Source organism: Brassica napus, chromosome C4 (genome assembly GCF_020379485.1).
Source record: "Brassica napus cultivar Da-Ae chromosome C4, Da-Ae, whole genome shotgun sequence".
In the NCBI taxonomy this organism is placed as follows: Eukaryota; Viridiplantae; Streptophyta; class Magnoliopsida; order Brassicales; family Brassicaceae; genus Brassica; species Brassica napus.
The window spans coordinates 21,064,549-21,135,166 of NC_063447.1; the positions used below are offsets into that span (position 1 = coordinate 21,064,549).

General features: G+C 42.8%; 2 protein-coding genes and 1 non-coding gene across 4 annotated transcripts; 2 read left to right on the top strand and 1 right to left on the bottom strand.

Annotated features, from left to right (window-relative positions):
- Positions 1 to 14,782: 14,782 nt before the first annotated feature.
- LOC125586569 lies at positions 14,783 to 14,889 on the top strand. Its single transcript, XR_007323106.1, has one exon. It is a non-coding gene; the product is annotated as a small nucleolar RNA R71 (small nucleolar RNA).
- A 5,549-nt stretch (positions 14,890 to 20,438) lies between these two features.
- Positions 20,439 to 26,258, bottom strand: LOC125585308. Of its 2 annotated transcripts, none has more exons than XM_048754109.1 (2): positions 22,506 to 26,258; positions 20,439 to 20,674 (listed from the first exon to the last, which is right to left on the bottom strand). In XM_048754109.1, the coding sequence occupies exon 1, from the start codon at positions 26,190 to 26,192 to the stop codon at positions 25,470 to 25,472; it is 723 nt and encodes a 240-aa protein (XP_048610066.1). In that variant the 5' UTR covers positions 26,193 to 26,258; the 3' UTR covers positions 20,439 to 20,674; positions 22,506 to 25,469. The 2 variants fall into 2 exon arrangements, with proteins under 2 accessions (XP_048610066.1, XP_048610065.1); XM_048754108.1 differs by having other exon boundaries at positions 20,439 to 20,856; positions 21,448 to 26,258.
- Positions 26,259 to 48,368: 22,110 nt separating this feature from the next.
- Positions 48,369 to 50,939, top strand: LOC125585880. Its single transcript, XM_048755593.1, has 4 exons — positions 48,369 to 49,111; positions 49,190 to 49,591; positions 50,636 to 50,735; positions 50,820 to 50,939. The coding sequence occupies exons 1-4, from the start codon at positions 48,369 to 48,371 to the stop codon at positions 50,937 to 50,939; spliced, it is 1,365 nt and encodes a 454-aa protein (XP_048611550.1).
- The last annotated feature ends 19,679 nt before the right edge of the window (positions 50,940 to 70,618 follow it).

A 70,618-nucleotide genomic window follows, 5' to 3' on the forward strand; every position in this document is an offset into this window, starting at 1 on the left:
CTCAGAAGCGGGCCACTATCGAGTTCCTATCCTGTATTCTACTTCTGCAGGAAGTCACTGACAGGCTTAGAGGGTACTGGTGTGGGTGTTATGACCCAAGTGCCAGGCTTACGCTGCTTTCCACGTTTAGAGAAGCAGGATTTAGATTGCTTCATGTATTTCACAGTACTTTTGCAATGAATATATACCATGTGTTCCCTGTATTGTGTAGCTCGTAGCGTTTTGATACAGGTACGTTTCACATTGGTACTCTGGGGACCCCGATGCGCCTTAGGCTGCACAGGGGTTTTAAGTAGTTTTGACAGCATACTCAGGCTTGGGCATACCCATTCCTGCTTTACGGCTCATACCCGTTTTGATTTTTTGTGGGCGTGCAACTATGGTCGTGCCACTTTTTGTGAGGGTTGGCCAGGATCGGAGGTCTCTGGAGACCTGATCCAGCTCGTATGCCCCCTTAAGTATAATGATTTCTACTCTTCTTTTATAGTCAGAACTATTTTATTATATGCTTTGTCCGGAGACGTTCAGCATACATAGGAGTAGGAAATCATAATGTTTAAATAGTATATAGTAGTATAGAAATCATGGTCCGGAGACCATATTAGAAATGATAGGCTTTGAGGTGCAAGGCGTTCCAGCAGCTGGGTTGTATTTTACCTTTGCTATCTTGCAACCTGTAGGTGCATGCTCTCTGCACCTCGATGATCTTATAGGGTCCTTCCCACCCTGGGGTGAGTTTCCCCGTCGTTTTTTCTGCTCGTCGTAGAACCCAGTCCCCTTGCTGGAAGGTTCTGGTTCTGACTTTCTTGTTATACTTCCTGGCGACGTCTTGCTGGTAGGACAAGTTTCTTAGTCGAGCAACCTCTCTTTTTTCGTCGAGCAGGTCGAGGCTTAGCACCATCAGCTCGTTATTCTCCTCCTGAGAGGTAGATCCGGAGACCGTTGTTCTTACGTGCATCTTTGTAGGTACAATGGCCTCAGAGCCGTAGACTAGGGAGTAGGGGATTTCCCATGTTGCTGTTTTGGGAGTGATCCGGTAGGCTCAGAGGACTCTGTGTAGTTCTTCCGCCCACTTCCCGTGCAAGCCCTCCAGTCGCTTTTTAAGCATGTTGACCACTGTTTTGTTCGTGGACTCGGCTTGTCTATTAGACTAGGGTGTCGGGGTGTGGCGAAAGTTAGTTTAATGCCCCAGTCCTTGCAGAACTCCTTGAAGTTGTGGCTCGTGAACTGGGGTCCATTGTCGGTGACAATCTCGTGGGGGACCCCGAAGCGAGTGATTACGTTGGTCCACAGAAATTTACGGATCTGGAGATCTGTTACGCGGCTGAACGCTTCTGCTTCGACCCACATGGAGAAATAGTCAGTGACTATCAGAAGGAGGAGACTATCAGAAGGAGGACCTGCTGCCCCAGCGCCATAGGGAATTTCCCTACTATGTCCATGCCCCACTTTCTGAAGGGCCATGGTGAGCTTATGGATTTGAGGTTCTCCAGGGGAAGCTTGGAGACTGGAGCGTGCCTTTGGCACTGGTCGCAGTGCTTGGCTTGTCAGTCGGTGTCAGCGGCCATCGTGGGCCAGTAGTAACCAGCCCTTCTGGCTCTGAGCACCAGGCTTCTGCCGCTAGAGTGGGATCCACAATCTCCTTCATGTAGTTCTACAAGGATTCTAGCAGCCTCTCTAGGTGTGACACACCTTAGGTACGGACCAGAGAAAGATCTCCGGTACAGCTTCTCCTGGGAGATACGGTACCTCGCGGCTTGCTTCTTAATCTTTCTGGCCTCACTACAGTTTTCCAGGAGGATGTCGCCCTCCAGGTACCGGATTAAGGGGATCATCCAGGTTTCGCCTTCTTCGACGGCAGAGACCTTATCTGACGGGGGCTCCTCTAGGGTAGCTGGCCATTGAAGCACGAGCAAGGGGATACTCATCTGGCTATTCGTTTCAAGGGCGGACCCTAGATTAGCCAGGGCATCGACTTGTAAATTTTGATCCCGGGGGATTTGAGTGAGCTTGCAGGTTTTGAACTTCTTGATTAGTCGCTGAGCGACAGCCAGATACTGGATCATGCTGTAATCGTTTGCTTGGTACTCCCCCTATACCTGGTTAGATATCAGCTGGGAGTCGCCGAAGACCTGGATGTTCTATGCCCCCATCTGATGGGCGAGGGTTAGGCCTGCGATTAGGGCCTCATACACGCTTTCATTGTTGGTTGCTTTGAAGTTGCATCTCACGGCCCTTGAGGCTGTTTTCCCCGTTGGCGAGGTAAGAACTATCTCCACTCCAGCTCCTCTGACGTTGTTGGATCCATCAACGTGTAGGATCCATTCTCCCTCTTCCTTAATTTTGCCTCGGAGGTGTACCTCCTGCTCCAAAGCTGGGAGCAAGGCAGGTGAGAACTCAGCCACGAAGTCTGCTAGGACCTGCGAGCTGTGGCGGGTCGAAATATTACGTCGTACTCCCCTAGTTCCACGGCCCATTTGGCTAAGCGTCCGGAGACTTCTGGTTTGTGGAGGACCAACTTTACATGGAAGGAGGTAACAACCATGATTGGATGAGCCTGGAAATAGGGTCAGAGCTTGCGAGCGGCGACTATCAGGGCTAAGGCCAGCCTCTCTAGGTGGCTATAGCGGGTCTCCGCGTCCAGGAGAGCCTTGCTTACGTAATAGATTGGTAGCTGCTTGTTTCCTTCTTCGCGAATTAAGACGGCGCTCACGGCGTGTTCGGAGACCGCTAGATATAGCAGCAGGATTTCACCGAGTAGTGGCTTGGACAAGAGAGGAGGAGTGGTGAGATACGATTTTATCTCTTGGAGAGCGGATAAGCATTCTCCCATCCACTAGAAATCCTTCGGATTCTTGAGAGTTCCGAAAAAGGCGTGAGATTTGTGGGAGAGTCTGGAGATGAACTGCTCAAAGTTGCCATCCTTCCTGTTACCTTTTGAACCTCCTTGACGTTCTTCGGGGAAGGGATTGAATGGATGGCCCTGATTTGCTCCGGGTTGGCCTTGATGCCGGGTTACGGTGTACCCAAGGAACTTGCCAGAACCGACCCCAAATGAGCATTTAGCCGGGTTGAGCTTCATGTTATATTTCCTGAGGGTGGAGAAGGCTTGCTGCAGGTGAGATATGTGGTCTTCCGCCTCCATGGACTTGACCAGCATGTCATCGATGTAGACCTCCATTGTTCTCCTGATTTGGTCTTCGAACATCATGTTCACCAGCCATTGATAGGTTGATCCTGCGTTCTTTAGGCCGAAGGGCATAACCTTGTAGGGGGTCCACCTGCAGCTTGTGCATGATGATTTCCGGATCGATCCCAGGCATATCTGCATGGGACCAAGCGAAGCAGTCGGAGTTAGACCTGAGGAAGTCTACCAGTCTTCTTCTCAATCCTTCGATCAGCTTGGAACCGATCTTGAGATGTCGGGTCTGATCTCCTTCGGTTAATGGCACATCATCCATTTCCTCTACCTCTGGTTCCTCGGTGTGATGAACTGGAGGCTTGCTCTGTAATTGCTACAAGACCTTGGTCTTTCCTTTCAGAGTGGTCTGGTAGCATGAGCGGGAATATTCTTGATCCCCTCTGATCTCCTTTATGCCCCTAGGTGTAGGGGATTTCACCATTTGGTGAAGAGTCGAGGGGACGGCCCCCATTCCGTGAATCCAGGACCGTCCTAGGATCATGTTGTAAGAGGAGTCGCAATCAACAACGAGGAATTTGGTTGACATGTTGATTCCTTTGGCGTATACGGGGAGGGTTACCTCCCCGGCGGTCTGTTTGACCTCCCCGCTGAACCCTATAAGGGGGGGTTATCCTCCAAGTTAGAGCGCTTTCCTCTAGCCCCAGGTCCTTGTATGCAGCCTGGAAGATGATGTTGTCGGAGCTTCCATGATCTACCAGTATCCTTTTTACCAGGCAGTTCGCTACAGTGAGCGAGATAACCAGGGCGTCGTGATGCGGAGTGAGAACTTTCTCCTGCTCCTTGTCCGTGAAGCTTATCTCGTCTGTTCCTAGGAGCAGGCGTTTTGGCTTGGCTGCCTCTAGGTCGTGCTTGGCGTTCCAGGTGCTTTTCTTCGCAGCTGCATGGGTTATGCCGCTGATTTCCAAACCGCCCGAATTGACATGGATCACTCGGTCCTGTCGTGGTGGCGAGACGGGAGCAGCTTCAGTGGGCTTGCCCGTTGTCTTCTTGCTTAGATGGCTCTTGGCCTTCTCAAAAAGGAACTCCCTGAAGTGTCCTTTCCTAAGAAGCTCGTTGACTGATGTTAGGAGTTTTCAAGGCTCCTAAGACAAATGAAGTAGTATAAAAGATTTTTGAACCAATTCTAAGGGATTCAAAGCACCGAGAATGCAAGTACGTACTTAATCTAAGTGTAACCGATAATTTGGATGGTTTTAAACTACTACTAATAATAGAATGCAATAACAGAACAATAAAACGATAAAAGAAGTAACTTTCTTTGGTTATGGTAAAAGAGAACTCATGGGTATAGAAATTAGACCTTGGGTGATCAAGTTTCGAACTAAGGATGGCAAATGATCAATCAAACTATCAACCTTAAGCTTAGACACAATCTTAAACAAACTCTATGTCTAGATGAATGTTCATTTACTAACATATTTCAAACATCAAATGTCTTTGGTGGAATAATATGAAAGCAATCATTACTAACAAGTCTATTGGCTATCTTAACACCTTTAACAACAAATGTTTTTGGTAAAGTATGTTAAAAGCTTAGGAGAGTTGTCCCAAACATTTCATCAAACACCTTGTGGGTGGAAAATGCCTAAAGATCAACTTTTGAGAGGCCAACTCTGAAGATGCATTATGAATACTCTACTAGCAAGGAATAAGGAGAATCTACACTATAACGTCCTAGATCTAGCCTAATCACCCTTAATCTCCCTAACCCATGAATTCAAGAGTGGATTACTCACTACTCTTCATGATTCCTCTTAAACCCATATTGGATTTCAGATTAATCATGTAGAGAAATACAGACAATAGATATGAAAATAACAGAATTGCAATAACAGAAAATCAATTGAATCAAGAGATGAACTTTCCAAGAGTTTTTTGGTGGTTTTCTTAAGATCAAAGATAATCTGCCTCCTTGGCTTACAAAAGGTACTTAAACTTAGGTTTAGAAAGTAAAAACGTGCATAATGAAATGACCAAAAGGCCCTTGAGTAAACATGAATACGAGCAAACAATAGGCGCGCAGCGACCTCCAGTAGTCGCTCCGAGAGGTCGCTCCGAGAGGTCGCTCCAGGCTTCGGGAGCGACCTGGAGGGGTCGCTGCGAGACGTCGCTCCGGGCCCGTTTTCGTGTCTCCGAGCGATGAAAACGCGAGCGACTTCTCCGCGTCGCTCTGGTAAGGTCGCTCTGATAAGGCAGGTCAGAGCGACTTGACGGTGTCGCTCCGGGAGGGTCCCTCTCAACGCTCTGCTCGTCCAATGATCACCTTTACACCTCTTTTGAGCTCCAAATACACCCAAATGTCTCCGAGAACTCCATGCGGTACTCCAATTCCTGATAAAGATTTATGTATGCAAAATGCAACCTAAACATGGCTAAATCCTAGTCTATATGATCAAAATGCACATGGGTGAGTGAATAACACAATGAAAATATGCAAGATATCAACTCCCTCAAACTTGTTCTTTTACTTGTCCACAAGTGAACTTTCTAGAACTCATAGGGAGAGAAGTTTGAAGGTGGGAGCTCATAGCCAAAAGAAACACATCTAGCACTCAATTCAACATTTAAATCCAACATGAGCATACTCTCTTATTTTACTCTAGCTTCTCTAGGCCTATCTCAACTCTTTTTGCCCTTACAATCATCATCAACCATCCACACATTCAAATCAACAACTCTCACATCCATTAAGCATAAAACATCAAGTGAATTCTTGCAAATGGCAATTGGTCCAAATCATTTGGTTGGGTAAAGGGAAGACTTTTATTCAAGTGAGTCAAGAGGTTTAAGATATATGATCTTTTAAGGTGGTTTACTCTCAAGACAAGTAGCCTTGACATTGCACATAATATATCAAAGAAAGGGACCAACTCATGCATACAATGCTCAATCTCCATTGTTTTACCCTTTTCCCAAACATACAAGTTACACAATCACTTCCCAATGTCAAACCCAACTCACATCTCTCACCAAAAGATCCCAAGAACACTTTGCACATAAAACTCTATTTCTTTGAAATCTATAAAGCATTTTCCTCAACTTCAAAACAATCTTAGCTCCTAACAACTTTGCTAGCCCCCTTTTCTTTCTTTTTCTTCTTTTTTCTTTTTTTTTTCTTTTTTTTTCTTTTTTTTTCTTTCTTTTCTTATATTTTTTTTCTTTTTTTTTTTTTTTTTTTCGGGGGCCAAGACTTTTCATCAACTCGAGCTAGATGTTTATCTACTAATTCCAATAAGATTATCCATTTAAACACAAAGAGTATATTCGTTTCCTTCGAACTTTTCATGCTTCCAAATCATAATCACAATACTCACCCCCCCCCCCCACCTATAGCTAGACAATAGAGTGCCTAATCTAGCAAGAATGAAGATCAAGCATTGTCGTTCCCGATACTCTCAACATTATGCACATGTAAGACTTTCCAAAAAGGCCTCACTCATCAAACAATGAAAGCTTAAAAGGAGGAAAGGGTTTTGGGAGTGGTGTACCACTCGAGTTTGTCAAAAAGATTGGCGGATGTGACAACTCAAGTTTGTATATCCATGACTCAGTACATAAGGGACCATAAGCAAGAAGCATTAAGTTCGCAGTTCAAATAAGGTTGTAGTTGGCTTCAAAGATTGAGTTTCAGCAACTAATGAGATTCAGGAAGAGTTTTCAAGGCTCGAAACATACAAGGCTTTTTGAGAGATGCAATAGCTACTCGAGTGTGAGATAGTGTTCTTTACGAGACATCTTAAATCATTGCTCCCAATGCAAGTGAATGCAACCTATATGCTCTAGACTCTCCTAAAAATACAAGTGATACAATCTATATGTTTTTTTATATGCAAAAAGGTATGTGTGCAAGACTCAATGCAAATTCATCAAAGCAAACATGATCAAATACTTGGTACCTCCCCCAAACTTAAGTTACACAGTCTCTGTGTTGTCAAGTAGAGGGAGATACCCACAAGAGAAAACTAATATGCAAAAATGAGATGGTATATACAAGGGAAAATAGTGAAGTACCTTCAAGGATAGTGAGTAGGGGCAGAGGCCCCAACATCGTCGTCGTCCGGTGGGAACGTGGTGTAGTAACCCCCAGGTGCGGAGCCGCAGTCTCCATACCATTGTTGGCTCTGAACCTCGTCACTCTCAACCTCACTATCTGAAGAGGCTAGGGATGGAGACTTGTTTCCTGAGGTGGAGGGTTGAATGGGTGGGTTCCTCCATGTTTGTTGGAGCTGTCTATCAGTGAGGGGGAAACCAAGATCAGTAGGCTGAGGTGGGGGCTGGGGTACTGATGTGTTCGCGAATGCGAAGTCCGCTGAGCTACATCCAGTATTCCTCCTCTGGTCAAGACATCGGCCACTTTCTTCATGAACTTGGCTGAAGTCTTTGCTTGCTTCTTCACCGTCTTGCTCAGCGCCTTGCACTTGTCCTTCAGCTTTTCTATTGTCCTGTCTTGTACCTTGTTCCATCTCTGAAGTCGACCAATATGCTCATGAGCGTCACGAAGCGCACCAGGAGGAAGAACCCCATCATGTGGCTTGAAGTAGTAGTGCGGAGGTCCATAGACGGGTACAGGTGCTTCCCTAGGAGGTTCGTCATGTCTCGTCGGAACACTCCTTTTCCTTGGTGGAGCAATGGGACCGAGAAACCCGTGTTCTCCAAGAAAGTCTTCCTGGGATATGTTGAAGCTGATAGCTCCAGGTCTCTCTAAGCTCGTTAGGTTCTGGTTTGGAAGAACCACTTCGACCGGCTTGCCCTTCAAGTAGTAGTGGTAGACGTAGTCCTTCCCATACATCCCACTGAAATAGGTGGCAATCCTCAAGTAAGTGCCATCAATGAACTTAGGCCCTGCTGCGTCCTTTCCCAAGGGAACATTCAGAAATTGGAGCAGTGGTGTGATCATCCCGCCTATCCCAACCTTTGGGCGCAAATCAGAGGTGTACCATTCCCAGTCTCTGTAGTGCTCGAGACGATTCACGAAGAAGCTGACCATCCCGAAGGTAGCATAGATGTCGGTGCTTGGAAGGGGCAACACTCCAAGGGGGGCGTAGGGGCGGATAGCCGGGCAGAGCAGTCGAATGTCTTCCTCGATGACATTACCAGCTTGCTTCCGTGGGTAGAATGCATGGACGAGCATCCTATGGAGGTAGCGTACAGACGGGTGCCGGATATGTGAGTTCTTGTCAGCCCCGGTAGAGTGCTTGTTTCCAGTGATCAACTTCCAAAGCTCGGTGGGGAGGTTTTCACACTTGGGAAGGGAGTAGTCTGCCAAGTCTTGGAAACCCATGACTCTCCCAATGTCCTTGAAGTTCATGTTGTAGTCTCTCCCATTGACCTTGAACCTGATTTTGCCCCATCCTTGCCTCATGGTAAGTGACGTCAAGGGAAGACAAGAACTGACAGGAGACATCCCTGTAGACAGGGTAGGCCATGGTGAGGAATTTGGGCATCTTCAGGTGCCCCAGCATTGCCTCAATATCAGAATCGAGGCCCAACTCCTTCAGCAAATCAAGGTCGGCGAATCTGGTTGGAGTCCAAGTCACCCCATTCTGCAAATGATGATACAACTATTCCAAAGATGGAGTTTTCGCCCTGTCTCTATCAACAGCAACCTCCTTCCCTTTTGACATCTTGGCCCTCTTTGTAGGAGCCTGCTCATCCGCACTTTCATCGCCACTCTCCTCGTTTGTGGCAACTGCTACACTTTTCCTTGCTCTTCTCCTGCTCTCTTGCCTTCTTTGCAGCCAAGGTTTGCTGTCGAGAAGTCCTCTGTGTCCCAGAGCCAGTCTGCTCCGAGGATAAAGCTTTCCCTCTCAATGCAGATTCTTGTCTCTCAGCTTCTTGCTTCTCAGCATCCGCCTTTCTCTTAGTTTTCTTAACCATTGGTACATGAAAAATTCAAAACTTGGAAAGGGATAAGTGGATGAACTTTGCAAATGAAAATTGCAAGAGTAAACTCAACAAATGAATAGCAATTTAAACTCAAGCTAGCTCAATACAACTATTTCACACATTAGTCACTAAGCAGTCAAGCTAAGAGTAAAGAATCACACTTCTCAATCTTTTAAAATGTGAAAATTACAAGACAAGTAAAATTCAATAATCAAAGTGGTTCTAGAATGAGAGAATTCTTTAATCAAACCTTTCAATACCTTAACATACTAACTTACCCACTAGCACACTCAATTGGGGTCAATTTTGAAAACCCCCAAATCCATGAACCCTAATTTTGCCAAAGTTCAAATTAAACTCAATTTCACCATTAATTCAACAACCCAACTTGATAGATAAGCTTTCCCTAGTCTATTTTACCACAATCTAGCAAGAAAATGACCAAATTTCGATTTTCAAATTCTAGGGTTCATGGACCTACGAATTTGAATTTAAAAACTCAATACCTTGCTTTGGATGAAAGGAAATGGTGAATGGGTGGTGAGAGGAATAGACTACAGGGGCGAAAGCTTGGATTTAGAAACAAGAAATTATTGATTTGGGTGAGAATTGAGAGAGTTAGGGGATTTTTGGTGTGGGTGAGTTTGAGAGAGTATGAGTGTTTATGAGAGGAGGAGAGGGTGAGGAAGATGAAATCGTGGGTGTTGGGTAGGTTTAGGGGCGTCCGGTTCGGTTTAGGTAGATTGGGGATTGGTTCATTTTAATTAAACCGGGTTTAAAACGAAGAAAACTTACCTGGACCAGCTCGGGAGCGACTTAAGGTTGTCGCTGCGAGAGGTCGCTCCCGGGTCGTTTTTGCGCGTCGTGATTCGATGAAAACGCGAGCGACCTGGCTGTGTCACTCCGAAGACGTCGCTCCCAGCTGGAGCGACTTCATGTGCTCGCTCTAGGAGGTCGCTCCGAGAGTGATTCTCGCGTATCCGACGCCATAAACGCGAGCGACCTCGCTGTGTCGCTCCGGTCACGTCGCTCCCAGCTGGAGCGACCTTATGGTGTCGCTGCAGAACGTCGCTGCGAGGTCGATTTCGTGCCCAAAAACCGCGAAAACGCGAGCAACCTCGCTGTGTCGCTCCGAAGACGTCGCTCCCAGCTGGAGCAACCCTTCACACTCGCTGCTGATCCTCGTTCCCACGATCGATTCTCTGCTCAAACCGGATCGATCGAGCACCTGCACACCACTTCAAAAATATTTTTTTTTCTTTTTTTTTTTAGAAATATGGTGAAAATAAAAATACTAATGCAATATGTACAAGGATACGCATGGGACTTCCTCCCAAGTGAGCTTGTTTTAAGTCTCTAGCTTGACTTTGCCTCCTTTTGGATTAGGCCGGGGTAGGATCAGACAGTGGAGTTGAAACCCCATCTTCCTCGGGTGCATTTGCCATGTGGAGCTTAACCCTTTGCCCATTGAATGTGAAGTCTCTTCCATCAGTACTCCACAAAACTATTACTCCATATGGCCTAACCTCCTTGACCTTGAAAGGACCGGACCACCTTAACTTAAGCTTTCCTGGAAATAACTTCAGCCTAGAGTTGTAGAGAAGAACTTGATCTCCTTCTTTAAACTCTCTCTTCAGGATATTCTTGTCATGGAAAGCTTTTGTCTTCTCCTTGTAGATCCTTGAGTTCTCAAAAGCATCCATTCTTATCTCATCAAGCTCGTGTAGCTGAAAAAGCCTTTTCTCCTTGGCACTCTTGATGTCAAAGTTCAGCAACTTTACTGCCCACAGTGCCTTGTACTCAAGCTCCACTGGCAGATGGCAAGCTTTCCCGTACACTAGGTTGAAAGTTGTGGTCCCCAGAGGTGTCTTGTAAGCTGTCCTATAAGCCCAAAGCGCATCATCAAGCTTAATTGACCAATCCTTCCTTGTAATCCCCACAATCTTCTCCAAAATGGACTTGAGCTCTCTGTTAGAAATCTCAACTTGACCACTTGTGCTTAACACCGTTCTTCTTGAGAAGTCTCTCAAGCAGTTTGTTGATGAAATGAGACCCTCCATCACTGATTACAACTCTTGGAACCCCGAACCTTGGAAAGATGGTGCTCCTGAACATCTTGGTTACAACTCTAGCATCATTGGTGGGACTTGCAATAGCTTCCACCCATTTGGAGACATAGTCAACAGCTACAAGGATGTATTTGTTGCCAAAAGATGATGGAAATGGCCCCATGAAGTCTATACCCCATACATCAAACACTTCAACTTCAAGGATTGGATTTTGAGGCATCTTATTCCTTTTTGTGATGTTCCCTCTGGCATGAATCACACTTTGAAACAAAGTAGCTTGTGAACTTCTCAAAGGCAAAGACAATGGCTAGCATCTCCTTCTCTGTTGTGGCAAATCTCATCTGAGCATCATTCAGGGTTTGGCTCGCGTAGTAGATCACATGGGTCTTGCCATCTTTCTTCTGCCCCAAAACAGCTCCCACAGCATAGTCACTAGCATCACACATGATCTCAAAGGGGAGATCCCAATCAGGTGGCTGGACAATCGGAGCACTGATGAGTTCACCTTTCAGCTTCTTGAAGGCTTGTAGACATTCCATATCGAAGCTGAAAGTGGCTTCTTTGCAGAGCAGCCTGGTCAATGGTCTAGTGATCATGGAGAAGTCCTTTATGAATCTTCTGTAGAACCCAACATGACCAAGAAAACTTCGGATGTCTTTCACTGTCTTTGGTGGGGGCAAACCAACCATAACATCGATTTTGGCCTTATCCACCTCAATCCCCTTCTCTGAAATCTTGTGTCCCAGCACAATCCTTTCCTTAACCATGAAGTGACACTTCTCCCAATTCAGGACAAGGTTGGTGTCTTCACATCTCTGTAGAACCCTGCACAAATTTGACAAACAAGCAGAAAACGAAGATCCGTAGACAGAGAAATCATCCATAAACACCTCCACAACATCCTCAATTAGATCAGAGAAAATTGACATCATGCACCTTTGAAAGGTGGCTGGAGCATTACATAGACCAAATAGCATTCTTCAATATGCGAAGGTACCATAAGGACATGTGAATGTCGTTTTCTCTTGATCATTGGGATGTATGGGGATTTGGAAAAATCCTGAATATCCATCAAGAAAACAATAGAATGGATGGTTTGCAAGTCTCTCAAGCATCTGATCAATAAATGGAAGTGGAAAATGATCTTTTCTAGATGCAGAGTTCAGTTTTCGGTAATCAATACACATTCTATGACCAGTGTTGTTCTTGTTGGTATCAATTCATCCTTGTCATTTTTAATTACAGTTATACCACCCTTCTTTGGCACAACATGCACAGGAGATACTCATTTAGAATATGAAATAGGGTAAATCACACCAGCATCTAAGAGTTTAAGAATCTCTTTCTTTACAACATCCTTCAGGTTAGGATTTAATCTTCTTTGATGCTCGACAGAAGTCATTGATTCATCCTCAAGATGTATCCTATGCATTCACAAAGAGGGGGATATTCCTTTGATGTCATCAAGAGAGTAACCTATTGCTTTTCTAAATCTTTTAAGTGTTTTCAAAAGTTCAGATAGCTCAGTTTCAGTAAGTTCACTACTCACAATGGCTGGGTAAGTTTCATTAGGACCAAGGAATGCATACCTTACACCATTGGGGAGAGGTTTAAGCTCCACTTTAGGCGCCTTAAGCTCGCTCCAGTCGTCTTGCTGGGTGTCCTCTTGTTGAATGACTGAGGCTTCTTGATGAACCTCTTGTGGCAGCTCTTCATACTGATCCTTACTACTAAATCCTCTGTGTGAATCCAGCATCATCCCATAGGCAGCACTCTCCAGGTTCCAATCACTTCAGCTTCTCTCTCTATCGTCAAAGCATGCTGTAGAGGGTCTTCTAGTGACAACTCTTCAAGGAGCTCATCAGCAAGGGCGTCCATCTCTTCAATGTAGAAAACTTGCCCTTGAACTGTTGGTTTCTTCATTACCTCCTTGATGTCAAAGTGAAGAACATGCCTTTTACCCAAGTGGAGATCAATCTTGCCCTCTTTCACATTAACAATTGCTCATGCTGTAGCTAAGAAAGGTCTTCCAAGGATTAAAGGATCTGCAGCTTCCTCACCCATCTCAAGCACCACAAAGTCTGTAGGGATCTCATAGTTTCCAACCATAACGGGGAGGTCCTCCAAGATACCCACAGGATACTTCACTGAACGATCAGCCAATACCAGAGACAGTCTACACTTCTTGTACTGAGTGAAACCAAGCTTATTAGCAACAGATAAAGGCATCAAGCTGACACTAGCTCCCAAATCGCAGAGACATCTATCAAATACCATAGGTCCAAGAGCACAAGGTAATGTGAAGCATCCTAGATCTTCTAGCTTCTTTGGAACAACAAGCTTCTGGATGATGGCACTGCACTCATGAGTGAGAATCATCATGCCCTCCATCTCTTTCTTCTTTGTAGCTACAACATCTTTCAGGAACTTGCTTTATTGAGGAATCAGCATGAAAGCATCAATGATGGGCATTGTGACTTGAACTTCACTCATTTGCTTCTCAAATAGAGCTTTGTACTTCTCTAGCAGCTGCCTCTTGAATCTACCAGGGAATGGAAGTTTGGGTTCATATGAAGGAGGAACAAAAGAATTCTTACTTGCTGGAGCAACAACTTCGCCATCTTTCAATGTTTTCTTCTCTTCCCCAACCTTTCCTTTACCTTTGGCTTCCACAATCTTCTCCAAGATTTCATCATTGATTTTCTCATCAACAATCACCACTTCATCATCTATGTTGATGGCAACCCCCTCACCTTGTTTCTCAGCATCCTTGGTGAGAGCTCTCTGAGGTAACTCTTTATCACTCCTGAGGGTGATAGATTTCATGGTCTCCTTGGGGTTTTGCTCAGATTTTCCAGGCAAAGAACCTTGTTGGCGATTTTGTTGAGTGTTCATGGTAGCAAACTGGTTCTTCAAGGTTATGAACTTGTTGTTGAGCTCATTGTAGCTTCCATCAATCTTTGAGTGAAGGTTCTTCAACTCATAACCAACATGCTTCTCACTTCTTGTCTGAGACTCCAAAATTTGTTTCAGTAGGGCATCAGTGCTGCTGACTTGAGGAGTAGAGGTAGAAGGATTAGCTTGTTGTTGGGAAGAATGGTGTCCTTTGTTGTTGAAACCAGGAAGAGGGTTTTGTTGAGGCTGATAGCTGCCTTGCTGGTTGTTCTGAGGCTGATAACCACTCTATTGGTTGTTGGAATATGATTTCTGTTGGTAGTTGTTGTACTGAAAGTTGGGCTCTTTTTTGTACCAGCTACCATTGTTGTTGATAAAACACAGCTCTTCTTGACTTTCCAAACCCTCAACCTCATGGACAACAGGTGGTGTCTCTTGGCTTGGGTTACCAACAAAGTGCAGCTGCTCTTGGGTGGCTTTATCAGCAATGAGGATGTCTATCTTATCCTGTAGAGCTTTCAACTCCTTCCTCGTCTGATTGTCATCTGTTCTACTGCCTCTGTCGTGGTCTCCACTGTAGACTGCATCACTCTTTACCATGTTGTCAACCAGCTCTTCTGCATCTTCCTCAGTTCTCCCCAAGAAGAACCCATTGCTAGTTGTATCCAGTCTGGCCCTATACTTAGGAAGAGCACCCCGGTAGAATGTGCTCAACAAGCTTTCCTTAGAGAAGCCATGGTGTGGGCATTGAGCTTGGTAGCCCTTGAATCTCTCCCAGGCTTCACTGAATTCTTCCAAGTTCTTCTGTTGAAAGCTGGAAATCTCATTTCTCAGCTTAGCAGTTCTTGAAGTAGAGAAGAACTTCTCCAAAAATGCTTTCTTGCAGTCATCCCAGGTGGTTATAGAGTCGCTAGGTAGAGACTTCTCCCACTGACGTGCCTTATCCCACAAAGAGAAAGGGAATAGCTTGAGCTTTAAGGCATCTTTGGACACACCATTGGTCTTTGACAACCCACAGTAGCTGTCGAACCTGTCCAAGTGATCAAATGGGTCCTCTAGAGCCAAGCCATGATACTTGTTATTCTCGATCACGTTGAGGAGTCCTGATTTGATCTCAAAGTTGTTGGCTGCTACAGCTGGTGCTCGGATTCCCAATCTATGACCATGAATGTTGGGGCGGTCATAAGTGCCAATGGGTCGAGCTGCTCGCTGTTGGTTTTGTGGAACGTTGTTAGCTCCATTGGCGTCCGCATCATTTTGAGGTATGTCTCCCATATCAGTATCCAATCTCTGCAAGTGAGCCTGTTGCTCTTCTTCTCTTCTCTTTCTAGCACACTCTCTCTCTAAAGCTCTGATGTCTGCAGCTCTTGGAACTAGGTTTGATGGACCCCTGCTCCTCAAGTTCATACACCTGTAAATTAAAGGGAGGTGAAGAAGGAGAATCAGTAACAAAAGAAAATAAAAATGACTTAGTCTCAAGCAACTGACTAAATCTCAATGTTCAAATCTACTCAGAATTTGGCAACGATGCTAATTTGATGTTATGATTTTTCAAGGCTCCTAAGACAAATGATGTAGTATAAAAGATTGTCAAACCAATACTAAGGGATTCAAAGCACCGAGAATGCAAGTACGTACTTAATCTAAGTGCAACCGATAATTTGGATGGTTTTAAACTACTACTAATAATAGAATGCAATAACAGAACAATAAAACGATAAAATAAGTGACTTTCTTTGGTTATGATAAAAGAGAACTCATGGGTATAGGAATTAGACCTTGGGTGATCAAGTTTCAAACTAAGGATGGCAAATGATCAATCAAACTATCAACCTTAAGCTTAGACACAATCTTAAACAAACTCTATGTCTAGATGAATGTTCATTTACTAACATATTTCAAACATCAAATGTCTTTGGTTGAATAATATGAAAGCAATCATTACTAACAAGTTTATTGGCTATCTTAATACCTTTAACAACAAATGTCTTTGGTAAAGTATGTTAAAAGCTTAGGAGAGTTGTCCCAAATATTTCATCAAACACCTTGTGGGTGGGAAATGCCTAAAGATCAACTTTTGAGAGGCCAACTCAGAAGATGCATTATGAATACTCTACTAGCAAGGAATAAGGAGGATCTACACTATAACGGCCTAGATCTAGCCTAATCACCCTTAATCTCCCTAACCCATGAATTCAAGAGTGGAATGACCAAAAAGCCCTTGAGTAAACATGAATTCGAGCAAACAATAGGCGCGCAGCGACCTCCAGTAGTCACTCCGAGAGGTCGCTCCAGGCTTCGGGAGCGACCTGGAGGGGTCGCTACGAGACGTCGCTCCGGGCCCGTTTTCGTGTCTCCGAGCGATGAAATCGCGAGCGACTTCTCCGCGTCGCTCTGGTAAGGTCGCTCTGATAAGGCAGGTCAGAGCGACTTGACGGTGTCGTCCGGGAGGGTCTCTCCCAACGCTCTGCTCGTCCAATGATCACCTTTACACCTCTTTTGAGCTCCAAATACCCTCAAATGTCTCCGAGAACTCCATGCGGTACTCCAATTCCTAATAAAGACTTATGTATACAAAATGCAATCTAAACATGGCTTAATCCTAGTCTATATGATCAAAATGCACATGGGTGAGTGAATAACACAATGAAAATATGCAAGATATCATTGACCTCAATCTATAGTGCGACGAAGTCCTCCGTTTTATGACCGTGGTCTCGGTGGTATTCGCACCAGAAACCATGGTTCCAGAAAGAGTCGGGAGCTTTCATCGTCTGAAGGCACTTAACCTGCTGGCCCATCTGCCTAAGAACATTGATCAGCACCGGCCTTCAGACAGAGAGGTGAGAGATGTCTGGCGGCGTGGACACTGCCATCCCTTCTGCCTTCTCGATCGGCCGGTTCTGGTATCAGCCTCGGTTTCGATTTCCGGAGTCTCTAGCTGGTCTTTGAGAGGGTTTCTCGTGTCGCTCGGTTCGGTCTGGTCTGATCGTCTTGGGATCTTGCTTTTGTTACGCTTTGGCACTGCTGGCGACGTCTTCCTCCCATTTTACCTACGCTCAGGCTCGAGATAGGACGTCTTCCATGGTTTTGCACTAATATTTGGTCAGCTCCTTGTAGAGGTCTCCGTCGGGGAGCAGGCCTCTCTTAAAAGCAGAGATAGCAGTGGGGATACTGCATTCGGGGATAGCCAGCTTCTCTTGATTGAAGCGGGCTATGTAGCCTCTCAGGGGTTCCGCTCGGTGCTGGAGGATTTCGTAGAGGCTGTCAGAGGTTTTTTTCCAGGTCCCTGCTGCTGACGAATTGCTCCATGAACTTGTCGCTGAGAACCGCGAAGGAAGCTAAGGATCTGGAGGGTGAGTTGATATACCATTGCACAGCGGGTCCTGTCAGAGTGGATCTGAAACCTTTGCACATGGTAGCTTCGCGCGACCCCTTTGGGAGTGCTACGGCGAGCATCCTTTGTCTGTATTGGGCGACGTGGTCGTCCGGATCAGTGGTGCCGTCGTACGCCTTTATGCTGAGGAAGGAGAACTTCCTTGGGATCTCGATCAAGGTGATCTCATCCGTGAAACGAGTATCGGCGTAGGAGTCGGGATTACTCTTCCGGATGGGGGGGAGCTACCCGGGAGTCTCTCTACCATTGACTGCATGGCGTCGAGCCTATCGAAGAACATCTGGTCAAGGTGAGCGATCATAGGAGACTCCGCTCTCGCTGCTCCATCTGATGCTTCTTTGTCAGGTTTGGGCTCCGAGTCGCTGTCCTCCACGTCGTAGGTCTGAGCATCCTTGGCCTTTTCGCGCGTTGATGCGTCTCCTTCCGGCGCCGTAGTTGGGAGATTCGCACTTGTCCCGGAGTTAGGTGTCTCCAGAGTAAGCATAGGGCGAACCTGAGTCCGAAATCACCGCTTCTTGTTACTCGCCGCGTTAAGGGCTTGGTTTTCGTCTCGGAGGAAAAGATTCTCCGATTCGAGCTGGCTGAATTTCTTGGCGCTCTGCTCCTGATGCTTGGAGTGTTCGTTGAGCTTTTCCTTCAGGATCTGGAACTCCAAGGAAAGCTCGGGATTGGTCTCTTCTCGAGTTCTATGCAACCCGGTTACTTGACCTTGCAGATCATCGTTGCCTTTGGAGTTCAGCTTCTCTCTGGGTAGCTTCGGGTAGCTCATCCTGGTCGTCCACCACCATTATCACGTAGTTTAGATTACACCCCCCCTCCTTCTAGTGCCAAACTGTTAGGGATTTTTGTGTAGGATCTTTGTGAGTACCACAGAACGATGGACGAAGCTGGTATTTGTATTGATTTGCAAGTAAGAAAGTAGAAAGAGACGCTTTATTAGATCAAAGAGCTGGAACTACAACAGTTTTTGAGTAAGAACCCTAGTTCTAGCCGCCTTACTCTAATCTCTAAGTCTCGAAGTGTCGATCCCTTGCTTTAGGGTTTAGGTTCCCTTTATATAGTCTTCTTAAGGCGGACCTTAGTCGGTTAAAGTAGGTTAAGCTCTTTCATATCCGGAAATATGGACGGTTCTCTTTATCGGAAGTTTTTCATTTCCCGGGGAAGGGGGGCGGTCCTGGGGACCAGACCCGGAGTACTTCGCAGCGGGGAACTGGGGTTCCTTCTAGTGGAGATCCTGGGAACCGGGGTTCCTTCCACCGGGGATCCAGAGGCCGGTATCCTGTCTGGGGTCTGGAGGAATTCAATACCTGAGTATTTTTCTCCAACAGTACCGGTAGTAGTTTTCCTTAGGAAGGCGGAGGACGGTCCCTGCGAAAAGCAAAATATTCTGGGTTTCCAAGGAACTCCGGGTCCTTATCAAGCCCCTGATCTAAAGAGGAATCCCACGGTTCTCCAATACGATTACGGGTCCTATGTATAAAATCTGAGGGATAACCTTTGGGTTCCCCTATAGGCTCCGGGTTCCAATCAAAAATCTCATGATCTAAGGAAGAACCCTCGGGTTCCTATATGGCCTCAGGGTTCCAAAGATAAAAAAGAAGCTAGAACCCCTGTGCAGCCTAAGGCGCATCGGGGTCATTATAGCTTCGGGAACCTCCGGATTCCAATCAAAGATCTCCGGATCTAAGGAAGAAACTTCCGGGTTCCTATACGGCCTCAGAGGCCTAAATTTAACTTTAGAAAAATGATAGAACCCATGTGCATCCTAGAGTACATCGGGGTCATTACATCCCTAAGAACCTCTGGGTTCCCATGCGACCTCAGGGTCCCAATACGGTCTCCGGATCTAAGGGAGAATCCTGTATTCTCACATGACCTCAGGATCCAACTACGATCTCAGGATCTATCAAAGAATCTCCGGGTTCCTATACCGCCTCCGGGCTCCAGTCATGATCCCAAGATCTAAAGAAGGACCTCCATGTCCCGAATACGATCTCAGGATCCAAAGAGAACCTCCGGGCTCCTCCACGACCTCTGGGTCCCCAGACGATCCCCGGGTCCTCACACGACCTCCGGGTTACGAGATCAGTCTCCAGACTCTAAGAGTCCATACTTTAGCTCGAAACCTCCGGGTTTATAGCCCATCTCCCTAACCTACAGAAAGAGAGGGATCATACACTACAAAGTTCCATTTCGATCGTAAAACAGGCGGAAGGAGATCCTCTTAAAAAGAAACATGCAAGACAACTACTATCACAAGCATGCGAAGCAGCAGGAGGGAGTGGATAAAGAGGAAAAAACTATGAAGCATCATTATTCGAAAAGTCAAAGGGGGCTACAAAGAGCCTTTATTCAAAAAAGCAACAAAAACCAGAGTTTCAAAAAAAAGAAAAAAATCATTCAAAAAGAAGGCTCCTCCGAGAATCGCGACCCCACAACAGATCTTGGGGTGGCAGCCGCAGAGAAGCTCCTCGACTGATGGCTGATCCCTCCAGATAGGAACAAATGACGCCGATACTCTTCTTCCGGATTCCAATGTTCCACACGCTTCTCCAGTCATTCCTTCATGACCTCCCATCTAGTCGAGGCTTTCACTTGCTGAACTAGTAGATCCCGTCGAGCCACCATGTCCGGCATCTGGCCACGAAGAAGGAATATTTCGCCGATCAATCTCCGGTGAGCATCCACCAAAGGGTTACGGTCAGGCCTGACCTCAACACTTGTTGATGAGGTGGAAGATAGACCATTAGCAGATAGAGCAGCCCGCGCCAGTGTAACACCCCCAGACCGTCCTAGGTTGGGCTAACCCTGGAACGACCCGGAAGCGCCACAGGGTTGACGAGCACCGCAGTCAGTCCGACCAAGACTTCAAACGTATTTCAAAGGCTCGACCAGTCCGACCACGATACCGTCCCTCTCGACCTCGGCCTAAGGCTTGCCAACCCGTACCTCGGCCAAGAGTTGTGTTAAGTTTGGACAAAACTATATATCAGCGTTCAACAGGGATTTTATTAAATAAAACATACTTTTATTAATTTTACAGAGTCGGGAACTCGACTAATGTTTTCAAATATAAAAACAAACAGAAAATAACAAGTCAAACGGGTACCCATGAAAATCAAAACGAGAGAAAATATAAACATCTTGCTCCTTGCAAACAACACCGGAAAACTACGCATGGCCTCGTCCTCCACACCCAGCTAACGCCCGACCCTCTAAGGTTACCTGCAAAGTAAAGGGGGAATAAGTAATCATAGATTACTTAGTGAGTTTCCAAATAAAATAACAACGACTCCTTTTCCCTTTGCTCAAACACAAGCAATACAAACAAGCAAGCAGTGCGGAAAAGTAAACAAGCAATAAATAAAGCAATGCAATAACTTAAACATGAATGCAATGCAACTACTCTACACATGAATGCAATGCAACTATTCTACAACCCAGTCTCACCCCGAGGCACCAAACACTAACTCTACGACACTCTAGACTCAATCCTAGACTCGACTACACTAAAAATAAAATAAAACACTCAAAGGATGGAGCGAAGCTACATATCCCGGGATCCCTCACACCACGGAGCCCTTCACCTGTCCACCCTGAACACTCCCGACCACAAACACACAAGTCACATGGCCGGAAAACATCACTCCGGGAATTAGGCTTCTCCCAATCTAACCCAAGCCGCATCGTCATGCAACGCTTGTCCATGGGCGCGACCCACTTCACGTGACAAGCTGTGGAGAGTAGGTCACTCCACCACTGGAGAATTGGGCTTCTCCCAATCTAACCCCATGGCTCGCGCACACCACCGGAGAATCAGGCTTCTCCCAATCTAATTCCAAGACGGCCACACACTCTAAAGCATTAGTCTAGACGGATCACAACACAAACTAGCGTGAGGGAGCTCTACCTCTAACCAACACGCGATACACATCTTGACTGAATGCGAGACACACTCACTCACTTGCCTTAGTCTAGACCTAAACACACGACTCCACCTACACATGAATGCAATGCTACTAATCTACACCCCAGTCTCACCCCGAGACCCTAGACACTAACTCTACGACACTCTAGACTCAATCCTAGACTCGACTAGACTAAAAATAAAATAAAACACTCAAAGGATGGAGCGAAGCTACACATCCCGGGATCCCTCACACCACGGAGCCCTTCACCTCTCCACCCTGAACACTCCCGACTACAAACACACAAGTCACATGGCCGGAAAAGATCACTCCGGGAATTAGGCTTCTCCCAATCTAACCCGGGCCGCATCGTCATGCAGCGCTTGTCCATGGGCGCGACCCACTTCACGTGACAAGCCGTGGAGAGTAGGTCACTCCACCACTGGAAAATTGGGCTTCTCCCAACCTAACCCCATGGCTCGCACACATCACCGGAGAATCAGGCTTCTCCCAATCTAACTCCGAGATGGCCACACACTCTCAAGCATTAGTCTAGACGGATCACAACACAAACTAGCGTGAGGCAGCTCTACCTCTAACTAACACGCGATACACATCTAGACTGAATGCGAGACACACTCGCTCACTCGCCCTAGTCTAGACCAAAACACACGAATCCACTAGCATGACGAAGCTACATTTCTAACCTCCATGCAACACCTAATCTAGACTCGATCCTAAACTACTCTAGCGAGTGACAAACTAAACAACCCAGCATAAGAGAGAGTCTTACTCAATTCTCAACGCAAACCCCAACTACACTACATGCAATGCATATGAACCACCATGAGTGAGTTTCACTCAAATCTACATGCGACACAACAAACTAACATATGCAACTACAAAACTAACAATGAATGCAATCTAACAACCTAACAACACAATGCATATCAACAACAACAAAACAAGACATGCAATAACTATAACTACACATGCAATATAATTAAACTCTCAAGTATGGGTTTTACCAACTCCCATACACACACAAACAAACCGCGAGAGAGGTTCAAGGTTATGAACCCTCACGGCTCAAGCTCTCTAACCTGCACACACACACGGTTAGTACACACACACACAGGGAAACCCACCTAGGTCTTCACAAGCCGCAAAACACTTCCGAAAGCGAAAGACCTAAGGTTGACATTAAAACCGATTAAAAAGAGGCTTAGGGCCAAAAGAGGGAAGGAACCTATGAACACGAATTCTAAGGTCTTACCACCTCTCCTAGAAGAGAAAATCAGATCCTAAGACAAGGATAAACACACGCAAAAGGCTTCTACACTATCTACACTCTTTTATAAAATTTTATCGGTTTTGGCCATTTTCTCTCTCAAAAATAAACTATAAGAACGACTGAGAGAGAAGGCACAGGGGGGTTATGAACTTCTAAAAATCATCCTAAGGGTTCTGTTTATAGCCAAAGAGACGGGTGGGAACACATCACATGTGTTACAACACTTGTCACCAAAATGCACTCCAAAGACACTTGTGCATGAAGTTAATTTAAATCTAACCACTTACGTCCCATCTTCTGGAAGTAAAATCACTTTCCCAAGTAAGTTCTCTGTACCAAAAATAAGAACGAAACTCGATTCCGAAGTTTGGTTTCCACCTCATCACTTTTTAGCTCAAAAGTGGCCTCCATGCTTAACACATGTGCAAGCTACTCCTAAGGCTAGTTCCTCTTGCTCCTGTATACCTAATTGTGTGTAGGAAGAGCCACTGTATGGGCGTTTTCGTGCCTGACATGTTCCCATTAGCCTTCTCCTCCATTAACCAAACCGCCAAAATGACCATTTTGGGCACCTTTGGGTCTTCAATCTTCAAATCAGTTTTACTTGTGCTCCAGCCCAATCCAATACTTCTCCTGGGTCCTAAATGAAGCTTAGATGTCGTGGGTTTGATGTAGATAAGCATTCTTCAGTCCATAGCCTCCATTTCCATTTATAGCCCATTTCGGGTACAAATGGTATCTTCATGTTTCCTTGCTCTCTAGAAGTCTTTTTCACCTGATTTCATCACCATATAATCTCTTGATTTATTCCTCATGATTCCCAGGATTGAAGGAATTTGGTCTCCTCCACGTGGCATGCTCCTATTGGTTGACCAGGTGGGTTATATGGACCAATGAGGTCCATTCTCTCCCTTTTGACTTTGGTTGACTTTGACACCTGAGTTGACCATTTCCAAAAGTTTAGGAAATGTGTAAAACATTCCTTGGAACTCCTTTCCATTTTTTCACAACTCCATTTGGCTTCCTTTGTCTTCAGCTAGCTCGTTTCGACCATATCGGCAAAAACCGTCTCCTTCCGGCCTATCTTGATCTTCTTGTGGAACGCCTTGTTTTTGTCTTGAACAAACTCTCGAATATGTCTTCAAATGCCTTAGGTAAGGTTTCTAGGTTGACTCCCTAACTCCTGGATTGATTGTAGCCATCTTCGTCTTCTGGCCATTACCAAACTTCTATGTACACCATCTCTGAAATCTCTACGGACCATCTCTTTTATGAGCTCGTCCAAAGTTGATTCTGATTCGACCATATGTCTTCTACTATCCCATCGTGATGATTGAGATTGAGTCTTGCTTGAAGTGTCGACCTTAGAAATTCTCCATGTTCGGCCATGACGCCTTTGTGGCTCAGATCCTATCTCTGCGATCCAATCTGATTTTTGCTCGACCGTTCTTCAAAACTCCTCGATCGAACCTCTAGTCATAACTCCCTATAGCATATTACTCCAATTGCTGGTCGATCCTACGTCGTTGACTTTGCGTTGACTTGATACCCTTGATCAGGGGTATTATATTCTCCCCTCCTTAAAATGAATTCATCCTCGAATTCACAAAGGTACTTCCATCCTCTGCTACCACCTTATGAATTTTGCTTCGGCTTCCTCGATCTGTTCCTTGGTTTGCTGCTGTCGATGTCACTATCTGCTTCTATTATTCGCTTCCTCCTTACTGCTGATGCCACCATTTGTAACTTGTCATGCGATCAACTCAATAATTTCTTCACTCGGAACTTGCATTCTTGTCACCCCTCCTTGGAAACGACTTCGTCGTGATTGTTTACCACCTCCTTGTTTGGGCTTCATCTTCAACTCCTATCATCCTTTTCTGATCTTACGCTTGATTAGACTTCATCTTCTATTCTTGACGCATTCTTTCTCTTGGATTCGCACCGTTCGGGCTTCACCACTAGACTTCTTCAGATTAGTCTTCCACTTGACATCTCTTCTCTGGCTCTTCGGCTTTTTGCTCTTCAATATCTTCGACTCCTTGAGGTATCACCATTGTAGACACACAATATACTCTAGTCTTCATGCTTCCACTACTGTCTTGGTTACTTCTTCGCTAGCTCGACCACTGACTGCTTTGGTCTTGCACTCACCGTACACGACTGTACCAAAATTGTTCTCCCAAGAACAATCATGCCCGTAAGCTTTCTGAATCTGCTCACTACTGACGACTCTGAATCTTCAAACTGACGACTTTGAACCTGCGCACTGACGACTCTGAACCTTTGCACTGATGACTCTGAATCTTCACACTGGCGACTCTGGACATACGCACTGACGACTCTGAACCTATGCACTGGCGACTCTGAACTCTTGCACACTTACTGCTGGTCTTTACCACGGTCGCCTATGGTTCTAGATTTTCTTCATTCATGCACGAGTCTTTCTTGACTACACCTTGTCAAGGTTCGTGTCCTTCTGACACCACATCCACTCACAAGACATCTCATGGCTATAAATAGGGTTTGGTTTCCTAAACTCTAGGGTTTACTCTCTAAACTAAACAAAAGCGAAGTTTAAAACGAGGTTTTCTAAAATCGAAGTTTAAAACAAGGTTTTCCAAAATCAAAACTTAACTACCACAACCTAGCAAGATCTACATACTGAACTACACTTGCTACTAGGACATAAAGTCCACACACCACACAACAAAGAAGGTTGCACACGCAACACAACAACAAAACAAAGCAATACAACACAACAATCAAAACACACAAAGAGAAGGATCAGCACCCAACTACCTTAGCTCACACGAGCTCAACGAAGGGGGTTCCTAAATTGGTCAAGGTTTCTACAGTTTGAACCTTCTGTTGCAGATGAGGCCGATCGGGCAAGGCTGGCAGGGGGAACGACGGAGATGGGTACGGCTCGATTCACGCTGTTCAATGGGCAGTCTGCGACGAAGTGTCCACGAGTTTCACACGAACTGCAGATCAGATAAGCACTCAAATCTGGCTGACTCTTAATCCTAGTGCACACCCAAGTGCGATGGTCAACTGCTCCACACATATTGCATCCCTTCCCGGTTGGAACATCACGAGAGTCTTCAACATTTGAGGCTGGTCCTCCACTAGTACTTCCTTTCTCAACTTGTCTTCCTAGAGCTCCACTTGTTCTGGTCGTCCCATTCTGAGTACTCTCCATCATCTGATCTTCCTTTCTGGTTTCTTGTTGAACTTCCATATTCACTTCCCTTGCTTCTTTTCCGACTTCCGGATCGGTTAGTGATGACTCCGTTGGCATTGGCGAGTAATGGTACTCGTAGTATGGGTCAGAGGATTGCCCAATACTTTCCATGCTGAAATCGAGAGATCCTCCAAGTGAGAACGCTGGACTCCAAGCTGGCATTGGGATCCATGGACTGTTCTCTCGAGAACTGATGTCGACAATGTTGATGGCCACCGTGCTGTCTGATGAGATCTCGATGACTTCAGGCAGTGGTGGTTCAATGATCTCCACATCAGATGAACTGATCTCCATTGACTCCCAAAACTCGTCGCCATAGCCGTACTGGAAGTTGAATGACTCGGATGATGCTTGCGGAATGGCTTCCACACCTTGGAAAAACGTTCACGCCCTCCAGATGATCAGATTCTTCTTCAATGTCTTCAAGTGCTTCAGCCTCTTCAAACTCTGATGATCCTGTCTCATGCGAACTCTCAGTGCTCTCAACCACATTCTCGTTTTCGAAGTTGGAATCAGACTCTGACTCGCTGGATGAACTCGATTCGCTTGACCCATCATAACTGGCTGCTCCAGACACTTGCCCATTTCTGCGTAACCGTACCACATTCCTTATCCTCGATGCACTTCCACCCTGTCGATTACCAACACCAGAAACTGCAACTCAAGATAAGGGTAAGGTCCTGAATTCCCAAAAAACTGATCTATTATTCCTAGTCCTAAGCAGAGGACGTGCCAGTTCCCTAGTGATGTTGTTTGCGACTCCTTTTGACTCGATAAAAACATATGAAAACCCGCAAACGAAAGCACGGTATCTCAACCATGCTCTGATAGTACAATCTGTAACACCCCCGGACCGTCCTAGGTCGGACTAACCCTGGAACGACCCGGAAGTGCCACAGGGTTGACGACAGTCAGTCCGACCAAGACTTCAAACGTATTTCAAAGTCTCGACCAGTCCGACCACGATACCGTCCCTCTCGACCTCGGCCTAAGGCTTGCCAACCCGTACCTCTGCCAAGAGTTGTGTTAAGTTCGGACAAAACTATATATCAGCGTTCAACGGGGATTTTATTAAATAAAACATACTTTTATTAATTTTACAGAGTCGGGAACTCGACTAATGTTTTTAAATATAAAAACAAAGAGAAAATAACGAGTCAAATGGGTACCCATGAAAATCAAAACGAGAGAAAATATAAACATCTTGCTCCTTGCAAACAACACCGGAAAACTACGCCTGGCCTCGTCCTCCGCACCCCGCTAACGTCCGACCCTCTAAGATTACCTGCAAAGTAAAGGGGGAATAAGTAATCATAGATTACTTAGTGAGTTCCCAGATAAAACAACAACGACCCCTTTTCCCTTTGCTCAAACAAAAGAAATACAAACAAGCAAGCAATGCGGAAAAGTAAACAAGCAATGCAATAACTTAAACATAAATGCAATGCAACTACTCTACACATGAATGCAATGCTCCTAATCTACACCCCAGTCTCACCCCGAGACCCTAGACACTAACTCTAGGACACTCTAGACTCAATCCTAGACTCGACTAGACTAAAAATAAAATAAAACACTCAAAGGATGGAGCGAAGCTACACATCCCGGGATCCCTCACACCACGGAGCCCTTCACCTCTCCACCCTGAACACTCCCGACTACAACACACACAAGTCACATGGCCGGAAAAGATCACTCCGGGAATTAGGCTTCTCCCAATCTAACCCGGGCCGCATCGTCATGCAGCGCTTGTCCATGGGCGCGACCCACTTCACGTGACAAGCCGTGGAGAGTAGGTCACTCCACCACTGGAAAATTGGGCTTCTCCCAACCTAACCCCATGGCTCGCACACATCACCGGAGAATCAGGCTTCTCCCAATCTAACTCCGAGATGGCCACACACTCTCAAGCATTAGTCTAGACGGATCACAACACAAACTAGCGTGAGGCAGCTCTACCTCTAACTAACACGCGATACACATCTAGACTGAATGCGAGACACACTCGCTCACTCGCCCTAGTCTAGACCAAAACACACGAATCCACTAGCATGACGAAGCTACATTTCTAACCTCCATGCAACACCTAATCTAGACTCGATCCTAAACTACTCTAGCGAGTGACAAACTAAACAACCCAGCATAAGAGAGAGTCTTACTCAATTCTCAACGCAAACCCCAACTACACTACATGCAATGCATATGAACCACCATGAGTGAGTTTCACTCAAATCTACATGCGACACAACAAACTAACATATGCAACTACAAAACTAACAATGAATGCAATCTAACAACCTAACAACACAATGCATATCAACAACAACAAGACAAGACATGCAATAACTATAACTACACATGCAATATAATTAAACTCTCAAGTATGGGTTTTACCAACTCCCATACACACACAAACAAACCGCGAGAGAGGTTCAAGGTTATGAACCCTCACGGCTCAAGCTCTCTAACCTGCACACACACACGGTTAGTGCACACACACACAGGGAAACCCACCTAGGTCTTCACAAGCCGCAAAACACTTCCGAAAGCGAAAGACCTAAGGTTGACATTAAAACCGATTAAAAAGAGGCTTAGGGCCAAAAGAGGGAAGGAACCTATGAACACGAATTCTAAGGTCTTACCACCTCTCCTAGAACAGAAAATCAGATCCTAAGACAAGGATAAACACACGCAAAAGGCTTCTACACTATCTACACTCTTTTATAAAATTTTATCGGTTTTGGCCATTTTCTCTCTCAAAAATAAACTATAAGAACGACTGAGAGAGAAGGCACAGGGGGGTTATGAACTTCTAAAAATCATCCTAAGGGTTCTGTTTATAGCCAAAGAGACGGGTGGGAACACATCACATGTGTTACAACACTTGTCACCAAAATGCACTCCAAAGACACTTGTGCATGAAGTTAATTTAAATCTAACCACTTACGTCCCGTCTTCTGGAAGTAAAATCACTTTCCCAAGTAAGTTCTCTGTACCAAAAATCAGAACGAAACTCGATTCCGAAGTTTGGTTTCCACCTCATCACTTTTTAGCTCAAAAGTGGCCTCCATGCTTAACACATGTGCAAGCTACACCTAAGGCTAGTTCCTCTTGCTCCTGTATACCTCATTGTGTGTAGGAAGAGCCACTGTATGGGCGTTTTCGTGCCTGACATGTTCCCATTAGCCTTCTCCTCCATTAACCAAACCGCCACTACAAGAAAACACATGCTTTACGAGGAAATTTAACGAGGAAAAACAATCCTCGTAAATTTACGTCGATTTTACGAGGAACTTACGTGAAAAACTAAAGTTATCGTTATATCCTCGTAACGTAACGACAAAAGCGTTTCGTCGTAAAGTGGATGTAATTTGACGAGTATTTTACGAGGAAAAACTATTTCCTCGTAAATACGACGTAAACTTCGCGTGTTATTTACGAGGAAATAGTTTACGTGTATTTAACGAGGAAATTTTGAATCCACCAACTTTGTAGGTGTTACACATTTTTTTTTTTTGCCACCTAATTAATTTTCATCGTAAATTCATAGGAAAATTACAACTACCAGATTCGAAATTTCCTATAAATATGGATGTTTGAACATCATTTTAAACACACCAACAACAAAAAAACGTGAAAGAAAAAAAAAAATGGCTGGCTCTGGGACTATTTACGAGTTGCGGAAGTGGATGTATATGCATAGAGATGCTAACGGGAGAGTGACGAAAGAATACCTTGCGGGCCTGGAGACATTTATGCATCAAGCAGATTCAACACCGCTCGCCCAAGAAAGTGGTAAGATGTTCTGTCCTTGTCGGAAATGCAACAATTCGAAACTGGCAAACCGTGAAAATGTTTGGAAGCATTTAATAAATAGAGGTTTCACGCCAAATTACTATATCTGGTTTCAACATGGAGAAGGTTTTAATTATGATCAGAATGAAGCTAGTAGTAGTAATAGCAATTTTCAGGAAAAAGAACGGTTGATCATCATTTGCATAATGAACATAGTTACCATCAGGAGGAGATGGTAGATTATGATAGGGTTCATGATATGGTAGCTGATGCATTCGTAGCTCATGATGAAGATGAAGAACCTAATATAGATGCAAAAAAGTTTTACGAAATGTTAAACGCGGCGAATCAACCACTTTACAGTGGTTGTAGAGAAGGTCTCTCTAAATTGTCGTTAGCTGCTAGAATGATGAATATTAAAACTGATCACAATCTACCTGAAAGTTGCATGAACGAATGGGCGGACTTGTTTAAAGAGTATTTGCCGGAAGACAATGTGTCTGCTGATTCTTATTATGAGATTCAGAAACTGGTTTATAGTCTTGGGTTGCCTTCGGAGATGATAGATGTTTGCATCGACAACTGCATGATCTATTGGGGAGATGATGAGAAGCTAGAAGAATGTCGATTCTGCAAGAAGCCACGATTCAAGCCGCAAGGACGGGGACGTAATAGGGTACCGTACCAAAGGATGTGGTACCTACCAATTACAGACAGATTGAAAAGATTGTATCAATCAGAGCAGACTGCTGGAAAGATGAGATGGCATGCCGAGCATACTCAGACGGATGGTGAGATGACTCATCCATCAGATGCAAGAGCCTGGAAACATTTCAACAAAGTACATCCGGATTTCGCTAGCAATAGCCGGAATGTGTATCTCGGACTATGCACAGATGGATTTAGTCCGTTCGGAATGTCAGGGAGACAATATTCATTGTGGCCAGTCTTTCTTACACCATACAACCTGCCACCGGAGATGTGCATGCAACGGGAGTTGCTATTCTTGACCATATTAATACCTGGTCCGAACCATCCAAAAAGGTCCCTGGATGTTTTCCTACAACCACTGATAAAAGAGTTGAAGGATTTGTGGTCAACAGGGGTGAGGACGTATGACTGTTCAACGAAGACGAATTTTACGATGCGAGCGATGCTTTTGTGGACCATAAGTGATTTTCCTGCCTATGGGATGTTGTCTGGATGGACTACACATGGGAGATTAGCTTGTCCATATTGTAATGGAACGACAGATGCGTTTCAACTGAAGAATGGTAGGAAGACAAGTTGGTTTGATTGTCACCGTCGATTTCTTCCCATTGGCCATCCTTACCGAAGAAACAAGAATTTGTTTAGGCACAAAAGGGTTGTGAGAGACACTCCTCCTCCATATCTAACTGGAGAACAAATTGAAGCGCAAATCGACTACTACGGAGCTAACGAAACAGTTCGTTGGGGTGGTAATTGGCATGTCCCTCGTAATATGCCTGATTCTTACGGTGTTCATCACAACTGGCACAAGAAGAGTATATTTTGGGAGTTGCCATATTGGAAGGATCTTCTTCTGCGCCACAACCTCGATGTGATGCATATAGAGAAGAATTTCTTTGAGAACATCATGAATACAATATTGAATGTCCCAGGGAAGACAAAAGACAACATAAAATCGAGGTTGGACTTGCCGGATATTTGCTCAAGAAGCGAGTTACATATTAAAAGCAATGGACAAGTTCCCGTTCCGATATTCAAATTATCTTCAGAAAAAAGTCGGTGTTGTTCAACTGGGTTGCATCAGAAGTGAAGTTCCCTGATGGGTATGTTTCGAATCTCTCTAGATGTGTTGAAAAGGGTCAAAAGTTCTCCGGGATGAAGAGTCATGATTGTCATGTCTTTATGCAACGACTACTGCCCTTTGCATTTGCGGAGCTACTTCCAACAAACGTACATGAAGCACTTGCAGGAACGTAGTGTATTATATCACAATAATTTTATAACGGTCTAATTTTCAAAATAATATATGACTAACAATGTGTTTAATTTTTTTTGGAATATAAAAGGCATTGGAGCATTTTTCAGGGATCTGAGCACACGCACTCTTAAAGAAGAAGTTGTGGAACAGCTTCAGGAGAACATTCCCATCTTATTGTGCAACTTGGAGAAGATATTTCCTCCTGGATTTTTTGACGTCATGGAGCATCTAGCTGTCCACCTCCCATATGTGGCATTGCTTCGTGGACCTGTACATTACGGATGGATGTATCAGTATGAGCGAGCCATGAAATATTTGAAGGGAAAAGCAAAGAACCTCGCCAAAGTTGAAGGTTCTATAATTGCTGGAAGTTTGACGGAAGAAGTTTCTCACTTCACATCGTACTACTTTGCGTCAAAAGTACGTACCCGGAGAAGAGCTCCAAGAAGATATGATGATGGTGGTGTTGCGCCAACATATGCAGTTGCTGGTGTTCCAGACATCTTTAGCCAGATTGGGCGACTCGGTGGGAAGTCTAAAGAGGTTTGGTGGTCGAGTGAACAAGACGCTCATAGTGCACACACCTATATTCTACTCAATTGCGAAGATCCATTGATGCGTTATTTTGAAAGGTAACATATATTGACACTTCGAAACACATATAAGTATAATTAATTATATAATTGCGAGAGATTCATTCCTATAAAATGTGATTTTACAGCCTATTTGTTTCTCAAGTCGAAGAAACATTTCCTGGTATATCCACAAGTGACGTAGACAAAAGGAAAGATCAACACTTCATTAAGTGGTTGCGGAATCAGGTATTAACTCAAACTCTTTTTTCATACATGATCTGTATTTCATTAACATTCTCTTTATTTTTGCAGGTTGATTATGACGACGACGATGCAGATTATCCTAAGTGGTTACACGAAGTAATTCAATCTCCACTTGTAAAGGTCACCACATCACAGATGTATTTCACACGAGGCTATACTTTTCATACATATGAGTATGGTAGACAGCGGGCGACCAGTAACTATGGAATATGTGTGAAAGGGGAAACAGATTTCTACGGGATCTTGACGGAGATTATTGAAGTCGAATTTCCAGGGATACTGAAGCTGAAATGCGTCCTCTTCAAATGTGAATGGTTCGACCCCGTCGTCAACAGAGGTGTTCGGTCTAACAAATTCGGTGTAGTTGATGTCAACGGTGGACGAAGGTACAACAAATTCGAGCCTTTCATCTTAGCTTCACAAGCAGACCAAGTTAGCTTCCTTCCATACCCTCGGATGAGAGATTCAGGTATAAATTGGTTAGCAGTGATCAAAGTTACACCTCGAGGACGAATCATCAGTGGAGAAGAACCACCATTGCAAGAAGAACAGATAAATGAAGTCGAGGAACCTGAACAAGAAATTGATGACATCCTTCTCATTGATCCGCATAATCACGAGTACGAAGATCTTACCGATGATGCCACAGACGAAGCTATTGAAGACGAGTTTAATGAAAATGATAATGTTTCTAGTGATAACGAGAATGTCGATGTATCCGATTGATGTATTTGTTTTATGAATAAGATGTGGGAGTTTGTTTTATGAATAAGATAATGTGGGGTTTGTTTTATGAATAAGGTAATGTGGGAGTTTGTTTTATGAATAAGCAAATGTGGGAATTGTGGTTTGGAATGGAAATAAAGATGGGGTTTGGAATATATGAAGTAGAAAATAAGGGATATGGGGTTTGGGGTTTGGGGTTTCGGATTCTAGGGATTTAAACATAACACTCGTTAATTCCACGTAAGTAAAAATCATCGTAAAGGACTCGTAAGCCAACGAGGAAATAACGACGAAATATAAAAATAAAGAACGCGGGGCTCGTTAATTCCACGTAAGCACAAATCGTCGTAAAGACCACGTATGAGAAATCGTCGTAAATACCACGTATGAGCAATCGTCGTAAAGGACTCGTAAGCCAACGAGGAAATAACGACGAAATTTAAAAATAAAGATGGGTTTTGGAATATATGAAGTAGAAAATAAGGAATATGGGGTTTGGGGTTTGGGATTTGGGGTTTGGGGTTTGTGGTTTGGGGTTTCGGATTTGGGGTTTGGGGTTTCAGGTTTGTGGTTTGGGGTTTGGGGTTTGGGGTTTCGGATTTTGGGTTTGGGGTTTGGGGTTTCGGGTTTGGGGTTTGGGTTTGGGGTTTGGGGTTTGGGGTTTGGGGTTTGGGGTTTGGGGTTTCGGATTTTAGGGATTTAAACATAACACTCGTTAATTCCACGTAAGCAGAAATCGTCGTAAACACCACGTAAAAGGATATAAACAAAACAGTCGTTAATTCCACGTAAGCCCAAATCGTCGTAAAGACCACGTAGGATGAAATCGTCATAAATACCACGTAAGCAGAAATCGTCGTAAATACCTCGTAGTGTAAAAACTAGAAAAAAAGGAAAAGGAGAAAAATACCAGATTAACATGTGGCAAGACTTCCAGCAATTGTAATACGTAAGTCTCGCCCACATGAATTCTAATATCTTCTGCTTTTCCTATTTTTTTCAAATATTTATAATTTAAATAGGATTTTGCTAAGGAATGTGATTTGAGATAGGGTGTGATTTGGGAGTTTGTGTGTGGTTTGAGAATGAGAGTTGTGGGTATATTTATCGGAAAGCAAAGCTTGTTAATTCCACTTAAGCAAAATCGTCGTTAATACCTCGTATATAAAAACACGGGCCTTTGTGATTCCTCGCAATTTCCTCGTATTGAAAAACACGGGCCTTTGTAACTGCTCGCTATTTCATCGTAACCTTACGAGGAATTTGCGACGATATGTAATCTTATATATACCCCCGAGCGCTCACTCTTTCTTTCCTCTCTACTTCCTCTCCACTTCCTCTCCATTTCGTAGCAATGGTAAGCCTCTCTAATTCCTCTCTAATTTGGTTAGTTTAGGATATATTAGGTGGTTAGTATAGGGAATTTAGATAGGTTTACGGATTTTATGTTATTTAGTGTTGATTAGGTGGATAATGTTGGGAAATATACTGTTGATGTTAATTTTAAAAATTTAATTTTTTTCCCAGGTTCGAAAAGGAAGACTTACTGCCCATTACAGAGAGAAATTCGGTGAGCCGGGTAGTCGTTTAGACCCTGCCTCTTCTTCAGCTCCCGGTTCTTCGAGTCAGGAGACTGTCCCCGAGACTCAGTACACTCAGAGAGTCTCTGGGTCTACTTCTTCTAGTGCACCATCGCCTCCTCATGTGCCTTCCCCGATGGCTCATCCGACGATGCCTCCTCCTGTTCCTCCTCCGATGGCACCTCCAATGGCCGCCGATATTCATCCCGATTTGATGGTGCCTCCGAGTGCTCCTTACTCTCAGTACACTGTAGAGGACATTCTCCGTCTGCCAGGCGGAGAAGGTTTACCAGTCATCGACCCCGACCGACCGGACAGAACTTTGTGGTATGTTGCATTAATTTTTTTTTAATTCGTTTAAAATTCTTTTATAACATTAAAAAATAATTTATATTTTAAATTTGTATTTTCCAGGTGGGGGGTTGACGGATGTCTTGCATCGGACGTAACCGACACGATCAAAGGTTACTTCTCCATGGCACATCCGAACTGGAGTAAGACGCCTCACTACGTCAGAAAGACGTGGTTCAAAATTTACGTTGTAAGTTTCTATTAATTAATTATATATACTTTAATTTTTTCATGATTTATATATATACTTTCTAAAAAACTAATTGTCAATTTATTTTTTCCAACAGCAAAAATATTATTGGGCCTTGGGGATCACTGAGAGGGTGAGGAAGAAGTTTAACGCGAAGGTGAAAGTTTGCTTGTTGGACAGGGTCTCCAACTGGAAGGGTGACTGGATCGTGAAGGGGTATGAGCGTGGCAAACCCGCTGAGCTCACCACGGATGTGTGGGATGGCCTCATCCGTTATTGGCGCCTTCCTGATTCCATTAGAATCGCCCAGGGTTGCTCTAACTCCCGTAACACGGTCGATGAGCACGGAAACGGGCCGATGCTTCACACTACGGGCCAAAAACCCCACGCCGGTGTCCGTTTGGAAATGGTAATTAAATATTTTATTAAATAACTTTTTTAATATATATATTTTTATTCTAACTTTCTTAAATGTTTTTAGGCCAAAGAGACGGGACATCTCCCGTCTCTTATGGAACTTTACGAGAGGATCCACAAGAACAAGGCGGGCGTATTTGTAGATGGCAAGTCCGAGCAAATCTACAACAACGTGGTTGCTCGGGTTGAAGACCGCCAGACTCAGCTGACCCAGCAGTCTACCGACGGATTACCCGTCACCTTATCCACACTTGAAGTAGATAAGATTTACGAGGAGGTAAATTTTCAAAAAAAATTAATTTTTTATTATTCATTTAATATAACTTTAAATTTTTACTAACAATATATATTTTTTGTTTTTAAGTTTGTCCCTAAAAAAAAGGGACGGACGTTGGGGATTGGTTCCGTCAACGATGTTCCGAGAGCGACATCGTCTTGTGGTCAGCGACGAGATGATGAAGTCACTGAGCTGCGTAACGAGTTGGCCGCGACAAAATCTCGTATGGGTGGAGTCGAGGGCTTCTTGGACGTTATAGTGGCCACAAATCCGGAATGGGAGTCCATGTTGAGGAACATGCGACAACAACATCCCATTCGAGGCGAGTCATCCGACGTACATAACGAGGCGGATGTTACGAGGAGTGATGAATTCTACCAGGCGATGAACGAACCTTAGTTTTTTTTTCCGGTTGTTGTATTATAAATTCAAAACTTATTTATATATAAAATATTTTCGTATTGATTTATTTTTATTTTAAATTATAATTTTATTAATAAATTAAATAATTTTAATTATTATTTTTTATATTTTTAAATTCTGTAAAATAATAAAATCGAAGTAAATTCGTAGCTAATGTACGACCTATTTACGTGGAAACCTTACGAGGAAATGACGAGAAATAATAAACGAGTATTTTACGAGAAAACATTTACGAGGAAATAACGAGGAAAGATAAACGAGTATTTTGCGAGGAAATACTTTCGTGGTAGTTACGTGTATTTTGCGAGAAAACACTTTCAAGGTATTTACGTGTAGTTTACGAGGAACTCGTTTCGAGGTATTTACGAGGAAATATAGCGACCTCCTTACGTGGAATATTTACGTGGTCTTTACCACGAAATGATCAACTTCGTCTTTACGACGAAATATATTCCTCGCTAAGTTACGAGGAATTAGCGAGGAAATATGTGTTACGACGGATGAATAACAAGCAAACGTGGTTCCTCGCTAATTCGTCGTAAAGCCTCATTTACGACGAACTCACGAGGAAAACCGCCCTCGTTAAGATTATGTTTTCTTGTAGTGCGCCAAAATAACCATTTTGGGCACCTTTGGGTCTTCAATCTTCAAATCAGTTTTCCTTGTGCTCCAGCCCAATCCAATACTTCTCCTGGGTCCTAAATGAAGCTTATATGTCGTGGGTTTGATGTAGATAAGCATTCTTCAGTCCATAGCCTCCATTTCCATTTATAGCCCATTTCGGGTACAAATGGTATCTTCATGTTTCCTTGCTGTCAAGAAGTTTTTTGCACCTGATTTCTTCACCATAAAATCTCTTGATTTATTCCTCGTGATTTCCAGGAATGAAGGAATTTGGTCTCCTCCACATGGCATGCTCCTATTGGTTGACCGGGTGGGTTATATGGACCAATGGGGTCCATTCTCTCTCCTTTGACTTTGGTTGACTTTGACACTAGAGTTGACCATTTCCAAAAGTTGAGGAAATGTGTAAAACATTCCTTGGAACTCCTTTCCATGTTTTCACAACTCCATTTCGCTTCCTTTATCTTCAGCTAGCTCGTTTCGACCATAGCGGCAAAAACCGTCTCCTTCCGGCCTATCTTGATCTTCTTAGGAAAGCCTTGTTTTTGTTTAGACCAAACTCTCAAATATGTCTTCAAATGCCTTAGGTAAGGTTTCTAGATTGACTCCCTAACTCCTGGATTGATTGTAGTCATCTTCGTCTTCTGGCAATTACCAACTCTCTATGTAGACCATCTCTGAAATCTCTACGGACCATATCCTTTATGAGCTCGTCCAAAGTTGATTATGATTCGACCACATGTCTTCTACTATCCCATCATGATAATTGAGATTGAGTCTTGCTTGAAGTGTCGAACTTGAAAATTCTCCATGCTCGACCATGACGCCTTCGTAGCTCAGATCCATCTCTGCGATCCAATCTAATTTTTGCTCGACCGTTCTTCAAAACTCCTCGACCGAACCTCTAGTCATAACTCCCTATAGCATATTACTCCAAATGCTGGTCGATCCTACGTCGTTGACTTTGCGTTGACTTGATACCCTTGATCAGGGGTATTACAGCTAGTCTTGGCGGAGGAGTGTAAGAAGGGCGCCGCTTCCGCGCTTTAGCCTTCTGATACTCATCATACACGACCGATACCGGGAGCCTCGCCACGTTCCCTGAAAAAAACTATGTAAGAAATAAACGAGACTAAGCCTTACCAAATAGAAAAAAGGGAAGGCTTACCCCAAACACGACTATGACGCAAGGTTTCCCAGCTCACCAGAAAAGTCACCCATCGGAATCGTCGAGGAAATTCCATTATAAGCTTCTTTACTGCTTCTCCAGCAAAGGAAACCGGGCGGGATAAATATGCCAGGTGAAAACCAAACATCAAATCAGGCTCCCAAAGGAATGGTAAAATTCAAACTCCAAAGGAGAACTTACCAACAGTACGCCAAGACGTAGGGTAACCAACCGGCTCATGGATCTTCACAAACACGTAACGGCTGTTCCAACCAACCCCGAAGGCATAATAGCCCCGGATGCCCCTCGAAGGTTCCTCGACTAGAGGGTGCCATCACGGGATCGAAGGTGATAGAACCCCGCTTTGTTCACCAGAGGAGCAAAGTAATAAGAGTATAAAATCTCATGCACCCCGACAGAAAATCCATGGAGTTCCCTAAGTACGTGGATGGCTATTAAAGTCCTCAAGGTTAGAAGAGTAAGTTGAGAAGGGCAGAAACCAAAGAAAGATGATACTTCGCCTATAAGAGAAGGGATAACGCCCCGGAAGCCTGATTCCTGATATGCCTCATAGACAGCTACCTCACCCGCTCCCCCATCAGGAGCACGTTCGAACTCTGTCGGACTCCTCATCGCCACTGAAGGATGAATAGAATACTTCCTCCTCATGTTAGCCAGGTCTCCCTCTCGGATCTCGGAACGGGGACTATCATCGAAGAAGCAAGAACGGCGCCTTCTCAGGGGTGCCATCAGAACCGCTTCACTGCCAGCCTCCAGAACATCTCCCCAGGAAGGAACCGGAGATGAGAAGGGGTCGGTGAAAGGACGATGTGGCCTTGGACGACCACCCACAAGTGAGGATGGGAACATGAGCAATTCGGGATTCATCTTTCTCAACTAGGAATCAACACTAAGGATGGGTTGAGGGCAGTTAGAAGATATTGTGATTCCTTATATACATCATTCCCTTTCTCAATTCGGGATCATTTCCTTTCATGGGATGAGAAAAGGAAATAGGGATGTTCCCAAATATTCTGAAAAATCCATGACATAAAGGATAAAGCAGCAAAAAGGAAATCTGTCCCCTACAGGAAAAAGGGAAATTCTTCCTAAAAAAGAAAAGGGAAAGTTTCGAGAAAAGATACGCGCTTTTGAAGAATAAGAAGAGCATCTAGCATCATCAACCGAACGGGCACCGGCCTGCTGATCTATTCCCACGCATCAAGCCTTTAAGCTCCTCTTCAGGAAACATCAGAGCTCCAGGCTCTGCAGTCTCCAAGAAGCCATCACAAACTCAGAGCTTCTCCATCTTCGACAAGAAGTCAGCGGTTCAATAGCGCCAGACCCCGGTCTAGAATAAGGGAACCGATCCTTCCTCGGGTTCAGAGTATGGTTCCGGCCTGAGTGGAACCCGGGATCGCAGGATTACTGGAGCGATATCCTGCCTAAGGGAAGCCTGCTGAGAATAAGCAACTCCGGTTGACTTGAGTGCACAATTTATTCCCCGAGTTTGATGAAAAAATCGAGCAATAAGGGGCAAACTGTTGGTGAAAAATACTCAGGTATTGAATTTCTCCAGACCCCAGGCCAGACACCGACCTCTGGGTCACCGCTAGGAGGCACCCCAGTCCCCGCTACGAAGTACTCCGGGTCCGGTCCCTGGGACTGCCCCCTTCCCCCGAGAAAAGGAAAACTTCCGATAAGGAGAACCTTCCATATTTCCGAATATGGAAGAGTTTTAACCTACTTCAACCAACCAAGGTCCGCCTTAAGAAGACTATATAAAGGGAACCTAAACCCTAAAGCAAGGGATCGACACTTCGAGACTTAGAGATTAGAGCTAGGCGGCTAGAACTAGGGTTCTTACTCAAAACTGTTATAGTTCCGGTTATTTGATCTAATAAAACGTCTCTTTCTACTTTCTTACTTGCAAATCTGTACAAATACCAGCCTTGTCCATCGTGTTGTGGTACTCACAAAGATCCTACACAAAAATCCCAGGATCTAAAAATATCCCGGTGGGTTCCAGCTATGGTTTCAGGATCTATAGGAGAACCTCCGGATTCCCCTATGACCTCTGGGTCCCAAATGTGATCTCAGGGTCTAGGAAAACCTCTGGGTTCCCAGACAACCATCGGATCTTAACGCATCTTTCGGGATACGAGAACGATCTCCAGACTCCTGGAGTCCATACTCTAGAAAGCTTGACACCTCCGGGTTCAAAACCTATCTCGCAGATCCTAGCTGTAACCTCCGGGTTCCTAGACGACCTCCTGGTCCCTGCATAATCTCCAGGTTGGCGGCAACCCCAAACACACAAAGATGATTTTCGGACTGGCTCCGACATCTCTTAAGGCAGGACCTAGGTTCGATTCCCGGAGTCCCGGCTCCTGAATCTACGGCCCTGCAAGATGCGCCCTGCTACCTCTCAAGAAGAGAATCATCGACGAAGACCATGCTTTGAAGACAAGCTTGATACAAAGCTAAAATGTCCGTTACGCGGAAACTAGAACAAAGTTAAAAATACGAAATCATTCTTTTTAAAGAAAAAGGAGGCCACAGCAGAGCCATTGTTTAACAAAACAAAAAGGCTCGAAGGCATGTAGATAAGTTTGAAACCCTCACAGAAGGGTGGGTACAACACAAAAGAAACCTCTACAAGGGGTTGAGAGTTCAGATAAGGATCAAGGATCAGTCGGCGGGACGATCATCAGCTGCAGGCTCGGGAGTCTTCTCAGCTTCAGTCTTGCCCGGGACCATCGGCTCTCCCTCAAAGGAAGGAGCGGGAAGTCCCTGTAGCTCAGCCTCGGAAGTCTTCACCATCTTTTACTGCTCCAACACGCCCTCAAGATCCAAGCAGTTGGTCTGATGGTTGAGCCACTCCCTCATTAACTCCCAGCGAGTCACCACTATGGCGCTGTTCACCGTCATAGTCTTCTCGACATTAAAGGCCTCCGCGGCGCACTTCAGATCACATATCTCCTCCTCCCGGTGCTCCAGTTGCTCCCGCAAAGAGACATTCTCTGACGCAGCCAGCGTCCCAGCCTCGTCTTGATTCCTGACCGTGAGCTTCAAAGCCTTGATCTCCCTTCCTTGGCCAGAACGTTGTCCTTCTCCTCGTGCAGCTGAGAAGTCAGAGCAGCCAAGTCAGCCCTGAGTGAAGCATGGTCGTCCATCCACTCCCTGAGGTGGAACAACTGAGACATCACCTGCACAAGATTAAACTGATCATCAGCAAAAAACAAAATGCCAAAAGAAATGGAAAGGAGAACAACGTATTACCTGGAGAAGATCGCTCTGGATGAATTGGATGGAGGCAGAAGAGTCCCCCTCTGGCAGAACCACCGGGGTCAAAGGGAACACCTTAGTTTTGAGATTGGCCAGGACAGTGGCTGGGTCACTCGACGATAACGGAGAGACCTTCGGGGTAGATTCCGAAGCTCTAGACTTCTTCATAGAAGAAGAAGCTAGAGCAGCCGTGGCTTGACGTTTGTTACTCTTCATGAACTGAACTTCATCATCACTCTCACTAGGGGCAGCCCTCTTGGGAGCAGCTTTCTTTGCCGACATGACCTCAAAGGCCCTCTTGTAATCCGCCAGTGCTTCTTCACCTCTGGACCCTGACATATCACCTGAAGCACGAAACTAATACGCCTCAAAAATTGTTCACAATAAACAAGAGGAGAGGTAAGAACTTGCCCCAGATGCTGCAACGTTCCAACGCCTCTCTGCTCATGAGAAAAGGAACTTGACGTCGCTTGATGGAAAGCTTCAACACCCGTTCAGTCGTCCTCCTTACTAGAGAAGAATCCACGCAAGGCACGTCTGCAAAAAGAAACAGGAATAGTTAGCGTCTTGTCGTTGCAAACAACTGACGAAACTACTATCACCCACCAGCTGCGCGCCAGACAGAGGTTAAAAATCTTCCAGGAAGGAGGATTCAGCTGACCCGGGGATATCTCCAAGGCTTCCAACACCTTCACCACCAGCGAGGGAACTCGATCTCTTAAGCCCGATTCGAAAAATTCCTCGTACACGAGGACCTCGTCGACTTTGAAATCCGAGACCCTATCTATGGACCCGGAATCCTGATGACAACGTCATCGGGGAGATGATACTTCTCCCGCCAGTTAGAAACCCTAGCTGTGTTGTTCCTGAGGCTGTTTCGCCGGCCGTAGAGGTAGATAGGTTTCTCCCGGGTCAGTTGTTTGCAACAAATATGTTGATTCTGATGGACCAACCCCGGCTCTCAGCTTCTTCGACCTAACCCTACCGCCTATGGAGGAAAAATCTAGGGGGAGGTCCGATTTGGATTTCATCCTAGAAATACGAGGGGGTTTTGAAGGAAGGAGGCGAAAGAAAAATAGAGAGAAAGAAAGGAGAATAATACCTGAAAATGAAGAACCGAGCAATGAAGATTGCGGAAGATTCTTAGGAGAGAGAGATAAAAAGGAAAGTTAGAAAGCTGCTAGGCGGCAAAAACGAAGAGAGGGGTTGTAAACCCTAGATGATTTCCACGCGCCCACTACAAGAAAATAAAGGTATTGTGACAAAACATTTCGTCACAACAGAAAAGAATTCGTAACAATATAGTTATTGTTACGTTTTTGTTACCAATTTTAATGGTTACAATATGTGTGTCACAAATGCATAGCGTAACAAAAAATGTCACAATATTTGTGACTAATATATTTGTAACAAACTCGTCTCACATAGTTACGTTGTATGTTAGTAACAACACTGTTACAATTCCTTACATATTAAATTGTCTCAAATCGTTATAATATGTGACTATTATAATGTGACAAGAATGTTACAATTCTTTACATATTAAATTGTCACAATTCATTGTAATTTGTGGCTAATTATAATGTGACAAAAATATCATTTGTAGTAACGGATCGATTGTCTCAAAATATTTAATAAAAAATATAAATATAATTAATTATAATGTAACATATCCATATTGATTCATTTTTTATTTTAATAATACAAATTTATAAATTGAATTACTCGACCTGTCGGAGATTTGGGACGGATTGCAAGGACCTGATTGCAATGATGCAAGAACCAGAAGCGTGGCCCAACTTCTCAACTGAGCTGGAAATCATTCAAACTCTTCGGTTGTGTTTTTCGGACTTCAAAATGAGATTGCAGATTCGTTAGCTAGGAATGCACTTTCTTTTCATAGATCTCTATGTTTTATTGGTTGTTCTATTCCGGTCTGGCTACCCAGACCACCTCAATCTTGAGTAATAGAATAGCCGTTTGCTGCCAAAAAAATAATTACTAAAATCAAAATTAATTATATGAAAAATTTAAACTTACAGTTAAAATTAAATCAAAAATTCAGTACATACGAAATAAAATTGATTTACTAATTTGGTTTATAAATTAAAAGCAACTTACAAATATTTTTTTGGTCGAGCCAACTTACATATTAAAATTGGTTTATAAAACTAAACCAAATTAAAAAAAAAAACTAAACCTAATTGATTAGCATGCATCTTCTCAGCAACTCAATGCTTTGTCTCCAAAGCCATAACTCCTTACACATAAATGCCTCATCATACCTCCCACTCATCCTCATTCCATCCCTCCCTTGCAAAATGCGTTAATCGCTGCAGTGAACAAGTAGACATCAGGAGAAACCGCTTTTCTTACGTCTCCTCCTACTCTTCTTCTTCCTCGTCTTTCCTCTTAAATCTACACAAGTATACCAATAATTGTTAAACTACACAGATTTAAGAAAAACGGTTCTGTGAAAATAATTGCAAAACTACACATATTCTTCTAGTTTTTTAAATCAACTCAACAGAAATATAATTAAGATGAACAGAATCATTGGATCCTCACAATCTGAACAGTCATGCTGGAGCGACAACGGACGCTGTGACGGTACACCGGAACACCTTCATGTCTCCACCTCTCATGCTGGTTCATCCTTCTCATTTTCTTCCTTCTCTTCTCTCTCCTTCCTCCTATGGTTCTCCTTCACTCCTTCGATTCTTTAACATGGACCAAAATCAAAGCTACACAAAAGAGAGATAATGAGAAAGTAATTAATTTGTAGATCTTAAAAAGGAGAAGGAGGATTCGTTTCTTACAACGACCATTGACAGTGACGGTAGCGAAACTGAAGAGATATGGGAGCAGAGATCGTTAAGAGAATGAAGAGGCTAGCAGTGAAGAAATCTTAAGAATGAAGAAATTAGGAGATGAAATCAAATAAGAGAATCTATCGAGAGATATGCAGATCTGTTTGGTAAAAAAAAAAGATATGCAGATCTGAAAAATTAATAACTTTGGTCCGTTGATTTAGTCTCATCGGACGGTCAAAAACTTGATTCTTGTGCTTATGAATTAGCCAATAGGAAATTTTCTTTTTTTTGACGGGGCAAGTTTTATTATGATTGTACATCAATAGAACTGTTGATTACATCTCTTCTATACAACGATAGAATTTTTGTTTTTTTTTGGAAACTTACGATAGAATTTTTTGTTTCTGATCTTTCTTTAATTTTTTAATGTTTATTATAAGTTTGATTAAAATTCTAAGTTAATTAACCAAGAGCTCTTCGTCTAGTGGTAATGGAACTCCAGCTGGAGTGCCCGCCATGGGTTCGAATCACCTTGGCCACCTTCCCGCCTATAACCATGCGTGCCCGGATGGAAGGACTCGTGGGGATTAGTCTGGGCTTACCGCCTGGGATCCCCCACGGATATCAAAAAAAAAAAAAAAATTCTAAGTTAATTCCTTAAAAGTACACATCTGTATATTTCTAAAAATGAAAAAACAAATTTAGGGATAAAATTTATGATATAGGGTTTGGTGTTTGAAGAAAAGGGTTTGGACTTTAAATTTAAATACTAAGTTAAGGTTTTTAATTAATATTTGAAAAAAAATATCTTTTTTATAAATATTGGATATTAGTTTTGGTGTATTATAGTAATTTTGAAACTTTATGTAAAGGTTAAGGTTTATTTTTTGTGACTTACGGGTTGGGTTTTTGAGGTTTACTTTCAGAATATGAGAAAATGTTTTGAAATTACTAAATTTTATATTTAAATTTAAGATGTGAGGTTAAAATATGAAAATATTAGAGTTTTGAGATTTGTGTTAAGAGTTTAGGGTTTAAAAATTCATTTGGGGTCTAGAAATATTTTTGTTTGCCTTCTTTTATATGAATTTGTCACGAACATTTAGTTGATCTATCGTCATAAATGGAAACATATGATTTGGTCATATATCAGTCACTATGATAACAATAAATATAGTCACAATTATGTCACATATTTTGTCTCGTTTATTTTCGTCATTTTTATGTCACTAAATGTGACAAAAGTTGGATACGATAAAACCGGTCACAATATTGTTACCAATAACTTACTTTTTCTTGACATATAATATTAGTCACAAATTTGTGTTTATTTAGTCACAAATATGTGACCAAAAATTTTAGTCTCAAATTTTCGTAACAATATCCCCTTTTTTTTTAGTGGCCACAAGGAGGACGCCACGCGAGGAAACAAACTTCGAGGCTTCATCAAGTCCGTTCCCCTCTCTCGCTAAGCACGGGGACCTTGAAAACCCCATGTGGCCCTTAACTTGATCTGGAACCTCCAACAAAAACTTGCACCAGCTTCAAGACATGCCTTTAGGCATCACGCTCATGTACTCAGGCCTCCTCTTCGGAAATCACCAGAGCTCCAAGCTCCGTTATCTCCAAAGCACCGCTAAAAGCTCCGGGCTTCATCGTCTTCAACAAGAAGTCAGCAGTTCGAGAAGGTAGCGCCAGACTCCAGTCTATTACGAGGGAACCGGTCCCCCCCCCCCGGTTTAGAGTACGGCTCCGGCTTGAGAGTAACCCGGAGTCGCATGATTACTGGAGCGATGTCCTGCTCAGGGGAAGCCTGCTAAGAATGAGCAACTCCGATTGAATTGGGTGCACAGGTTATTCCCCGAGTTCGCTGACGAAATCAAGCAATAAAGGGCAAACTGTTGGGAAAAAAATACTCAGGTATTGAATTCCTCCAGACCACTGGCAGGACACCGGCCTCTGGGTCCCCGCTAGGAGACGCCCCAGGTCCCCGCTAGGAAGTACTCCGGGTCCGGTCCCAGGGACCACCCCTTCCTCCGGGAAAAGGGAAACTTCCGATAAAGAGAACCTCCATATTTCCGAATATGTAAGAGTTTAATCTACTCAAATCGACTAAGGCCGACCTCAAGACAACTATATAAGGGGAGCCTAAACCTAGAGCAAGGTACTTCAAGACTTGGAGACTAGAGATAGGCGGTTAGAACTAGGGTTCTTACTCAAAACATTGTAGTACCCGCTTGTTTATCTAATAAAACATCTCTTCAAGTCTCTTTCTCTAAATCAATACGAAACACTAAGCCTCATCAACCATTTCGTGGTACTCACAAAATCCTACACAAAAATCCCCTAACACCGCCTACCTGGAGAAGATGTTCTCCAAGAGGCTCGACGCCATGCAATCCATGGTGGAAATGCTCCCAGGGGTAGGTCCCCCAATCCGGAAAAGTGATCCCGACTCCTATGCCGATACTCCTTTCATGGACGAGATCGCCTGATCGAGATGCCAAGAAAATTCTCTTTCCCAGCATAAAGATGTACGACGGTACCGGCGATCCAGACGGCCACATCACCCAATACAAGCAGTGGATGCTTTTTGTAGCACTCCCAAGGGAGTCGCATGAAGCTACTATGTGCAAGGGATTCGTTTCAACCCTGATTGGGCCCGCTCTGCAATGGTACATCAATCTGCTTTCCAGGTCCATATCCTCTTTCGCGACTCTTAGCGACAAGTTCGTGGAGCAGTTCACTAGTAGCAGGAACCTGGAGAAAACCTCTGACAGCCTTTATGAAATCCTCCAACATCGGGCTGAACCCTTGCGAAGCTACATAGCCCGCTTCAATCAAGAGAAGGTGGCGATTCCCGAGTGCAATTTCCCTACCGCGGTCTCTGCCTTCAAAAGAGGCATGCACCCCGACGGGGACCTCTATAACGAGCTAACCAAGTACCAGTGCAAGGCCATGGAAGACATTCTGTCCCGAGCCTGGACACATGTAAAATGGGAAGAAGATGTCGCAAGTCCCGCTAAGGCGCATCAAAAGCAGGACCAAAAGGCGATGAAGCCGGACCGAAACGATCGATATGAGAGACCCTCTCAAAGATCAATAAGGGATTCCGGGAACAGGAACTGGGGAAGATACCAGAACTGACCGCTCGAGAAGGCAAAAGGGATGGCAGTGTCCATGTGGCAAGATTTCTCTCACCTCTCTGTTGAGATGAGATCAATATATGGGAAGAGAAAGACATGAGGAGTTGAGTATGATGAAGAGGCCGTACATGGCGTAGTAATACTAGTTACCCGAGTAACTTCCAAAGGTTAAACCAAAGTTACCCTAGTTATCCTAGTATACTAGTTATACTAGTTACCCGGGTAACTTTGGATGAAGAAGAGAAGCCCTATTCCCTTTTCTAAGGCATCAGACCGTTGCAAGGGAAGAGGAGGCGTGTGTGACAGGCTGGAGAAGAGCTGGATAAAGCAAAAGGAGATTTATGCACAAGGAAGAAGCTCATTGGATGGTTTAAATTAAAGCAAACCTTATCTCTTGTAATAGTGCCTCTTTATGAAACCCTCATCCTGATGTTGCCTCCTCATATATATTGTAAACTCTAATCAGATTAATTATTAAGAAGTTTGAGATTATCTCTCTAGACTCTCTCTCTTGTTCATGATGATTCTTAAATACTCTTAAACATGATTACTACCTAATCTCTCTACAAATCTCCCATTAATCTTCTCTAATCTATCTTTAATCTCTCAATACCTACTTTATTCTCTAAAATCATATGGTATCAGAGCCAGGTTGGCTTTGGTATTGAGAAACCTCGTTCCATTTTTTTTTCTCTAGCTCTTGTGTTCTTGTGTTCTTGAGTGTTCGGTGAAGCTGTGTGATAAAGTTGAGTCATGTGGTGCTGTGCTTTGATTTTGTGTGTTCTTGAAGTCTGGTACTGTGTGTTCTTCAGCTGAGTTGCAAGTTTGAAGCTTTCTGGTCATTTCTGGTTCAAGCAAGAGAAGATGGAGGGAAACAACTTCAGAAAGATAGTTACTGTCCCGGTTGCGTTGAAAGGTGGTTCAAACTACCTCTTGTGGTCTCGATTGGTGAAGACTTCTATTGGAAGGCTAGGGCTATGGAGCCACATCACTGATGATGGTCCGAAGCCAGTGGCCAAAGAAACTGAAGAAGGTGAAGAGGAAAAGACTCTCACCAAAGCTGAAGCAAAGAAGTGGGTGCAAGAAGACTTGATGGTGCTCTCTGTGCTGCAAGGATCTCTTGATGTCCCTCTTCTTGAAGCTTACAGCTACTGTGAGACTCCCAAACACTTGTGGGAGACCCTCTTAAAGATGTTTGGAAACGTCTCCAACATCAGCCGTGTGTTTAAGCTGAAGAGAGCCATTAACTCCATGAAGCAAGATGGAGGAGAGCTCACCAAACACATGGGAAAGTTTGGATCATTATGGTCTGAACTTGAAAGTCTAAGACCTAACACCACTGATCAAGCAGCTCTTATGGAAAGAAGAGAACAAGATCAAGTGTTTGGGTTGTTGATGACATTGGATCCTTGCTACAAGGATGTCATCAAACACATCTTGAGATCGCTTAACCTACCATCCATGGAGGAAGTATGTGCGCAACTTCAGAAGGAGGAGGGATGTCTTGGCCTGTTTGGAGGCAAGGGTGAGCTCACTATGGCTCATCAAGCTGAAGGAATGCAAGTAAACAAGGCTGCATACAGAGGCTCAGGAAGGAAGTATGAAAAGTATGAGGGAAACTGTGAGCATTGAAAGAGGACCGGTCACAAGAAGAGTGAGTGTTGGATCCTACATCCTCACCTCAGGCCACGCCGGTTCAACAGGGATAGGGAAGCAAAGGCTCATCTTTCTACTGAAGCAAATGGTGCTGGTTCATCCGGAGCTAGCTCAGGCGCTAAGGTGGGTGAAAGTGAAGGTAGATCCTTGGCATCTCATCAACTAATTGGAAAGGGTATGGATCAGGAGGTATTCAAGAGAGCTGGCCTTGAAGCCTTCTTCAAAGCTCTTAAGGAGTCTGGTAACACTCTCAGAAACACCCTTGGATACTCATATGCTGCTCATACATTGCCTAGTACTACTGATAAGTTACTAGACATTTTTAAGAGCTCTTACACTGCTGCTAGTAATCCTAGTAATACTGATAAGTTACTAGATATGTTTAAAAGCGCTTACACTGCTACTAGTGAGCCGAGTATAACTAGTAAGATGTTAGGATTACTAGGAAACCTGATAAAACAAAATGAACCATCAACGACTGAGATTACTAGAAACATGCATAAACCTTTGATCATTGATTCTGGTGCATCTCATCATATGATTAGTGATAATAACCTGATTAAAGATTTAGAACCGGCTCATGGACATGTTATGATTGCTAATGGAGATAGAATACCTATTAGAGGAATTGGTAAACTGAAACTGTTTAATAAGGACTCTAAAGCATTTTTCATGCCTGAGTTTACTTCTAATCTTTTATCTGTCAAAAGATGCACCACTGATTTTCAAAGCAATTTTATCTTTAGTCCTGATGATGTTAAGTTTCATGATATTAAGAGCAGTAAGTTGATTGGGCAAGGAGCAACCAAATGAGACCTTTATATGCTTGAAGATCTTAGTCCCATCTCTAGTTCTTGCTTCTCATTTAGTTATGTTTCTTCCTTAAGTAAGGATGCATTATGGCATGCTAGACTTGGACATCCACATGTTAGGGTTTTAAGCATTATGTTACCAGGTGTCATGTTTAAAAATAATGATTGTGAGGCATGTATTTTGGGCAAACATTTTATGACTGTTTTCAAAGATCATCCACTATTTATGAGAATTGCTTTGATTTGATTCACTCTGATGTTTTGACTGCACCTTGTTTATCTAAGGATGATTATAAGTATTATGTCATATTCATTGACGAAAAATCCAAATACACCTTAACACTCATTAAAACAAAATATAGGGTTCTTGATGCATTTAAAAAAAAAGTTTCAAAGTTATGTTACTAACCATTATCATGCCAAGATTAAGATTTTCAGGTCAGATAATGGTGGGGAATACATAGGTCACTCATTCAAAGATCACCTAGCTCAACATGGGATTCTACATCAGACTAGCTGTCCTTACACTCCACAACAGAATGGAGTTGCTGAAAGGAAGAACAGACACCTCATGGAAGTAGCCCGTTCAATGATGTTCCACAAGAGTGTCTCTAAGAGATTTTGGAGTGATGTTGTGATGACTGCTTGCTATCTGATCAACAGGATACCAACCAGAATCCTAGAGGATCAGTCTCGATTTGAGGTACTCAACAAGAGTCGACCAGTTCTGGATCACTTGAGGACATTTGGGTGTGTGTGCTATGTACTGGTGCCATGAGAGATGAGAAACAAACTTGAAGCAAAAAGCACCAAGGCTATGCTTATTGGATATTCCGCATCTCAAAAGGGATACAAGTGCTTTGATCCCACTGCTAGAAGAGTCTTGGTGTCTAGGGATGTGAAGTTCATGGAAGATAAAGGGTATTATGAAGAGAAGAATTGGGAGGAGCTTGAAGAGCTTTCTTAACCATCAGATAGAGCTGCTAGTTTGAGAAACATACTAGAAGAACTCGGTATTGGCGTGTCCCATGATTAGAGCAGGCGTGGAGAGCCTACTCAAGTGGCCGCTGAAGAACCATCCCAATTTGAACATGAGGGGGGAAGTGAATCTGAAGCTGAAGGGTTAAAAGATTAAGGCTCAGAAGAAGCTGGAGGTCTAGAAGATCAAGGCTCAGATTCTCCTGTCCAAAGAGAAGTTCAAAATGAAGGTCAGGAAGCTGGAGAAGAAATCTAGATACAAGAAGAAGCTGTTGAGGAACAAGTAGAAGTTCCTTTGAGAAGAAGCACACGGGTAAGGAGGGATGCATCCGTGTGGGCAAACACGAGAAACTGGGTAAACACGAGAGTGTACTACAATGCCCATGCTGTGGAGCATCCTTCCCAAGTTGTGTGCTCATTTGCTGAGTTTCCGGAAGAGCACTACTCCTTTATGGTAAGCTTAGATGAAATCTATGTGCCAAGAAGCTATGAACAAGCAATGCTGATTCAAGAGTGGAGGGATTCAGTCAATGATGAGGCTGATGCCATGATTAGAAATGATACATGGTATGAGAGTGAGTTGCCTAGGGGAAGAGAGCTGTGTCATGCAAGTGGATCTTCACCATCAAGTATTTACCTAATGGGAAGATTGATAGGCGTAAGACAAGGCTGGTAGCAAGAGGTTTCACACAAACCTATGGAGAGGATTATATTGATACTTTTTCACCTGTTGCAAAGCTCCATACCATTAGGATTGTACTATCAGTTGCAACCAACCTTGGGTGGGATCTTTGGCAAATGGATGTGAAGAATGCTTTCCTCAAAGGAGAGCTAGAAGATGAAGTCTATATGCTACCACCTCCAGGTCTTGAAGGAATGGTGAAGCCAGGAAATGTTCTTAGACTGAAGAAATCCATCTATGGATTGAAACAATCACCTAGAGCATGGTACAATAAGCTAAGCACAACACTGAATGGTAGAGGCTTCAGGAAGTCTGAGCTTGATCACACCCTCTTTACCCTCAATACTCCATCAGGAATCATTGTTTTGCTTGTGTATGTGGATGACATCATCATAACAGGCAGTGATAAGGAAGGAATCCGAGCCACCAAGGAGTTTCTGAAATTAGTATTTGATATAAAGGATTTGGGAGAGATGAAGTACTTCTTGGGATTAAGCTGTGCAGATCCAAGGAAGGGTTATTCATCTCTCAAAGGAAGTATGCATTGGATCTCTTGAAGGATGCTGGTGCGTATGGAGGGAGACCATCCAAGATGCCCATGGAAGATGGGTACAAGGTTCCACGTGAGGGGGAGATTGAAGACAACAAGCTGTTCTATGATCCAAAGTTGTATAGGAAGCTTGTGGGGAAGCTGATATACTTGACTATCACCAGGCCAGACATATGCTTTGCTGTTAACCAAGTAAGCCAGCATATGCAAGCTCCACGAGAGCATCACTGGCGCATGGTAGAGAGAGTTCTCATGTACCTGAATGGAACTCAATGGCATGGTATATGGATGGGAGTCAATAAGAGCACTGAAGTTGTGGGTTATTGTGATGCTGATTGGGCTGGAGATAGAGCAGATAGAAGGTCTACAACAGGCTATTGCACCTTCATTGGTGGAAACATGGTTACTTGGAAGAGTAAGAAGCAGAAGGTTGTATCATGCTCTAGTGCTGAAGCTGAGTATAGTGCTATGCTAAAGCTTACCAACGAGTTGGTATGGATCAAAGGGATTCTTAGGCACTTGGAGATTGAGCAAGCAACACCAATGACTATGCATTATGACAATCAGGCGGCTATTCACATTGCTACAAACTCAGTGTTTCATGAGAGGACAAAGCACATTGAAGTAGACTGCCACAAGGTGAGGCAGATGATAGTCTTGGGAGTGATCTTGCCGTGTTATACAAGAAGTGAAGATCAGTTGGTAGATGTGTTCACCAAGGCAGCAAGACAAAAGACTATGGAGTCCATTCACATCAGATTGGGACTCATAGATCTTGGGAAGAGAAGGAACTGATCCCCTAAGTCATGAGGTCTTTACTCTTTTTCTCTCATCAAGGGTTTGTCCCAATGGGCTTTCCTTGGTGAGGTTTTTAATGAGGAAGATCTCATGGCTATCCAAGCTTAGACTTTCACAAAGCTAAGCTTCAGGGGGAGTGTTGAGATGAGATCAATATATGGGAAGAGAAAGACATGAGGAGTTGAGTATGATGAAGAGTACATGGTGTAGTAATACTAGTTACCCGAGTAACTTCCAAAGGTTAAACCAAAGTTACCCTAGTTATCCTAGTATACTAGTTATACTAGTTACCCGGGTAACTTTCGATGAAGAAGAGAAGCCATATTCCCTTTGCTAAGGCATCAGACCGTTGCAAGGGAAGAGGAGGCGCGTGTGACAGGCTGGAGAAGAGCTGGATAAAGCAAAAGGAGTTTTATGCACAAGGAAAAAGCTCATTGGATGGTTTGAATTAAAGCAAACCTTATCTCTTGTAATAGTGCCTCTTTATGAAACCCTCATCCTAATGTTGCCTCCTCATATATATTGTAAACTCTGATCAGATTAATTATTAAGAAGTTTGGGATTATCTCTCTAGACTCTCTCTCTTGTTCATGATGATTCTTAAATACTCTTAAACATGATTACTACCTAATCTCTCTACAAATCTCCCATTAATCTTCTCTAATCTACCTTTAATCTCTCAATACCTACTCTATTCTCTAAAATCATACTCTCTATCTCAAAGCCGGATCTGGTCAGTGTTCTGAGGCAGATGGGCCAACAGGTCAAGTGGCCTCAGAAGATGAAAGCACCTGATTCCTTCCGGAACCCTGGCCATTGGTGCGACTTCCACTGCGACCACGGTCATAAAACGGAGGACTACGCCGCACTAAGGATCGAGGTAACCGAACTAGTTAAGAAAGGATATATTCGAGAGTTTCTTTCCGAGAAGGCCAAGGGCCACCTAAATAAAGAGGCGCCCGGAAAGCCCACTGAAGCTGTTCCCGCATCGCCACCTCGACAGGACTGAGTCATCCATGTCATATAAGGAGGCTCATAAATTAGCGGCATAAGCCACGCGGCCGCGAAGAGGAGCACCTGCAACGCCAAACACAGTCTATAGGCAGCCAAACCAAAACGCCTGCTCCTGGGTACAGATGAAATAAGCTTCACGGTCAAGGAGCAAGAGAAGGTCCTAGCCCCACATCACGACGCCCTTGTCATAACGCTCACTGTAGTGAATTGCCTAGTAAAGAGGATATTGGTGGACAATGGGAGCTCCAGCAAATATCATCTTCCAAGCCGCATATCAGGATCAAGGGTTGGAAGAAAGCGCCCTGACACGAAAAATAACCCAACTCATAGGATTCCGCGGAGAAGTCAAACAGACCGCTCGAGAAGTCATCCTCTCAGTGTACGCTGAAGGGATTAATATGTCAATTAAGTTTCTTGTCGTTGACTGTCAGTCATCCTACAACATGATCCTGGGACGGCCCTGGATCCATGAAATGGGAGCCGTCCCTTCGACTCTTCACCAGATGGTGAAATTCCCTACACCCTGGGGCATAAGAGCAATCAAAGGAGAGCAAGAGAAACACCAAGGTCTTATAGCAATTATAGAACAAACCTCCAGCTCGACACACCAAAGAACCGGAGGTTGAAAAGATGGACGACGTGCCGTTGGTCGAAGTGGGTCGGACCCACCACCTCAAGATCGGCTCGAAGCTTGCCGAGGGATTAAGAAGGAGATTGATAGATTTCCTCAGGTCCAACTCCGACTGCTTCACATGGTCTCACATAGACATGCCATGGATTAATCTGGAGGTCATCATGCACAAGCTGCAGGCAGACCCCCTGCATCAGCCTGTCTGACAAAAGAGAAGGAAGTTTGCTCCTGAAAGGGACGCGAGGTATAGTATCCAGAATGGCTGGCCAACATGGTCGTAGTCAGGGAAGAATGGGAAATGGCGAGTCTGCATAGACTTCACAGATCTCAACAAGTCCTGCCCAAAGGACCCTTTTCCTCTGCCTCATATCGACAAACTGGTTGATGCCACGGTCGGGCATCAGCTAATGAGCTTCATAGACACATTATCTGGCTACAATCAGATACTTATGCAACCATAAGATCAGGAGAACACATCCTTCATGACGTCCAGAGGGATCTACTGCTACAAAGTCATGCCTTTTGGCTTAAAGAATGACGGGTCGACCTACTAAAGGCTGGTAAACATGATGTTCGCAGACCAGATTGAGCGGACCATGGAGGTCTACATCGACGACATGCTGGTCAAATATCTAGAGGCCGGAGACCATACATCTCATCTGCAGCAATCCTTCTCCACTCTCCGAAAGTACAACATGAAGCTTAATCCAGCTAAATGTTCGTTCGATGTAAGTTCCGGGAAATTCCTCGGGTTACTGCGAAATCAAAGTCTGAAATTTCCTATGAAATGTCTTCTTAGTAAAAGGAAGATATTTATTCAAAAGAATAGAGACGTGTGAAAACCTAAAATCAAGTTGGTAACAATTCTGAAAGGATTCACACTATAAGTCTTCGAGAAAGGTTACTAAAGCCCTCGGACAGCGAAACACCTATCGTCCAACTCGCCGAAGGGGCGAGTTGGACCGAACATGCAGTTTAACTATCCCGTTCGGCGAGTTGGATCAACCAGCCTGCCTTCTTCCCGTCTTCGTAGCTCCCCCCTTAGGGATTAGATCGAACATGCTCTTGTTTCATCTCGATCGGAGTCACCATTGGAACTTTAAGATTTAAAAACCGCAAGAACTCGTTCTCTCGAATAACATTCGGATTGATTGTATAAAACGGCTACGGTTAGATAAACACCTCGAATTGTCTACACTATACGAGGAATTTGAATGTTCTTCGGAATCGACGTCGTTTCAAAACCACTCTTTTTATTAAATTGTAAAAACGCCTTAGTAGGAAAATGGCCCGAAAGGGCCTAGAACGCGGCTAAGAGCCCACTTACGATTTTATACGTAATCAAGCCCAATCGTTATGATGGTTTATCTTTTGTTATGCAGGAGAAGATAAATGTCAAGTTCGGAGGATACATGTGAAGTTTCCGAAAATAATACAAAGATCGAAGAAAAATGGAATATTTCCAAGAAGTGATAAACTTGACCGAGGGCAGAAAAGGAAGGAGCAAACCGCCTCTAGAGGAGTATATAAGGATGTCGAGGTCGAAGATGCAGAAGGAGGAAATTATTCTACTAAGAGCAAAACTTAGCACTTAGAGAAATTTAGGCAATTTTCCGTTTTTGTTATCGAGCTGCGACTCAACTAGTGTTTCAGGTCTTAGGTGGTTAGAACTAGGATCTCTAGGACAGCTCTTACGGCCGGGGCCTTACATGTTGTAAACGCTTATACGCAAATTCGGAATAAGATCTTCTTTGCTCTCTTTTCGTTTTATCAATTTCATACTTAGTCTGTTTTTCTTGTTCTAATTGCTTGGTGTGTGGTTTAGCAGATATCCGGGACCTCTGGAAAATTTACGGTTTCCTATTTTTCCTAAATTAACAGAAATCGACAGTGCGAATTTCGGTTTCTACATGTATCATTATCATTTTATGCTTCTGTCACTCCTTTTGTTGATTTGCTAGCTTTTCTATGTACAAATTAATGGCATTAGGTCCTATTTCATCACCATTTCATCATCATCATTTGACTGCAGGATAAAAAAGATTGAGTTTTCTTTTTGTTTAATTTTAAACCCACCCGAACTAGAGAGATGAGAGACCTAACCAAATTTTCATTTCTCATTTTTTTTATTTCTTTAATTGTGGGTATTTTCGTCATCTCATGTCTAACGTTTCATGAAAGCTATGGAAAATTGGAAACATAAGAGATTTGTGGGAACCAGAATTCATACCAACGATTTTCATTAACGGAGGAAAGCAAAAAAATCTACATTGCTTGAGGTCAGAATTCTCTACGAGAGCCGACAACAAGTGACCAACTAAAATGCGGATATGGAAAGATAACAAAACAAATTTAGAAAACAATAGATCTTTATTTCGAATTTGCATATGAGCGTTCCAAAAACAAAATCATACATGAAGCTTTCCTGGAAACGGGATTACAAAGGAAATCGTATCACACAAACAGTAAAACGAGAGTAAGTTTGCTAGAATTACCACCTCTGTGGAGAAAAACCTATGTGGCCGCAACCCGCTTAGCAATAGACGAAAAAGATGAAAAAGATTCAAAAGATTTCGGGCTGGACCTTATGAAAGGCTGCCTACGTACCCCTTACGAAGATCAGGCCAAACGTCTTTCAATTAGAGAGTTTGAAAAACAGATTGAACTGCCTGGGCGAGTTCGTCAAGTAATCGAGTGCCAGTCATAGAAACCACACTTGTCAAGAATAAAGCCTAAGGTTTCTAAGTGCATAGATATCTAGTGTCTAAAGATAATTGTTTTTGCGCCTCTCGCCTTGGCATCACTTATATACTCCTCCTAGGTCGGTTTGGGATTTTCTTTTCCGCCCCAGTGTCAAGGTTATCTTCTTTCGGAAATGTTCGATTTTTTCGATCTTCATGATTATCCCTTGAGACTTGACATTTATCTCCGAACTTGACATTTATCATCTTTCGCCGAATATTCGATAAACCGTCATGGTGACTTTGGGCCGATTCTCGTAAAAAATCGTACGTGCTATTTTGCTGCGTTTTAGGCCCTTTAGGCCATTTTTTGACAAACATTTTTACGATTGCTTTCGGAGAATTCGCCTTCCGTACATTGTTGGTTTTACAAAATAGCGGAAACAGATTGTATAGTCAAGAAAACTATGGTGTTATGTTAACTGTTATCGTTTTATATAATTGATTCAAGAAAACAAGTCTTTGCAGTTTCTATCGTAAAGTTCCAACTGTAACTTCAATCGACACGAAACAAGAGACATTATAACGAAACTCGAAGGAGAAAGCTATGAAGACGAGACGAGAGTGCGTGATATTTGCAAGTTGCATTCATGCTCGCCATATGGCGAGCGGAACTGGACGGTCAAGCTTGCCATATGGCGAGCGGGACGATGCTGTCCTGGCTCGCCGTATGGCAAGCCGGCTAAGGTCAAGGCCGAGTTTTGGCTATCTTTTGGTGATTCGTATGGTTGGGGAATGATATTCGGCCTCCTTCCCATTTCATTGCTTGTCTCCCAGAAGTCATATACCAATAGCTTGGACTATGTATTTCGATAACTTCTTGTATCTCTTTATAAATTTGTACGAGGCTTTTAGTGTTGATTTTCGACTTCTCTTTGTAGAAGCAATAGTTCTCGGGAACTTTCTGGATTTGATTCCGTCATGACCGATTTTAACCCCAACAGTTAGCCCCCCAGCTCGTTAGAATTTTTGGAATGTTCTTGCGAGCAGTTAAGCAGACTAGGCAAGTTAGGCGGAATTAATGGTTGAAAGTGGTCTTCTCATTCTACTAAAATTGGAATCCAATAAGATTGGGGCTGTGCCTTTTGAAGGCTGCCTACATACCATTTTTCAAAGGGATCAAGCCATTCGTAATTCGTCTTGCAGTTAAAGTTCTTATGACCTGTTTTCCAGCCAGACATTTATGGTCTGGTTAGGTGTTGTGTAGAGACTTTCGAGCATGTTGCTACCGATGGCATTTTGTATTGGATCTTTCTCGGCCTTGAGACTAGCCTTGGAGGCTGTTTGCTTTGGCCAAGTGTGGCCGTATTTATGTTTTCGGGATTTGCCATTGGTAGCTTCGAATCCTTGCCCGTTTTAAGGGTTTAAAAATATTTTGCTCGAATTTTTATGATCACAGTTTAATAAATCGAGAGAACTGCCATTTAAAGGAGTTAGAGGGACAGGGTGTGAGTTGTCATCTCATTTCCATCGCTCAGACGATCGCCGTATCTGTCGTTGCGCAAGATGAAAGTACTCAAACTTTTCAATTTGTGGAGACTCATAAACGTACAGATATAAGTGAAGAGACAAATTTTGGGAACTCGTATCGGGGTGTTGATACTATGCTTTTGAGATGTAAGAGACCAGTGTGAGTCGGTTTAGGGTAAGACCTAGGTTTACTCTCGGCTTTAGGCCTTGCGATGACAAATCGGCTTTCGTTTTACCTGTTTGCGATTTTAACCTGATTCATACCGATTTAAAGTCCGTGAATTGTTGTCGGCCTATACAAATTTTCTTGGTAAGAACCGAGCTACTTCCAAAGGCCTTTTGGAGGTGCTGGCCAAAATTTGGGATTTCTTTTATAGCACGCTATGTCATCCTTGCCGGATGTACGAGATCATATCCTTATGGGGATGGCTAAGTCTGTTTAGGACGTTAGAGTTCATTTGTTGTGATCAGCAACAAAGAAATGATAAGTGATACCGGTTAGAGTTGTGTCAGTGCGCTTCACTGTTTCGAGTTTCTAAGACGAGGGTTCTGTCTGAAAAATTTAGATGGGAAACAATTCTTCGAGAGTTAGCGACGTCTCGAGGTGCCGAAAGTTAAGTTTTCCTTATGCCGCATTTTGTGGTCAAAATGTTTGCGGGCTTGAAGAGTGGTATCGCAAGGTTTTTGTCTTAACCTTACGGCAAAGAAACGTTTTGGTTTGTTTACGGATATTCGCAAATTGTTGTTTCTGTTTGGATGCTAAATGTTTTGATTTGTGATCGAGGAATTTGGACCGAGTGGTCACGTAAATTTATCCCAGGGAAGAAGCGTCTTCCTCCACTGTACTTTGTGAAGTGTTGGCCTTCCGAGATTTATTTCGTGTATTCTTAAGGACGGCTCGTATAGCTCTAGGAGATTTCTTACGAGTGTTTCTTATCACGCCGTATTTTGTGGGTAAAACGCTGAGGGATTAAAGCTAATTGTGGAGCATACAGAACTTAGTCCATTGTCGATAAGTTCAGATTTTATGTTAGTCGTTTGGTTGTCAGGACTGAATTTTGTTATCATGAATTCTATCGTATGATTTCTGCTTATAGGTTATATGACATATTGTTTGGGTAATCGTCACTTGGCGTTTTATGACAAATCATGGATCGGCATTTAGCCGTTAAGTGATTGGAGCGGTTGTCGCTCAATTGTTTTGGCTTCGCATGAAATCTGTGTTCAGCCGTATGGCCAAGTATGTTGTTTGCGAAGGACTAGACCATGGCACTTTTGTGTTAACACTACGGTCATGTTAATTTACGATTGTCCTTAAAGGGGATGCCAAATTCTGGTTCGGGCTTATTAGGGACGGCGTGATTAGCCGAGGGCCGAATAGCGTTTGTCGAGATTGATAGGCCAAGTATGCCGGAATTTTCCATTTTAAGATGGCCCATGTTTTTAGAAAACGATTTTACACTTTATGTTCCAGTTATACGATGAATGTTTCGTATAATATTTCCTTTAGTCATATGAAAATTGTTTCCTTTTTGTCCGAGGGAGACGAAGCCTAAGAGGCTCAACACAGAACCCGTGCGATGCCAGTTGCTGAATCATTTCCTGCTCGGATGTATCCGAGGGAAGCGAAAGGCAGAAGTCAGCGACCTGCAGGGAGCTTCGTTTTTGGTTACGAAAATTATTTACGACAGTTCTTCGTAAGATCCGTTATGTTTATTTCCGAAAGTTTCTTCGTATGACTCGATTTGACTCTACGGAGGATTTTTCGTGAAACTATTGTGAGAGGGGCTTCTCGTAGAAGTGAATAGAGAGTATTTCTTGTAAATTACTCGTGATATTTGCGAACGAGGAATATGTTTTCCTTATTCACTTTTTCGTAATAGGAAGTCGTTTTGCATGACACTTATCTTATTTTCCCGTAGACTGTTTCGTATAAAATGTTTTTGGTATACGAAAGTAATGGGTGATCAGTTTTATGAAAATAGTAAATCGAAGGTGTCAAAGTAGCGACGTTTCCGCATATTTCATGGGACACATTTCCGCTTTGATTTTGACCTTTGGAGAAAGTTGCTTGAAATCACTCATGGAGTTTTGCGAAGGTTATTTTGTTATGATTTAGTCGCTAACCGTCTTGTTATTAGTGTGACGTTGGTACAAGCTTTCTAATCGTGAGATTGCGACAAGAGATGATGTAGAGTTCTCAAGACTATGTTTGTGACGGTTTGGCTATGTCACTAGAGTTTTAGACGAATCTTTGAATGTCGTTTTTCTTTTGGGATAATTTTGATGGGGCATCTCATTGCCTAAGTGTTTATCTGCTTACTACTGCGAGAGTTACCTAGTTGAAAGCGTTTTATTGATGCAAAAGCAAAACAAATTTAAAATATGGGAGTATACGAGTATAGTATACATATCTACTCCCTCTTTTTTTTTACGAAGGAAAAACAGATAAACTGTTCTTTTGAAGGGTTGTGTACGTTTTTCTTTCTTTAGAAAGTTAGATGAGTATGCTTGAATGTGTGGTGATCGGGCGGGGATTGATTTTTACTTATTTATAAGTTGATATTTGTTATTTTATGTTAAGTGATAAATTTATATATGGCACCATATAACTAATTGTATATTAATATATTTAAAAAATTATTTAATAATATACAAACTATTGTTTTATTGCGTATTTCAAATGGCCTTTATATCATATATTCTTTATAATATATTTATTTTATTAGTTTTGTGATGGAATTTTAGATTGTAAAATATATTGGTAAGAACTAAAAATCCTTTTATGGATATGTTTTTGTATCAGTAATTTATATTAATAATTTTGGATTACATGTATAATTAATAAAACAAAAAATTAGCTGAAACCAAGTGATTGGTATATAATATACACGATTAAGATTCTAAGTTAGTGTATATGATTTGCTTTGGTATATTTGATCCAAAATTAATGAGAATGGTTTAATACGATTGGTAAGGTAAATGTATGTGGTTTAGTGGTGGTATTGAAACCAAATGATCAGTTTAGTTAAATATTACTATCACAAAAACGTATATACTCGCTAATGTGGTTAAGACCAAAATTATGTTTGTACATTAGTTATTTAATGTCCGAATATGAGTTATTAATTAGGCGAAAAATGAAAAAAGAATTTAAAAATTATAAAAAGCACATTTAAAAACATATAAGTATTATTTTGTACTTCAGTTTTAATTGAATAGATTAATTATTTATGGTTGAATATACAGTTTATGTTTTTAATAAATAGATAGTTTTTATAAACTTTTAAATATGTATAAATTATATTTGCTAAAAAAAAAAAAATTCAAGTTTAGAAAATCCACTGACAGGGACGAGATATATAAAGATGGCCATATCATTTTACCATTCAACTTTGTAAGTTGATCGGCGAGATATATAAAGATTAGAGCCTTAATTTTTGTTTCCTGTAGCTTTTGAGTTTTGGTTTTCAAATCTCTTTGATTTTTTGTGTGTCTCATAAATACTGATTATCTATGTTTACTCGTTGTAGATAAGAAACGAATTGATAGACTGAAAATAGACAAAGATATGTTGGATAATTCCAACCCCGTGAAAATTTAATATATTATTAGATGTTTAATATATTAAGATAAACACAATAAAAAAATAGAAATAAGAGAAAAAAAAATATTATATGTTTGTTTTTTCAATAATGTGTTGTTGTGTGCATAATATTAATTGTTAGTGGTGAAGTGAGTTTCTTATGATATTGAATTTCAATAACTTGCCTTTATGAATTTGTTGATTTTAAGATTAACGGTTTCGACTTCAAAACTGTATTCTTTTTTATATATTTTGGAACATTATTCTTTTAAGAAGTTTTGTGCCATCTCCCCATATTTTGACCGCGAACCGTCACCATTTATGTATTTCGTTTATTTTTCCGGTGCTTCTCACCATCACCAAAAAAGACTCACCTTCGTACTCTTGTTCTTCCTCGCCTTCTTCTCCTGTGAGATTATCTGATATCTGTTGTAAATCAGGTTTATGAGTTCCTATTTGTGCGGTTGTTTCTCACGCGTTGTAGGTTGTTCCGGTCAATATTGGCACTCCTCTTCTTCCTTAGATTTTGGCTTATGTTAGGAGCTGAATCCCCTTGAGTTTGAACAAAGTTTAGTCGTCTTTGATGTTGTCTTCCCCGTCGTTGGTTTGCCGTCAATAGTCCATGTTCGTCTTGGTTTTCAAAATCTGGTTTTTGGTGATCTGACATCTATGCTCTCTTTCATAGCTCGATGACGGTTCCATGGTTTGCTGATTTTGATTTGTTTCCCCTTTCTTCTATGTTCTTTCATCTTGTTACAGCTTTTATCACTGCTCGCATCTCTGGTGGCTCTTCCATTCGCTATGTTTGCCAATCCAAGTTTGGATAGTGATTTCCTATGTGTATGCTTTGTTGGCTTAGATAGTTGTTTCTGGTGTTAAGCTTAGGATTTGGTTTCTCGGTGCTTACCTTCCATTCTTCCTCTCTCATTTTTTTTTCTCGTTCCTCTCCTTTCTTTGGTATAGGTGTGTGAAGTTGGTCTCTTAGAGTTTTGGTCCCTTATATCAGAGCTTTGTGGTTCTTTGTTGGTAGAGACACCTTGTATATGCTTGTTTAGTTTATGAGATAGTTCTTACCTCTTGGCTGGTGGTTATGCTTCCGCTGATTTAGGCATGTGTCTTTCTGCTTCGTGTGACTTTAGCCTTCCGGTGGTTATTCTTCCTCTGGCATGCTTTCTTGGTTCGAAAGTTTGAAACTCATGTAACTACTCTCTTTTGTTTAATCCAAGAAAAACCGAATGAATATCTATAACTTTGCGTTAGTGTTGATCGCGTTCCTTTGTGTTCGGGGATTGTTTTGTCTCAAATTTTATCTTTCTATCATCCTCTAACATCTGCTTGTTATGGCCGAGATACTATATGGTAAGGTGATGTAAGTTAGTTTTCGTTTTTGATCTCCTTTCAACTCCGGACCTTTATTGAGTTAGTGTTATTATGGCATTTTCAGTTTTTTTTTTTTGTGATTGTGGAGGTTTTAGGTTTATATTATGTGTATGCTCTAGTTTCTTCTTCTTAGTTTGTTATTTTATAATTTATAATAGTAAAATAAAATTATAATTTGTAAATAAAATATAATAAAATAGTTAAAAATTAAAAAATAATGAAAATTTATGTTATTTTTAGCTGTGAATAAATTAAATATTTAAAATATATTTATTATTTTATGTATTTCTTTATTCATCTTGCATTTTAATGACCAATAAAATAGATTATTAGACTTTATGTGATGATGGTTAGTGCAAGAAAGATTAGATAATACACAATTAGAAAATGTTGGGCTAAATTGCAGTAATCTAAAAGAAGAAAGACCTAGAATGTAAAAGAAAAAAAAATGAGGACACATGTCATCAAACCCTCTTCCACATGTCAAAGAAGAGAAAAAAGTTTACTTTATATATATAGATATAGGTCTAATAGAAAAATGTTCCATAAGATTTAAGAGTGAAACATTTGAGAGCTTTAGTTTTGAGAAGTTTCTAAAGCTAATAAGAAAAGTTGTTCTTATAATTCTTTGTTTTCTAGAGATTTGAATTGGTATCAGAGCCTCAGGTTGGAAACTCGATCTAACCTTAAGTTGTAGCTTAAGATCCTGGTGCTTGTGACAAGAGATCGCGTAAGCAAGATGGCGGACGTGACTAGGGCTCCACGCACGAAGGACCTTGAATCTGCATCCATCCAATGTCTAATGTTGATATCGACAAACTACTTAGTTTGGTCGATGAGGATGAAGGTTCTACTTCGTGTTCATGAAGTGTGGGACACGATCGAACCCGGTTCAGATGATCAAAGGAAGAACGATGTTGCAATAGCTCTTTTGCTTCAATCTGTTCCAGAGACATTGATTCTCCAGGTGGGAGAACAAACCGCATCAAAAGAGATCTGGAACGCCATCAAGTCGCGACACCTAGGAGCTGATCGTGTAAGGGAGGCGAGACTTCAGACGTTGATGACGGAGTTTGATAGGTTGAAGATGGATGATAATGATACGGTTGATGGCTTCGCGGGGAAGATATCAGGCCTATCATCCAAAGCAACCTCGTTGGGAGAAAACATAGAAGAATCCAAGATTGTTAAGAAGTTCTTGAAGGGTCTTCCGAGACACAAGTACATCCAGATCGTAGCGTCGCTTGAGCAAGTGCTAGACCTCAACACGACGGGTTTCCAGGATATAGTTGGAAGGCTTAAGGCGCACGAGAAGCGTGTAGGTGAAGAAACTCAGAAAGAAGACCAAGGGAAGCTGATGTTTTCGAATAATGAAGAGCATAGTCAGAGGGGCTATGAGAATTCCCGTGGTAGAGGAAGATGACGTAACGGTAGAGGCAGAGGTCAAGCTAGGTCACACAACTAAAACCGTGTGTCACACACCGAAGATAACAACTTGAAGAAGAATCGTTCAAAACTGATATGTTGGAGATGTGAGAAGCCTGGTCCCTACGCAACTGTCTGTCTCGAAAAGACAAAGATAGCTGATAAACTTTTAAAATATCTTTTGCAAGCCTTGAAGTAAAGTTGACATTTTCTTTGTGAGTTACTATCGCTAAATCCATCATTGGTTTTTGCTTAACGGTTTCCTCTTGAATCATAAGACATGCTTGTAGTTGCATACGTGTGAGACCAACTTCTTATATATAAATTGAATTGTTTGTTTAATTGACAACTATCTAAATCTGCCAATTTTATCCATGTTCACAGAATTTATTTACATTATACCAATATGCACCAATACTTGCTTATCATTTTTATCCAGGTTTTGAGGATGATGGTCAAAAGCATGATCGCCATAAATGTTGATCACATTAGAAAATGCCCTTTCAAAGGAACATAGATCACAAGGGGACTCTTTAAAAAAAAAGATCACACTGGTATTCTTTAAAAAAGGTGACAACAACTGGGAATATTAAACCAGTGGTAGTAGTCCAGTGGTGCTTGAGGAAAATAAATTCAATATCGCGAACTCTAGTTCGAACCCCCGCTGGCCATATGGATATGGGCTATTGTTTTCGGCTCATTTGAATGCCCAGAAGAGAGTCTATCCGTGGGGTGTACCTCCATCCGGGGGTTAAGTCTGTGTCTTTTAATAGACCCGGGTTTAATTTCACCTTTTGTGACAACCCCTCCCACTCACTAGGAATCCGGCTCACAGCCCTGCAGGGTACCGACCCCAACCCCTCTATTATGAGTCTTCTCTAACTCTATAATTAGGTTGTTGGTGCACTTGGCGTTTCTCGAACCCAAAAACTCACCCTTTAATAACACTCCCACGGGACGAGTTGTCACCAATTGAACTGCATGTCAAGCGCACCAACAGCCTAATTATGGAATCAGAGAGGACTCATAATGGAGGGGTTGGGGTGGGTGCCCTGCAGGGCTGTGAGCCGGGTTCCTAGTGAGTGGGACGAGCTGTCACAAAAAAAAGTCACAGCTCAATTGGTGACAACTCGTCCTGTGGGAGTGTTGTTAAAGGGTGAGGTCATGGGTTCGAGTAACGCCAAGCGAATCAATAACCTACATGGGGGAGTCAGTGATGACTTACATGTGAGGGATTAGGGTCAATGCCCTACAGGGCTGAGAGCCGGATTCCTAGTGAGTGATACCACTTGTAACGCCGCGACCGTCCACTACTAATGGGCCACCCACGCCTGCTCTATCGGCCCGTGGGGACCAATCTCGTTCCAACGGTCAGTCCGTTAATTTTTCCGAAGGCTCAAAATCATTGTTTACAGACCCTGCAATCACCACCCGACCTTTACCCCTGCTTTCGCCTCACTCGCACAGTATCGTGAATCACTTCCCGATAGGTCACTCATCCTTTCAGTATTCCAGCCCAAGCACTTTTAACTCTGTAATTCTAAACGGATCTGTGACGGAAAATGTAAGTTAACTTTGGTGACATAGGTAGCCAAATCAATTCTTTTAAGCCTTTTCCATATATCATAACTCGGGATGGTACAATTCACCCCCTCTCAAAGAACACAACGTCTCGTTGTGCCCCACGACAGGTCTCAAGACGCCTCTCAGGTCAGAACCGAGATGGCTAACCAGCTCTGATACCACTTGTAACACCCCGACCGCCCACGGCTAATGACCAGCCACGCCTGCCCCATCCCGTTCCAACGGCCAGTCTGTTAATTTTTCCGACGGCTCGAAATCATTGTTTACTGGCCCTGCAATCACCACCCAACCTTTTCCCATGCTTTGGAATCACTCGAACGGTATCGCGAATCACTTTCCGATAGGTCACCCATCCTTTCACTACTCCAGCCTAAGCACGCTTAACTCTGGAATTCTAAACGGATTTGTGACGGAAAAGGTAAGTCAGTTTTGGTGATATAGGTAGTCAAATCAATTCTTGTAAGCATTTTCCATATATCATAACTTAGGATGTTACACTTTTACTTTAGCAAAAAAAAAAAAAAAAAGCTGGGAATATTAAAGAGTGAGTTCAACTTCCATTTATGTTTAAGCAACAGGACCGAGGAGAGCTGGGAAAATATGCACTACTCTGTAACGACCCAAATCTCGTCCTGGAAAAATTTAGCCCAGTAACACCCAATTACATAGAAGAAAACTCTAAAGTTTTCTTATTTAAGATGGAATTTCATGGTGGCCTCTGACAGAGACTTTTGGGGATGGCAAAGCCCTGCCGGAACGTCACCGGAACAGCCACAAATAGCCACCATGAAAGAGAAGCCATTCTACCATCCGAAAAAGAGAGAGTAGAGCTCTGCAGATACGTTTTGGGGGAATAGAAGAACGATCGATCAAATATGAGTATTTCGAAGCTAAATTTTGATATTATGTTCTACACTCATAGATCTATGTGTATCAGAAAGCAGATCGTCATTTGGAATTTTTATCTAAGATTTATGGTTGTTTCTTTGGGACTGATATCTACAGATCGGATCTGCAAACAGTCAACTTCATCAGCGTTTTACCGTTGATACAGAAGGAACCAGGGAACGGGCGAGATATCATTGGAAAGATCTCGATGCCAGATTTTGAGATCATCTATCGGATCGTCAAATCGACGTACGGTTAGAAAGTTATTGACGTTTATTCTTGGCGAAGAATAAAGCTGTTGAGTTGCAGAGACAGTTCCGACCAGTCTCGGTGTAAGTGAGAAACGGTCGACAGAAACAAAATCTTTCAGTCTGTAGATTTGTCAGTAAGTATTTAATTCTCTTATCTATCATCCCCTGCAAGCGGATCGTTATTCAGAGTTATTTTCTGAGAGTTATGCTTGCTTTCGTGGGAGGTGTTGGTGCAGTTTGCGTTTACGACCAGCCTGGAGATGAAGCTACTTTGGTTAAGCAAATGGTGTCCGATCGGAGTAAACTTGGTGTCTATGGATAGAGGACATATAGGAATACATTATGACTGGAGAGATCTAAAAGTTAACGGTCAGTTCTTGAGTTATTCATTTGTTTTCTCTATGGTTCAGCTCTGCCAGAATATCATATTGATCTAATTTCAAAGAGCTCCGGAGTTGCTTTGTTAGAGCCGTCAAGGTCCATTCGGCGTTTCTTCAGGTTTCTTCAGAACCCGTGGCAAAGGTGAGGGTCTATTCCGTAGATCCCGTACCAGTGTAGAATTCTCTCTATCGTAGTTTAGATTTCGAAACATGATCCGTCTGTTTGAATTGAGTCTTGATTGTTAGATAGTTCATTCACTGTAAACTGGAACTAGGGGTCTAGAGGATTCAACCGTTGATTAATTGTGTGATGTTAAGAGATGCGATATATATATGTATGTATACATAGATATGAGTAGGGACTATGTGCGCGGGCGGGGGCTCAGAGATGTCTGGGCTAGCGACGCTACTTGATTGTGCGGGCACGGGTTCAGAGACGTCTGGACTTGCGATGCTACTTGTGCGGGCGTGTTGTGCAGAGACGTTTGTACCATGGACGCTACTTGAGACGGCGGGGGTACAGAGACAGACTGTACTAGCGACGCTACGTATTATATATCCATATGAGGAGATGCGGGGTGTATGGACTAGCTATATGCTATCATCGCATTGTTTGTGTTGTGTTTGTGTGATGCTTTATGCGTCTTGTTTGTTCATGTTAGAGCTAAACTTCCATAGTTGGAGTTCTATTTACTCAAGTCAGTGGTTTGCGTGTTTAGCATCTCATACCTCACGGAGTAACTCCCATGTTACTCACCCCTCTTTCTTCCCCTTTCAGATGAGACTGACGAACATAAGTGATTGCTATCCGGCCTGGTGCTTTGGGAGTTTTATTTCCCTTTTTTTTTCAGACTTGCAATTTTTATGCTTTTACCGATATTTTCAAGATTTGTTATGTTATTTGAATTTATGACTATTTATTGGATTTATGACTTTGGAATTGACTTTTGAAAAGTAATAAATGGAGATTTCAGACTTTTTATTTATTTAAGTTATTTTAGAAAATACGGGTGTTACATACTCATATTTCAACGAATGTACTGGGACTTCTCGAAGCTCTATACGTGAAGGTATGTTGTCAATAAACCCTTCTATAGCCTACATCGTTATAAAATGATAGGACTGGGGTCAGCACCTTTTTCTGTGTTTATACGTTGAGCTGTGTGGGTAGTTAAGGAGGAAGCAATGTATACTATAGGAATATACATTACAACTAATTTATTGTCAAACGTGATTAACACGTTTTGAAAAAGAAATATGCTTATATTTTTTTGCCATCAGAGGAATATATGTATTTAGAAGTAATTAATAACTGTTCCTTTTATTTTAATTAGCTTAACTTATTTGGTTAGCTGTGATTATATTTTTAAATTTGCATATATTAAAGGCGTATAATGGTATAATGATAAAACTCGTTAGGGGAATTGACAGAGATCCTTTGGAGCTAGTCCGCTATGCGGAAAGTGAGTGTCAAGCCTGGTTTAACGCAAACGAGATTGTACCATCTGCTCCTCAAGCCTTTAATATTGAAGAACCTCAAGTCTTAAACTTGGGTAATATCTGCATGATAGATGGGTCTTGGACGTCTATGGCACAGTTTAGTGGATATGGATGGGTCTGGCTTGATAGCCTCAGGAAAGTTCAACTTATGGAGACCCAGAACCAAGTTCGGAGAGAGACTGCACTACATTCAGAGGTGGAAGCACTGAGATGGGCGATGGAGTGCATGCTTCAGTATTCGACGTGTCAAAGTTTTGGAACGGACTGCAAAGATTTGATTGCGATGATCAACGAGCTTCATGCTTGGCCGAGCTTTGCGACATAACTGGAGAGGATTGAGACCCTCAAGATATGCTTCCCGGATTTCAAGATCAGTCACATTCCACGAACACATAATCAAACTTCAGATTTCTTAGCTAGGACTGCGAGATCTTTCCATAGAGTTCTCTATTTCATTGGTTGTTCTATTCCGGTTTGGTTACCCAGACCACCTCAAGTTTGAGTAATAGAATAGCCTTTCGATGAAAAAAAAAAAATTAGTATATTTAGGATTCCTTATACGGGCTTAGTTACTTATAAATAGGTATGTGGAATAATTATTTTTTAAAAAAATTATTTTAAAAGAAATTGAAATTAATGATAAGATTGACACGTTTCCAATTGATGCAATAGTATAAGGAAGAAATATTCGATGCATTAGATGAGTGCAAATTTTATTTGAAAGATGGACATTATATAAGGAAATGTAATAGCTTAAATTAGGAGGTGATATGGAATGATTTAAATCG

Excerpts from the sequence above, each read along its gene's own strand:
- LOC125585308 (XM_048754109.1), bottom strand. The coding sequence starts at position 26,192 with ATGGAGATCAGTTCATCTGATGTGGAGATCATTGAACCACCACTGCCT.
- LOC125585880 (XM_048755593.1), top strand. The coding sequence starts at position 48,369 with ATGGAGGGAAACAACTTCAGAAAGATAGTTACTGTCCCGGTTGCGTTG. Across the intron at positions 49,112-49,189 it reads TCAGGAAGGAAGTATGAAAA|GCCACGCCGGTTCAACAGGG; the intron begins GTATGAGGGAAA and ends TCCTCACCTCAG. Across the intron at positions 50,736-50,819 it reads CATTTGGGTGTGTGTGCTAT|GGATACAAGTGCTTTGATCC; the intron begins GTACTGGTGCCA and ends GCATCTCAAAAG.